At 41.7% G+C, this 72089-nt stretch overlaps 1 long non-coding RNA gene across 5 annotated transcripts; it reads right to left on the bottom strand.

Annotated features, from left to right (window-relative positions):
* Positions 1 to 5499: 5499 nt before the first annotated feature.
* Positions 5500 to 54462, bottom strand: LOC111753003 (uncharacterized). Of its 5 annotated transcripts, XR_010323115.1 has the most exons (8): positions 54139 to 54462; positions 21574 to 21689; positions 20888 to 21365; positions 19159 to 19389; positions 15753 to 18201; positions 10835 to 10937; positions 10488 to 10635; positions 5500 to 6384 (listed from the first exon to the last, which is right to left on the bottom strand). It is a non-coding gene; the product is annotated as an uncharacterized LOC111753003 (long non-coding RNA). The 5 variants fall into 5 exon arrangements; XR_010323116.1 differs by lacking the exon at positions 20888 to 21365; XR_010323117.1 differs by lacking the exon at positions 15753 to 18201.
* Positions 54463 to 72089: the final 17627 nt, after the last annotated feature.

Consider the following 72089-nt stretch of genomic DNA (forward strand, 5'->3'; position numbering starts at 1 on the left):
AAGGCAGCATTACTCAGAAGCTGAGCATCTCAAAGTTGAAGCAGCCCTCGTAGTCATCTCCTGCAGCCTTCCATTTTGTTAAAATCTTCCTGACAGGGGGACATCCATCTTCTATTTAAGCAAATACCTCTGTTGTGGATTGAACTGTATCCCCAAAAACGTGTATCAACTTAGCTAGGTCATGATTTTCAATATTGTGTGGTTATCTACCATTTTGTAATCTGATGTGATTATCCTGTGTTGTAAATCCTAATCTCTATAATGTTAATGAGGCAGCATTAGATGCAGTTATGTTAATGAGGCAGGACTTAATCTACAGGATTAGCTTTTATCTTGAGTCAATCTTTTTTGAGATATAAAAGAGAATTGAGCAGAGAGGAGAGGGACCTCATACTACCAAGAAACAAGCAGCAGAAGCAGAGCATGTCCTTTGGACCCAGGGTCCCTGCGCTGAGAATTTCCTTGAGCAGGGGAAGACTGATGACAAGGACATTCCCCCAGAGCTGACAGAGACAGAAAGTCTTCCCTGGGAGCTGGCACCCTGAATTCAGACTTCTAGTTTCCTAACCTTTGAGAGAATAAATTTCTGTTTGTTAAAGCCATCCACTTGTGGTATTTCTGTTATAGCAGCAATAGATAACTAAGACAACCACCAAGGACAGAGAGCTTTCTATCTAATGAGAGCATCCTACCTTATTATTTGAGAGCCCTAATAGTTAAAATGGCTGCAGTTTTATTGCCCCAAGTTATGCCTTGGTATTACCTGGGTTATTTGTCTTCTAGACATGCACAAAGGAGGTCTACGTGGAAGTGCTTCCAATATTTAAATTCAGTTATTAAACAATTATACATTTTCTGATCTAAAATGCCCATCTAAGTTCCTTACTACCCTTAAATGATTCCCTTTGTATCTAGGTCCCCTTTAAGAAGTAAGGCCAAAACTAGAATAATTTAGACGTGATGTAACCAAGAAAAGTAGAACTCATATGGATAGCACACTAGTATTAAAAGAACTTAAAATGTCATTACCTTGTTTTTAGCAGCCCCATTACACTGAGCAATCATTTGTGGTTTGTGGTACATAAACACCGAAGTCTGCTTTTAAACCATATTCTTCCATCTTGTTCTTAACCATTTTTGTTGTTGTTTGAGTTTTTTTGTTGTTGTTTTGGTTTTATCTAAACGTAGGAGTCCACATTTCTCCGTATTTTGATTTCATTCTAGCAATTTCAGCCCATCACCATAGTTTGTTGAAATTTTTTTTCAATTTTAATTCCATTATCCAGCACATTCTACATAGTTTTGTGGCATGCCTATAACTAACAAGTGAGAAACTTCATTTTCAGGCTTTGCCTCATCTAGCATTCAATTCATGAAGCTACCAATCACAGATATATCATGCCTATGCAACAGTTGTGTTGCAAAGCACGTTGTATGCAAAGCCTTGAACTATCACCACGTCCCCTTTTAGGCTGATGGGAATACCACACCAATCACTCAGAAACTCAACCATGACCTCCTTATGGATTGAATTGTGTCTCCCAAAAATATGTTTGTAAATCCTAATCCCTGCAGCTATAACCCCACTTGGGAATGGGTTTTCTTTGTTATGTTAATAAGGCAGTATTAGCATTGGGTGTGTTTTAAATCAATCTCTTTTGAGATCTAAAAAGAGCAGATTGAGCAAGCAACCAAGCTAGCAGAGATGGGGGAAGATAGATGCCAAGCTACAGAAAGGAAAAGAGAAAAGGACCTTCCTCCAGAACCGACAGAGAAGAGAGAGTCTTCTCCTAGAGCCAGCACCCTGAATATGGACTTCTAGCCACCTGAACTGTGAGAAAATACATTTATGTTTGTTAAAGCCAATCACTTATAGCATCCATGTTATAGCAGCATAAGGTAACTAAGGCAGGCCCCCAACTTGGCTCCAGGGCTCCACTTTTTACTTTTCTAGGGAGATATTATCTTACTCAAATCCACAATGAACACCCATGGAAGCAGTGGTCATGAAATCAAAAGACGCATTGCATTGGGCAAACCGGCTGCAAAAGGCCTCTTTAAAGTGTTAAAAAGCAAAGATGTCACCTTGAGGACTAAGGTGCGCCTGATCCAAGCTTTGGTGTTTTGCATCCAAAAGCTGGACAACGAATGAATAAGGAAGACTGAAGAAGAATTGTCGCCTTTGAATTGTGGTGTTGGCAAACAGTGTTGAATATACCATGGACTGCCAAAAGAATGAAGAAATCTGTCTTGGAAGAAGTACAACCAAAATGCTCCTTAGAAGCAAGGATGGCGAGACTACATCTCACATACTTTGGACACGTTATCAGGAGGGACCAGTCCCTGGAGGAGGACATCATGCTTGGTAGAGGGTCAGTGAAAAAGAGGAACACCCTCAACGAGATGGATTGACACAGTGGCTGCAACAATGAGTTCAAGCATAGCAACCACTGTGAGGATGGCACAGGACCGAGCAGTGTTTCGCTCTGTTCTGCATAGGGTCGCTATGACTCGGGACCAACTCGGCATCTAACAACAGAGAGACGTTTGGGAAGGACAAAGAACCTTCTTCCAAAACTACATGTGATGTAATAGGCCAGTTTCTTTAAATAGCAATATATTGTCATTCTCTTAATGGTAACAGTTTCCACAAAGCTGGCTTGACTTACATTTCTTCCTAGAAAAAAACAAAACAAATGTGTAAATGTACACTGTGCTCTTAGCAAGCTACATTTTTTCACTTTCCTTAGGAAACCCTGGTGGCATAGTGATTAAGAGCTATGGCTGCTAACCAAAAGGTTAGCAGTTCAAATCCATCAGGCGCTCCTTGGAAATCCTATGGGGCTGTTCTACTCTGTCCGATAGGGTCACTATGAGTCAGAATTGACTCAACAGCAATGGGATTTTTTTGGTTTTCTCAATTGTCAATTCAATCCATCAAGGATTTATTGACCTGAGCTGTGATATAAAAGGGTCCTGTCCCCAGAGAGTTTAGTATTTGATCAAGGAGACAACAAATATGAACATAAAAGCATTTGGGGGCAGGGCAATGCTAGGCAGCAGGAGTCAGAGGGAAGGTTCATTCTTGTGGGATGAAATAACCACTCATTACTTCCTGAAGAGGATGATACGGGATTTGGAGTTGCAAAGGAGATGAAATGTGTCTGAGTGAGGGTATTTTCATCAGAAGATAACTATACGTGCAGGTGTGGAGAAGGAAGTATTCATCATGAAAGGGGGCAAAGAGGAGACTGGCCCACCTGGAGCCGAGTTTTGTTTTGATGGTAGCCTAGATATTCCAGCCAGAGATACCTCCCAGAGGTGGCCATGGCTCAGAGAGAGCTTTCCTTGTGGAGAAAATATGTCATGTGGCCCTCTGCCCATCTCTGCCACCACTATAAAGCAACCAAGGACAGAAATTAGGAGAAAACAGCTCATTTCCTCATCCTTTGCTTAAAGCACCAATTTTCCACAGGCAATTTTGTAAATTAAGAATTTTCCTACGCTAGGGGATAGGCATGTTTCTTAATAGAAAAACAAGTCTCTAACCTGAAGGAAATATTCACATACTCATACGCTTAAAGAGGACAGACTCAATTCCTGTGTCCCCAGTAGGCACCCTCCATGGATCAGGACGGAAGAGCTGAGGACCCCTAGTGGCCATAGCCACATGTTATGATCACCAATGAAAAGGGCCCTAAACTGCCAAGAACTTAAGCCAAGAAAGACCATAAATGGTACATTTCTCTTTCAAGGTGATGCAGTGGGCACAAAGCTCCTCTGTCTGAGATTTGTGAAGCTGCTTGTACACGAGCTGGATTGTGACTTTGACTGGCAGCCAGCTGTAAGTCAGTGGTGCTGAAGACCTGTTCTATATATCCAGGCCAGCATGTATGCGCAGCATCATTGTGGACAAAGCTAGTAATCGAGAGCATCCGGTGCGAGGACAATTGCATCATAGAATAAATACTAGGCTAAAATATCGCCACAACCCAAGACTTTTCCAAAGAGAACTTTCAACATACATCATCATTAGCATTAGACAGTACTCTATTTGTGCTGTCTGAGGTTTTTCTCTTCCCTTCAGATGCACGGAAGTCTTCTCTGGAGAAATGTAGTTAATTCCAAGGTTCCAGAAGCCTCAGATTCATTTTTCCTCCATGCAGCAAGGGAGGAGAGCAAACTAAATGTGTGAACCTCCAAGGGCCCTTCCGTGTAGCTCTAACCTACAAAAGTAACAAACGTACCTCTTACTGTCTGTCTCTCCCCAAAATAATGGTTCCCTTCCCACTGGTCCCTTCCCAAGTGTTCATCTGACTACTGCCCAAAACAAATCGTCCTTGGTAAGCTGTTCAAACCATACTTCCCAGGACACGCAGTGAGGATTCCAGGCTCCATACCCTTAAAGCCTTGGTCTGGAATTCCTTTTCCTATTTCTTCTGATTATCTAAATCAAACCTATGCTTCAAGATCCATCTCAAGTGCCTCTCCCTCAGAGGAACTTCCCTGGTCATTGAAGTCTAGTTGAAAGTTTCCTGCCCCTTTAATGCTGTAGCTTCGTTTAGTGACATTAAGTAACAATTTTTAAAACTGGGTGTGACATGCTGCCTTGTGTAGTTAAATTATTATCTGTGAACCGACTCCCTAACATGAAAGATTCTAGGGTGCATGGGCCAGGTCGGATTCATTTTATTAATGCCCTAATAGCCAAATTTTTTGTACTTAATCTTTAGATATCCATTGGTTCTCCCAATCAATGTAAATAGGATTCAAGAGGCAAGTTATATGGGGTTTGGAGGATTCATTGATGTAACCAAAACAATACCGCCCCCAGCCAACAAGGAAACATGGCTAGCCTTTATGCTTGCTATATTATTTTGATTTCTTACTTGACCCAAGACGTATTTCATTTGTAATTCAGACCTAGTGCACAAAATACCTGAAGCTGTAACAGATTCAACCATTGACTAACATGGTGGTAGATGCACAATTGGAAAGAAAAAAAAGGAAATATATTTCCAAGCTGGAGTAGGGGGTGTTACTACAGGAGCCACCAGTCCAGACACCACTCTCGAGACTGATCAGTTCTAGTTGTGCCTGACTGAGGTTTGGGGAAAGTGCCCCAGAGCCTTTCCTCAAAGCCAATAGCTGACCATTCACACACTCACTAGCAAACACAAAACCAGCTTCAGGCTTTCCTTCATTATTCAGGGCAATTCTTTTTGACCTCTTACTTCATTCTCACACTTAAGACAGCGTCTATCCTTGTTCATACTCAGTTGGCATTGGTTTCTGGCCCCTCAGAATTAACAACAGATTTTGGCTTTCTGGGGGATTGACCCTTCCACTCCCTTTCTTCCTTCTCCACACTCACCCTAGCCCAGTCCCATCCCCAGTGAGCCCTCCCTAGGTTGGGCCAGCCCAGGAATGGGCTTTTCAAAGTTACCACAGGGGATAGGAGTGAAAGGGAGGTGTCTTAGTTGTCTAGTTCTGTTGTAACAGAAATACCACGAGAGGATGGCTTTAACAAAGGGAAATTTATTCCGGCACAGTCTCGTAGGCTACAAGTCCAAATTCAGGGCATCAGCTCCAGGAGAAGCCTTTCTCTCTGTGTCGGCTCCGGAGGAAGGTTCTTGTCATCAATCTTCCCTTGGTCTAGGAACTTCTCCGGCAAGAACCCGGGGTCCAAAGGATGCACTCCGCTCCCAGCACTGCTTTCTTGGTGGAATGAGGTACCACTGTCTTTCTTTTATATCTCAGAAGAGGCTGGCTCAAGACAATCCAATCTTGGAGATGGAGTGCTGCCTCATTAACATAACTGCCACCTATCCCACCTGTTTAACATCATAGAAGTAGGAGTTACAACACATAGGAAAATCACATCAGATGACAAAATGGTGGACAGTCACACAATCCTGGGAATCATGGTCTCACTAAATCGATACACATATTTGGGGGGGACACAATTCAATCCATGACAGGAGGAATCTGAGAGCTATAACTCCAGGCCTCTTCCTCTGGCACCTGAACCTGAGGGTCAGACTTAACTAGGCCATGATTTAGAAGTAAGAGTCTTAAAGCCAGAAATAGTATCTCTAGCTGTATTGCCTCTGCTTTAGATGATTAGATCTAGGAGCTCTTTTGGCCCAGTGGCCCAAGGCAGGTCATCAATGAGAAGGTCCAATAGCTTTGCTAAGTTTCAAACTACGCTTGGTACCACTGCCTCCCTCTCTCCTCTCCACTACCACATCCCACACCACCCAGGTCCCACAACCCCATCCTGGGTGGGGCCGAGTCCTAAGTAGTTAGTTAACAAGCTCCTCAGGTGACTCTGATCGGCTGCCCAGATGAGATTTACTGTGTTAAAGAAAGGTGGAAAGAGACCTAAAAAAAAACAAAAAAATCAGGTTAAATGGTTTCATGTTGCAATGAGAGGTGTGTTATTCAATTTTGTAGGCTTAAATATCCCATTTCAGCTTATATTTTTGAAATAATTCCTCTAGATAATCCACTCTGAGGATAAAAGACGTTCCCAGGAACTCACACTGCTATTTTGATACTTTCTTAAGTGATTTAAGTCAGCAGTTATAAGACCTTGATTTCTGACCTAGCTTTTCAGACTGAAGGCTCAAAACAAGATGATAAACATTCAGGGAAGCAAGGCCTGTGCCAGGGGCCTTCTTCTCCACTATAATAAGAAAGGAGTGAAGGGCTCTGTTTTTCTTCAAAAAAACTAAAGGCACCATCAATACAGAGCACTTCAGTGGGATCTCGGACAGAACTTTCCAAAACAAAACAATTTCCAAAGTTATAAACACACCAGCTATTTTGGAAAATGTGAGGCTCTCTGGTCATCATCAGTTTGTAATTGTTAAATTTTTACAAGTGAGTTGAAAAGGAAGTATTTTGGTAACAAATTTCTCAAACGAAATAGCAAAGGCAAAATTATCCCAAATTTGTTGCTCTGCGTGACATAAACAGGACAAGTTTGTTTTTCGATAGGAATTCTCTTTCGCGCCCTCATTTGCTTCAGAAGAATAGCCAGATGTATCAGCTTTATTTTGCAAAGAAATAAAGGAAAATAAGAAAAAGGAAGATGAATAAAAAAAAAAAGGAATACAACCTGGAAGGCTCACTCCAAAGCAGACCTCTGGTGGTTGGAATGTTACCTGTTCATCCCAGGCACTCATCTCCTGGTGCTAAGCACACTTCACCCCAGCCAACCCCACAGCCCGTAAGTATGGACCCTGCCAGTGTTGGAGGAGGAGAAAGATGAGCAGGTCCTAGGATAAGGTCACTACTTAGGTCATGCATATCTGTAACTAAGCCTCCTATAGGGGTCACTCATCTTCCACACCCACTCCCTGCCCACCTGCCTAGCCCACCCTGGTCTGTACCATCAGAATGCAATCATTTTACAACAGACGTCTCTATTCTTACTGCTCTTCAAAATTTTCCTGCCCAGTGAATATCTGGTTTGTGGATTATTTTGCCCCAGGCATATCCATTTGCATTTTTCCATGATGATTCGTAATTTGTCTCTGTCTTTCCCATTTTCCTAATTCCTTTAGGTTATTCCTTTGCTTCTGCTGGTGTTTGTCACATTTCTCCATTCAGAATCATCTGTGAATTTCATTTTCAAGCCCTTTCTCCCTCCCTCAAGTCGTTAATAAAGACAGGTCTGAGTGAGATGGGAGTAAAGGCCAGCTTCCTGACCCACCCTGGAGACCACCCGCCCGAGACAGCCCAGCATCCTGAAGCCTGTTTACCTCCATTTTTCCATCCATATGACAGAATAGGCAGCCAAGATGCTCTGCCCTCATTTATGCCCCATCAAACTTCAGAGTTCATGGATGGAACACCTGTTCCTGTCCATTTGTGTGCTGGGGTTACAGACAAAAGAAAAGGCCTTGCCTAAGCCTCAAGAGCCCCATGGCAAATTGTTGTTAATTTAATGTTTGCAATATGGAAATATAATCCTCCCTGCCCCTCTCCACCTTGTGGGAAATTACATTCCTCTCTACACTCCCAAATGATCCACAGGGCTCCCTTCACTCTTTATTATTGTACAGGACAAGCAATCTCTTTTTCGGATTAGACAGCAGGGAGCCAAAGCCTCTCAGACCTTCCAAAATCATTTGAAAACTGGCCTGCAATGTTTTCCCCTGTCACTGAGCCTCTTACTTCCCATTTTGTGCAAATTGAGTTATGCTGATCAAGGCATGGCTTTACCAACTAACAAAACCTAATTCCATGTAGGTCCTGGGAAGCAGGGAAGGGGCTGAAATCAGGATGCTCAAGGAGGAGATGCAAATCAGATTTTAAAATAATTTTTGAGGATAACAGGGATCCTAGAGAGATTTCTTCTTTCCCCGAACCAGTTTTTGCTACTAGCTTGGCCCATCATTCAACCAGAGCTGAGCAGATTTCCTCAGTCTCAAGATAAGGAGTTTGAACTAGACAGTGTCTAAGACCCCTTCCAGCTCTATGATTCTATCTGAAGAGTTTCACAGAGTACAGGAAGGAGTGTTTCCTACCCCCAGCAGATGCTCTCGATGCAGAGGGAATGGCTACAGGGCTAAGAACTTGGCCTTCTTATGAGTGCCAGAGCTCTCTTTAAGATCTCAAAGGGCTATTTGAATCATTTTTACTATGGCACATTTTTTTTCATAGTATCATGCAGAAGATACAATCAAAATCAGCCCTGGTCAAAACGGTTAAGTATACAGAGCTTGTCTCTGTTCTTTACACATCATCTTTATAAAATAATTGCTCACATAGCTCCCACACTCCCCCTCCTTGAATAGGGGCCTATTGTATGACCCACTCTTAAGAATTCATTCAGGTGTTCACAGCTGACACAAAATGTTACTTCACAAGGGTACTTTCATTAATTCAAATACTCAGAGAAGGGCTCCCTGAGGATAGCAGTTCATTCATTCATTCTTGAAATACTGAGCACCTACTAAATGCCAGGCATAGGAATAAAAACTGGGTATGCAACAACAAAAAAGACATGACCCCCCATCCTTGAAGAGTTTACAGTTCATCGGGGAGTCAAATGAGTAAACAGTCTGGTGCTGTGACATATTTACAAGAGTGGCTTGTAAGAGTTAAATAGGATGACCATATAATTTATAGTGCAAACCAGGACATTTTTAGAGTAACTTGTTGCCATCGAGTTGACGCTAACTCATGGCGACACCATGTGTCTGAAGTTAGAACTATGCTCCATAGGGTTTCAATGGCTGACTTTCAGAAGTAGATCTCCAGGCCTCCCTTCCAAGCAGCAACTGGGTGAACTCAAACCTCCAACACCAATGCTTCGATTAGTAGCTGAGCATGTCAACCATTTGTACCGCCCAGGGACTCCATTTTTCTTTTTTTTTTTTTAGAGTAACACGACCCCAGTGCCGTCGAGTCAATTCCCACTCGTAGCAACCCTATAAGACAGAGTAGAACTGCCCCATAAAGTTTCCAAGGAGCACCTGGCAGATTTGAACTGCTGACCTTTTGGTTAACCGCCGTAGCACTTAAACACTACCCACCAGGGTTTCCCTTTCAGAGTAAGGGGAGAGCAATATTAAGTAATATGCCAGAGAAGTGCATAAACTAGATCCCTCATAGACAAACCAGCACATATGACCCCCTAACTAAAGAGAAAGACCTGCTATTTACTAAACCACTTTATGTCACCATTGAGACTGAGCCTCACATTACTCAGCTAAGACCTTTACCCAGAGAATTAGATGATGACTGAAAATCAGCAACAGTTTGCATTTCTTTTTCTGATGATTTATGTAAAGGATGCTATTCATTATGACTTTTCTTCCCTTTTTCTTTTACAAGTGGCTCCGCATAGAAGTAGTTATTAGTAGAATCTTAATAATTAATAAGTTAATTAAGCATTTACATTTCGGGCATCTACTCTGTGAGTTAATATCATGCCCAAATCCTTATAAGACTTCTCCTGTATTTTCAATGCACTTTGCTATAAAAACACTATCTACGGGGCCAAGCCCGGAAGACTGGGTTACAGGTGAAATTATTTTATAATAAACTTCCTCCTTCCTCCAGGTCCTCCCTGGTGGCTCTGTGTCATACTGGATTTAATCCTATACCCTAATGATTTCACAGGTATCTAGTATAGAAAATTATTTTTCTGTGCCGTTAGCCCCAGTCCAAGGTCTTTTTGCTAGGCAGTTAGGATCTTTTTTTTTTTTAGGATCAGGGATGAACAAAAAAGGGTTTAGTATATGTTTGTTTGTAATTAAGAGGCTCTCTTTCCACACCCTAGTGCTATTGAATCTCTTATATAAGAGTTTACCCTTTAGCCCTATGGCTCAATATACACTGTAGAAATAATCATATTCTAGCCTTCCTTGAACTTTTCTTTCCAAAATAATTGAGGCCCAGTGGCCCAGGTGGGCCCAAAGAGCCCAAGGAAGCCAGCCATCCAACACACTAAGCCTTCACATATGACCGACCTTCATCTCCCATCCAGATGTGTAGTCAGGCCCTTAGAACAAGATGGCGCCATGGTCCATGACATAAATTCTTCCACAGCTGCTCTATCATCCAGAAATAGGTCTTCTCTGTTGTAAGGAAATTCCAAATGTGAACCTCATTCTGGCCCTGTATTTATTATCCAAAGTCACAAATATAAGGACCAAATTAGCACATTGCGTAGTTAACAAATAGCCCCACAACTTAATCAAATGTATGCATATTTAGAACTCTGATATCCCACCATCAATAACTGGTGAGAAGGAAAAGCACGAAGGACAATCATAGGCTTAGAATGTCTCACAAAGAATCCCAATAAAGAACTTACCATAAACAGCATGCTTAAGAGTGAGACAATAGAAGTTTTCTCTGGCATCAGGAATGAGACAACTGTCCCGATGCTCACCACTCTATTCAGTTCAGGTCTCAGCCTACATAATCAGACAAGGAAAGGAAAGAATTAAATTACTTATTATCTACAGGTGACATAATCTCCTAAATAGAAAATCCAAAAAAATTTACAGACAAAAATATTAGCATGAATAGAGAACAAATGTGCAAGGTAGCAGTCAGTACACAAAAAATCAATAACATTCCTCTACTCTAGCAATGCCAAATTAGAAAGCGTAATTTTAGAAAAAGACCCTATTTACAATAGCAACAAAAACTGTAAGGTAACCAGGAATATACTTAACAAGAGATTGGTGAAACTTCATGGAAAAATATTATAAAACCCTTTGAGATACAAGAAGGAAGGTCTAAATAGATAAAGAAATATCCTGGACTCGGGGTAGGGAAGTTTCAACATTGGTATAATAATAATTCTGCTCAAATGCATCTATAAATTCAATATCATTCCAGAAAAAAAAAAAATCTTGACACTTTTTTGTGGAACTTGTCAAATAATTTTTAGGAAAAAATGAATAAAAACAATTTTTACTTTACTAGTTGTCAATAAGTGCTCTAAAGCTACACTAATTAAAACAGGGTTAGCACCACACACCCATGGAACAGACCCACACCTATACAGAAACATTAGAAAGGAAAGAGGTGACAATACCAGTCAATGGAGGAAGGATAAGCTATTTAATAAGTGATGCGGATTCAGCTGGCTATCCATACAGAATAAGTAAATTAAAATTAATTTCCTATGCAAAAATAAGCCTCATATGAATTAAAAGCATAGATGTAAAAAAAAGCAATGCTATAAAACTTTTAGAAGAATATACAAAAGTAAATCTTTATAACATTGGGCTAAGGGAGGGTTTCTTATACAAGGCATAAAACATGCCAACCATAAAGGAAAAGATGATAAATTCAACGACAATAAAGTTTAAAATTTTGGGGTAAAAAAACAAACATAAGAATTAAAAGATAAGCCACAAATTAGAAGATATTTCTAACCCTTAAAGCCAAAAAGGAATTAGAATCAGTATCCAGAATACACAAATATCCTTCACATCAAAAACAAACCAAAAAAAAAAAAAAAAGGTAAAGGATATGAACAGGAAGTTTGCAAAGAAAAAAACCTGGATAGCCAATAAACATATGAAAACATAAAGGAAATATAATTTCACACTCACCAGATTAGAAAAAAATTAAGTCTTCTAACACATATTTTGGCAAGGATGAGGGGAAGCAAGATATCTATACTACTGGTGAGAATATAAATATCTCAAGCACTTTGGATAGTAATTTTACATTATCTGGGACAGTTGGAAAAACATACGGCACCCAGGTAATTTTACTTCTAGGTAATTACTGTAGAGAAACTCTCACATATGTGCACGAGAAAACTTCTACACAATTGGTTATTGCAATTTTATTTATAATACCAAAATGTCAGAAAAAATCTAAATGCCCATCAATAGGGAATTGCCAAACTATGGTATACACGCAGTCCCCAGATTATGAACAAGTTCTGTTCCTGAGTCTGTCTTTAAGTCAAATTTGTATGTAAGTCAGAACAGTTAGGTATGATTCGTATCTAACGTCCGTTAGTCAAACGTTTGCCTTAGTGTATAGTATGTAGTGTACCTTCTGTATACAAAAAATTAAAGAAACACTTCTAGATACACTAAACCCTCTTTAACATAATAATGCTGTAATAATAATAATGTTTCGATGTGCATCGCAAAGTAGTGCCCATTGTAACTACCTGGAATTTTTAATATAATAGGCTTTATCGGGGTTGGTTCATAACTATGGGTTGTACATAAGTCAGACGTTCGTAACCCAGGGACTGCCTGTATTCATATAATGGAATACTAAGCCACTGTTAAAATGAATGAATAAATAATTCTATAGGTGGTAATGTGGACAAATCTGTAAAATACAACGTTGAGTAAAAACCATTTATGTACATTTTAAAAACTCAAAACAATATATTGAGACTATTATACGTATGTAGTCAATGTTAAAAATTCACATGAGAAGAATAAATACTAATTTAAAGATAGTGGTTATCATTGGGGTCTATTTTATCTATAATATTTTATTTCTTTTTAAAGAAAAGATGTGAAACAAATATAGCAAAATGTTAACATTTCTTAAATCTGGATGGTAAATGCATTAGTATTTGTAATATTATTTTGGTGTGTATGTAATTAGCATTTCCATAACTTCAACAAAAAAGGATTAAAAAGAAAAGAGAAGAAAAATATTAAATATTAAGTAAAGAGTGTATCAATAGGTGAATAAGTTAATAAATGAATGGGCACCCCAGGCCTCCGGGCATGTTACACAAACAGTGGTAGAATATCAAGTTACTAGGGCCTTAGATTTAGCACATGTGGAAATTGAGACCCAAGGAAATTAAGTGACTTCCCCATACTGCACAAGTAGTCGGAACTGAAACCCAGACCTCTTAATCCACAGCCCAAGACTCTTTCTTAACCATGACTCAGATCCATATCATTTCCTCTCCATTAGAAGATACCAAGAATTATAAGCATTAGGAACTGTTAAAGAGAACCAATGTGGGACTGTCCTCAACAACCCAAGAGTCATTCTCAGATGGTTTTTCTCAATGGAAAGGATAACACTTATAAATTGTCTGAGAAAAATATATAGTAACTTGTTTATGCCCTGGCTTCACCGGGAGCCCTAGAATCCCGTTGCCGTTGAGTCAATTTCAACTCATAGTAACCCTGTAGGACAGAGTAGAACTGCCTTATAGGATTGAACTCTAGAATAACTTTTGCCAATTGTCAATTATGGGCAAACACCATGGAAGAAAAATCAATATTCCAAGGAATAGTTGACTGGGGTTGCAAGAACCCTGCTTATTACCTGGTCAGTAGTATAAGACCTAACAGCTCATCTTTCTGAAGTCAAAAGCTCCTTGGGACCCTACTATAACACCCAACAATCTTCCTCAAACTGTTGTGTATTCTGGTCTCTTGAGCAATCTCCAGATACCCTCATGCAGGTAATTTAATTTACTCATGGAGTCTGAAGGCAGTAAGCTCCCCAATTTATTCCTTTCATCCTCTTCCCACCCACCTTAACCATGGCTTCAATCATAAAGTACTCATTATCTGCACTGAAGACTGAGTTTCCAAAGTCCTTTCCAGGCCCTGCTGCATTATTATAATTAACAATAGTAGCTAATTTTATTGAATGTTTACGATAGGCTAGGTATCATTCCATATACTTTTTGATTAACTCGTTTAACCCTATGATTTTTTGATTAACTCATTTAATCCTATGAGGTGTAAAAAAAAAAAAAATTTTTTTTTTGTAGGTATGATAATTATCATCATTTTAAAAACACAGAATCACAAACACGGAGAGACTTAAGAACATTTTCCAAGGTCACACAGCTAATAAAGTGGTGGAAGAGAATTCAAACCCAGGCAGTTTGATTCCCAAACCTGAACTATCACACACTACACTGAACTCTATTCATTGAGTGCCTACTCATTCTTGAGAAAGAATTCAAAAGAAATGGAGGCAATTTGCCATTACTCCATGGCCTTTGACTCAGCTACTGTTAAAGTCACAGTGTCTAGGGGACACTGTGTCTTGGGGACAACAACGGAAATACTGTCCATGCTCCAAACCTCTGACCAAAGGTGAGGTCTCAGAGGGACTCTCTGTCCCAGTTTATGGCAATTTTTCATTTGTGAGGGGCAGTGACCTCACCATTATTTCCCTGGTGCCTAATAAAGGATCTGATACATGGTTAGTAAATATTTGTTAAGCGAATCAAAATGGCAAAACAATATGACCTAAGAGAAAGGAATAGGCTGAGACTTCTGAAAGTTCAGGAAGAGCGGTAACCCCCAAAGTTGTTTGGATGTACAAATGAGTATATGTGTGTTTGAACTGAGGTTCAAACACAAGTGATTTTTCTGATCTAGCCCAAAAGAAGAGCACGGGTAGCCATTTCCCTAGGTGGAATTTAAGCCTAGAATCTTCAAAGAAAAGTCAATTAAATCTCTGCTCAGAACATCAACCTTTCAACCATTGTGCTGTGCCTTGGCCCAGGAGACCGTGAGAATTTCAGCAAGTCCCATAAGGCCTTTGTCTTTCAACCTTAAAGGGAACTGAGAAAATGGTAGTTGATCTTGCAAGTCACATGGACCCGCACTAACAAATAGTAAAAGCTGGCTTTTAGGGTAAGCCAAGGACAAGCGATGTCTGCATACCTCTCTCTGGCTTGATTGAGATTTTAGTTTTCTCTGCCATACCCTAGAACATGTATAGCTTGTATATTTGTACCTTATAAAGAGCTTACGCCTCAAGAACTTCCAAGGGTTTCCTGAGACCCACTTATACACAAGAGTCTTTGTCGCTCACAGAAGGCATGGATCCCTGAAGGTAGTTAGCGATCTCAGCAGCCAGGTCTCTCAGGAAATTCCAGGTAACCCACAAGCATTTCAGGAGCCCTGGAAATTCTCTAATGGACTAACACAAACATGCAGAGGCACAGCTTTAACAGGGCCAGATTGACCCAGAGGGTGCAGAGGTGTTTACTCTGTTTGGCCCCTGTGCAGGCTGAGAGTCTGGGGCGGGGGGGAGGCGGGGGGAAGCTCACACAGTCTTGTGCAGCCTTTCTTTGGGGTCCAGCAGCTCTCTCTGAGAACTGTATTTGTTTGGTGCACTCACATCCTTCCAGGGTCTCCAGAAAGCCTTTTTGGTTGCTGTCTTAGAGCACACAGCAGGCAGAAAAGCCAACGAGAACCTCAGATCACCATCTCACCACAGCTCCTGTGTTCACCTCCCCCAGCCTGGACTCCTACCTGGGGAGGAGGGTGTCTAGAGGGGAAGAGAGTGAGGGACAAGATCCCTTGCTGCTGGCTTCACCTCTAATCACAGGAAAATTTTCCACCATTTCCATTATTTCTGGCATGGAGCCATGCTGTAGGAAGAGAGACGTTTTGTTCAGGGAAGAGGAGAGATGGGGTCTGGTGAGGGAGCTAAGAGAGGCAGGGAGGAAGTTGAGTGGGAAAGCAAGAAGAAAGAAGCAAAGGAGGGCAGAAAGAGAAGCAGGACTCGCTGTTTGCTAATCAGTAGGGCCAAAATGTCTGGGCAGGTCTCTGAATAGCAAAATGTGTAGGAGGAGTTAGATTTGTGTATTTCATTATGAATCGTGTTCAGTCAATGCATATTGACCTAAGTACACTATGACAGATATTACTTTTAATTCTGTGTCACTCACAGTGACTTTAGTAGTCATGAGGGGGAGGAGTTGTACACCTTACGGTTGCTTGATTCATTGTCAAATATAATTTGGTTTTACCAAATAGCTCATAATGCAGTTCCCACCCCTCACTACCTAAAAATTATAAACAAACACATGTGTGAACACCCTACCTTGTAGGTACACAGATAAACTGTAGGTTATATACATTTCTGGGTTCACAAATGCAACTTCATGCCTTCCCCTCCCACTCCAGAAGACATTGGAACGTAGAAGAATGAGGGTTATTGGTTTATAGACATAATTTAGTGTACAGATTTAGCTGTGTCCCCCAAAAAGGTGTGTTGAAGTCCTTATCTGGGTACCTGTGAATGTGACCTTGCATGGAAATGGGATCTTTGCAGATGTTATCAGCTAGGTTAATAGGAGGCCATACTGATTAGGGTGGGTACTAATCCAATATGCGTGGTGTCCTATAAAAGAGGAGAAGAGACACAGGCACATACAGAGGGAGAACAGCCATGTGACAATACCCCAAAACAAAAACCAAACCTGTTGCCATCAAGTCAATTCCAACCCATAGTGACCCTATAGGACAGAGTGGAACTGCCCCACAGGGTTTTCAAGAAGAGACTGGTGGATTCAAACTGCCGACCTCTTGGTTAGCAGCCAAGCTCTTAACCACTGCACCACCAGGGCTCCACATGACAACAGAGGCAGAAATTGTAAGCCAAGGAACTCCAAGGATTGCTGGGAGCCACCAGAAGCTAGGAGAAAGGCATGGAACAGATTCTCCCTCAGAGCCCTCTGAAGGTATCAATGTGGCCAACACCCTGATTTCAGACTCCAGCTTCCCAGACTGTGGGACAATAAATTTCTGGTCTTATAAGCCACCCAGTTTATGATGCTTTGTTATGGCAGCTCTAGGACATTAATACACTTGCAATTGAAGCTGTCAACTAATAGGTTCTTGTCGAGCAGATTAGAGAATTGAAGTCACCCGAACACAGGGTTGGAAGAACAGAAAGGTTTATTTACAGTTTGCAAACTGGGAGACTGGCAGGGTCTCATGACCAAAGGCTGCCAGCTCCCTGAACCAGGGAAGATTTGCACCTTTTATAGGGAGTGACATATATGTGTATGAACAGTGAGGGAAGGATCTTCAGTCTTTTGATGCATGCACAGTCCACATAATTTTAGTGAATGGGCTTTTGTGCATGGCTCTAAAAATATTGTCCACAGTCCTGAAAAAATGGTGACGACTCACTACTGCCACCCCAGAAAGGTCATAGAGTGGGTAGATTCGGAGCCAGTGTGCCTGACAAGAGAAGACAAGAAACCTGGGGATTCAACCAATCATGGTGAAGTGCTGTAAAAGTTGTAACAAAAATGTAGCAAGAGTAGGCTTTTCTGAAAAGCAACAATTATGGGATGGTTAATAACCCTTAATAACCCTTTCATGACTGCCTGCTTCGCGATGACTTTATTTTCAAGAGTAACCATTCACATGCTTTGGTACTGAGATTATTAAGAGTTAAAAATCATTTTTAGTGAATCCATAAAAGATCCAGACTTTCTGCTGTGACTTTAAACCCGTAGGCCCCAGAGCAGACCTTCCAGATTCTCCCAGGCACAAATGTTACAGCATCTAGGCATGGTGGTCACAGTGAGACACCTTCCCCCACTCTCAACAGGCACTACAAAATAAAGGAAGTACCACACTACACTGGGAGTTAAACTCTAAAACACAATCATAATGGGTCAGAGCAGGTATCAGCAAAATTCTGGGACATGCTGTGCCCTGGGAAAGAAAAGTGATAGGAAGAAGAGAGGAGATAGCAGTATACCAAGCATTTCCACAGACAAGAAGGGAAATAAAATCACAGAGGAAAGAGGAGAATGGCGGCAGGGCAGATAAGGTGGCGAAAATCGCTCCTTCCCATCCTTGATGACTTTTAAAATTTCCTCAGATCATGAATCATCACAGTCTTTCAAAGAGTTGACTTGTATGGGTCTTTCCAATATACACCCCATCCTAGGAGACATTTCTGGAAAACAGTATTAAGAACTTTGGTTATTAAGACTATTTCTCTAGGTTGTTTTTGATTTACTTTTAAAATCCATCTGTAAGATCTACATTGTAATTGCTCCCGTGACTTTTCTACAAGTTTTAAATCTAATAAAATTAATCGTTACGATATAATGAAGTGGTAAATAAGGCTTTGAAAATGTAAATCAATGTGAATATTAGCCTGTGTATTCATAAGGCTTTCCCTTAAAGTTCTTCCCTTAAACTCAGACCAATACTCCTTTTGCTATTTAATCGGGAGACTGCAGGGTACTCCCAGGCTTGTCCTTGTAACCTCTTAAGTCCTTTAGGGATCCTAAAGATTAGGAATTTCCTAACCTACCCAAAAGCCAGTCTGAGCTTGCATTAAAACTAGGGAGATTAAAAAAAAAAAAAAGACAGAGGGTTTAGCACTAAACACCACCTGGCAGAGCTAGGACCAAGCTTAAAGGATCCTGGCAAATTAAACCAACAAAAGGTGTTGGTGCTGGCTCAGTGGGCCAGGGGAATTTTTTAAATATAATTAGTGGCTGTCACCTTTTATCTTGGGTCAGTGGACACGTTTGCCCCATTGACAGCCAGTTTAATCGTTCACTCTATTCACTTGAATGTCAGAGAATTCTCCGGTGGAGAAGAGCTCAAGGAGTTGATTTAAATAAAAAAGAAATGACAGGGAAAATGGTTTTAAAGCTCTCAGGACAATTTACTTAAAACTCATAGCCTGTATAAAGGAGCCCTGGCATTGCAATGGTTAAGTACTCAGCTGCTAACGAAAAGATCTGCAGTTCAAACCCACCAGCTGCTCCACAGGCAAAAGACTTGGCGTTCTGTTCCTATAAAGATTACAGCCTGGGAAACCCAGGGAGTGGTTCTACTCTGTCACGTGGGGTTGCTATGACTCTGAATTGGCTCAACAGCACTCAACAAGAACAACAACCTGTTATTAATGATGGCAATTTCCCTGCAACAGTTGAAGGGGTCCTCAGGCTCTGTTGTCAGTTCTCTGCCATTCACCGCATTCAGTGCCTTCGAGGGGTCACCCACTAAACACCACAGCTGCTGATTGCCCTCTGACCACAGCTCCAAGGTGTACTCATGTTTCCCACCCAGAAACACCAGAATGAAAGCTCCAGGAGTCTTGTTTATCGATGTATCCCCAGCACCTAGCCTAGTAGTACATAGTAGTTATCCAATAAATACTCACAGAATGAGTGAATGATAATCCCCAGTGACCTGTCACCAATATCTACCAAACGTTTCTAGACTCACACTCAGAATCTCCCCCTTGCCCCTCCAACCACCTTCCCCTCCTGACACAAATCTATAAAGAACCCAGAATTTGAAATCTGCATTTAGCTTAGGTTCCTCCTCTCTGGGCCGTATATTGGGTCCTCCTTCACTGATCAAGTTCTCTTTAAATGTGTCTGATTATCTCCTTTGGCTCCTGCCAACAGCCAAGGCCACAATACACACCTCAAGCTTTTATTATAATAATAGCCGTCCTTATAATTTTCTATTTTGTCTTTATTCAATACACTCTGCAAACTGATACTGTATCTAAAATACTGCGTTTTGACAGAGTTTCTTAACTTCCTAGCCTACGATGGCTTTGCACGTGCGCTGAGGCCAAAAACAGAGGCAGGAATATACAAAGGAGCAAGCACTGCATGGCTCATCTGCCACCAACAGGATGCCGTACGAGACCCTGGGAAAGTTGCCTCACCACTCTGAATCTCTGTCATCTCATGTGTAAAATGTAAGGCTTGGAATAGACGGTTTCCAAAGATATGTTTACCCTAAAAAACTGGGTATCCTGCCAAGTCCACAAAACCCTCCATTAATTTCACATTCTGAATCCATCCAAATTATGTCCCAATCCCCACCCCATACAGGCAACTTACGTTCTACTCCAATCAAGTTTCTGATCCCATGCCCCATAGGCTCAATTCCAGCATTTCACCTTGGCTCATCTTACTTTTTTTCCCACGTGACCCACTTTGTTCTCTGTCCAAATTCTGCACTTCCTTCAAGGTCCAGCTCAAGTCCAATTTCTATGAACCCTTCCCTAACACACCTGCCAACAAGGACATCCTTTTTATCCAATTCCCTGTTGCAAAGTAACACTTTTTCTCCCCAAAGCAGATACTTCAGGGGAAGCCTTCTACTGGGAAGTAACAATCAACCACCAAATGAAGATGGTGGCAAATGTTCTAAGCCTTTAAAATCATCTACCCAGCTTAAGCATCTAAAATTAACTCTTACTTATTTATGTTTTGCTTTAAGGTTACATGTATACTAGAAAATTCTATCCTCTTGGCAATTAATATGGAAGAATTCTCCTCTGCAAGAATAGTGTATGTGTTGCAAGGGATACTTTGAAAAGCCACTAGGGCGGAAAGGGAAGTATTTTGAAAGAATGAAATCCCAGAGAACATGCTCATGTAACAAGCGGTAGATCCCTAAATGCCTTCTAAGGAGGGCAATTCCTCCTGACTATAGGACTTTCATTTTGCTGAGCACTGAGATGAGTGGGGTATTAAACTGTAACAGGGTATTGAATGGGGCTTTTCCTACTGTCTAGAATTTTTAACATAGTCCCAAACTGAGAACAACAGAGAAAAATAGCCTTGCATTCCAGGGAGAGATGCTGAACACACAGAACTTACTAAAAAAAACAGCAAAAGGGCCCTATGATTCTTAGCCCCATCACATATCTGCAGTCTGTAGAAGAGAAACTTGGAGGCATATAAATCAGGGCCTACTTCTCATTTGTAGAATTACAAGTATGCAATTGCTCTTTGAGAAAACAATGGAGTCAGATTGAAACTAGGTTGTTGCTTTTGGCAGTCTTCACCAACACCATAATTCAAATGCATCAGTTCTTCTTCAGTCTTCCTTATTCATCGTCCAGCTTTCACATGCATATGAGGAATTGAAAATATCATGGCTTGGGTCAGGCACACCTTAGTCTTCAAGGTGACATCTTTGCTTTTGGACAATTTAAAGAGGTCTTTTGCAGCAGATTTGCCCAATGCAATGAGTCATTTGATTTCTTGACTGCTGCTTCCATTGGGCGTTGATTGTGGAGCCAAGTAAAATGAAATCCTTGACAACTTCAATCTTTTAGGTAGTCTCTGATAAACTCTAGGCCAGACAGAATAGAATAGTGTTTAAGAACATGGTTTTGGAATTAATATGGCTTGGGTTCAAATCGTGGCTGTCATTTACTAGGCAGGAAAACTCACGGGAGTTATTTCACCCTTGTGAGCCTGTGTCCTCATCCTTAAAATGCAGATAACGATAGTGACTACTTCACAAGGTTGTGGTGAGGATTAAAAGCAGTGATACTTACAACGCACTTAGTGCAGAGTCTGTTTGTTGGTCAACGAATGTGAGCTACTATTATGTACCAGATGTTCAGCCAGCCAGCAGCAGAAACTCAACTCAGGAAGACACTTTCTTCTCCATCTAGAACACAAATATTTATTCTTTATATGAAAAATCTCTTTCCTATTTCACATGAGATTTTACTTCCCAGTAAACAACTATAAACCTCAAGCACATATCCGGATTGCAGAGGCTAATAGGGAGACCCATAAGAAAGCATGCAACAATGACGAAAATCTGTTTTGCACAGCTCTCCCTCAAATTTTGCAGCTAGGGGGCCCCCCGTGGGAGAATCACCCACTGGGTGTTACAGTATTCCCTGATTCCGTCCACGAGCAAAGGTAGAGTTCCATTTCTTCATAATTATCATCCGTAATGGTCAAAAACTTAGGGGACATAGGTAGCAGTGTAAGGAATCACATGGATAAAACGTTAAGTCAGGAATCAAGGGTTTATATAACTTTATTCTTAGAAAGGTGGTTGCCCTCATAGACACAAATGGCTTTGTTGTTGACGGTGACATCACCGAATGCCTCCTCTGTCACATATTTTTCCATGTTACCCGTAACTAACCCTTTGCCTGAGTTACAGCACTTTCCTCTTGGTGCTGGAACACTTAGGCTCTCTCTTCTCTAACTTGACTGATCTTGCCACAGGCGGTTACTGTGACCTTGGATATCTCAGAGCCATCCTATAACCAACTGAGCTAATTGGCTTAGACACTCTTAGGAATGATGCAGGGGCCCCTGCCTCCAGGATACAAACACTCTATTTCTAAAATGGCCTGTGGGAATTTTACAGACTATTTACATGCAAATAGGAAAAGAAAATTCATTCCAGAAGCCCGCATTCTAACTACAAACACCAGAAGAGGTTATAAATACACAAGAGGAAAACCAGTCTGTCAGTATTATCTCAGAATGCCTAGAAAAGTGAATCCACTCTGTCACAAAGGGCTTGTGCAAAACCTTATGGCCCTTGGCATCAGATGTTTCCCTTGAGCTAATTTTGCAGACAGCAAATTTTGCCTAACATTTTCATGCTTAAACCAAGGATAGTATTTAAAACTTATACCTATTTATATAAATTTACAAATATACACATATAACATTTATTTGCTTCTCCGTTCTGCTTTTAGGGCCACAGGAAGCCCGCAGACTGGTTTCCAGGCTTCCTCAAAATTCTCTGACTTCTTTCTTAACAACACAAAGTTACCAGTAAACACTCAACCCACCACCTTTTCCTAGTTCAATTTCAGTGTAAATCTGATGGCTTTATAGCAGGGTTCAAAGTCAGTACATCATCTTTTTTCATCCCTAGTTAATTTTTTGATCTTTAATTTTTCATTTACCCTGCATATTTTAGTAGTTTATTACTCCAACAGGAAAGAGAGATTTATCTCACTATATTTCACTGGCGTTCTCTGAAAACTACTTGCATTGCAGAACGTGGGGGAAAAGTTGGCCCATAGCACCATCTCCTGGTGCCATTGGGCTGTTGCACTGAGGGAGTTAAAGGTGTCACTTAGAGAAATTTCAGGCCATTAAAATACACCAAGCCATCAGTGATGTCAGTGGATATTAACTAAAGAATGAAAGTCTGAGTGTGGTCTTCCCAGTAACCCCCAGGACATGGATTTGTGCCAAGTATTAAAATCCACCCGTGTGTAAACCCAGGTACACTCAAAAAGGCAAGAGCACACAAGCATTAAAAGGGAAAATGCAAAAACCTCTGCAACCATGCAAAAAAACTTTCAATAGAATACTAGTAGAAGGCTAAGAGTAGTGTATAAGATATAAGTACATAAAAAGAACTGAAAGGGAACATGGAAAACTGAAAACAGGGATGTTTAAAGATGGTAACCAATATGGTTGATTTCTTTTTCCAATTTCACTTAAAATTACATAATGTATATGCAATAAATGGGGGCACCTGGGCAGTCAATAAGTTGTTACTTGCATAAAAATGTACTAGATGTATGAAAAGGATTAATCCAAATCTCCCCAAACTCACTTCATGATGGTATGTCATACCCATGGCAAATATTCTCCCACATGGAAATAAACCTGGTGTGTCCAACTGACATGGCAACCACCATCAACCCTGCCCAACAAGCTCTTCTTTTTATCCCCTACAACAGCAATAAATCATTAGAGTGAAGGTATCCTTGAAACCAAGGTCTTGTGAAAGCTTTAATCCAGTATCACTAACCTACAAGACTTTTCACCTGCCAATCACCACTGCGATGGTGGTTTCTAAACGGGCTGCTCACAGAATCCCTTGGAGAGCTTTCTGAAAACAGATTCCCAGGCCCTATCGCAGATCAGTTTGTCACACTGTGGTGACTTGAATATTGCTGTGATGCTGGAAGCTATGCCACCAGTATTCAAATACCAGCAGGGTCACCCATAGCAGACAGGTTTCAGCTGAGCTTGCAGGGTAAGACAGACCAGGAAGAAGGACCCAGGAGTCTACATCTGAAAAGACTGAGCCAGTGAAAACCTTATGAATAGCAGCAGAACATTGTCTGATATAGTGCCAGAAGATGAGCCCCTCACGCTGAAGTCACTCAAGAGGCGACTGGAGAAGAGCTGCCTCCTCAAAATAGAGTCAACCTTAATGACGTGGATGAAGACAAGCTTTCAGGACCTTCATTTGCTGAAGTGGCATGACTCAAAATGAGAAGAAACAGCTGTGAACATCCATTAATAATCTGAACATGGAATGTGCGAAGTATGAATCTAGAAAAATTGAAGTTGTCAAAAATGAAATGGAACACATAAACATTGATATCCTAGGCATTAGTGAGCTGAAATGGACCGGTATGGCCATTTCGAATAGGACAATCATATGGTCTACTATGCCAGGAACAACAACTTGAAGAGGAATGGCATTGCATTCATTGTCAAAAAGAACATTTCAAGATCTATCCTGACATACAACACTGTCAGTAATGGGATAATATCCATACGCCTACAACGAAAACCAGTTAATATGACTATTTTTAAATTTATGCACCAACCATTAAGACCAAAAAAAAAAAAAAAAGGTGAAGAAATTGAAGATTTTTACCAACTTCTGCAGTCTGAAATTGACTGAACATGCAATCAGGATGTACTGATAATTACTGGAGATTGGAATGCAAAAGTTGGAAACAAAGAAGAAGGATCGGTAAATGGAAAATATGGCCTTGGTGATAGAAACGATGCCAGAGATTGCATGATAGAATTTTACAAAACCAATGACTTCTTCACTGCAAATACCTTTTTTCACCAACATAGATGGTGACTATACACATGGACCTCACCAGATAGAATACACAGGAATCAAATCGACTACCTCTGTGGGAAGAGACGATGGAAAAGTGCAATATCATCAGTTAGAACAAGGCTAGGGAATAATTGCAAAACAGACCATCAATTGCTCATATGCAAGTTCAAGCTGAAAGTGAAGAAAATTAATACAAGTCTACAAGACCCAAAGTACAACCTTGAGTAGATCCCACTGAATTTAGAGACCATCTCAAGAATAGATTTGGCCCGTTGAACACTGATGACCAAAGACCAGAGGACTTTTGGAATGACATCAAGAACATCATCCATGAAGAAAGCAAGAGGTCATTAAAAAGACAGGAAAGACCAAAATGGATGTCAGAAGACTCTGAAACTCGCTCTTGGATGTACAGTAGCTAAAGCAAAAGGAAGAAATGATGAAGTCAGAGTTGAACAGAAGATTTCAAAGCACAGCTCAAGAAGACAAAGTAAAGTATTATAATGGCATGTGCAAAGACCTGGAGATGGAAAACCAAAAAGGAAGAACATACTCTGCATTTCTCAAGCTGAAAGAAGTGAAGAAAAAATTCAAGCCTCAAATTGCAATATTGAAGGATCCTACGGGGAAAATATTGAACGACATAGGAAGCATCAAAAGAAGATGGAAGGAATACACAGAGTCACTATACCAAAAAGAATTGGTCAATGTTCAACCATTTCGGGAGGTACCATATGAGCAGGAACCAATGGTACTGAAGGAAGAAGCCCAAGCTGGATTGAAGGCACTGGTGAAAAACAAGGCTCTGGGAATTGGCAGAGCATCAATTGATATGTTTCAACAATTGGATGCAGCACTGAAAGTACTCACTTGTGTATGCCAAGATATTTGGAGGACGGCTACCTGGCCAACTGACTGGAAGAGATCTGTGACTATTCCAAGAAAGGTGATCCTACCGAATGCAAAAATTATTGAATGATATCATTAATATCACACGTAAGTAAAATTTTGCTGAAGAACTTACAAAAGTAGCTGCAGCAGTATATTGACAGGGAACTGCTAGAAACCCAAGCCAGATTCAGAAGGGGACATGGAACCAGGGATATCACTGCTGATGTCAGATGGATCCAAGCTGAAGGTAGAGAATACCAGAAAGTTGTTTACCTGTGTTTTATTGACTACACAAAGGCATTCTACTGTGTGGATCATAACAAATTATGGATAACATTGCAAAGAATGGGAATTCCAGAACACTTAACTGTGCTCATGAGGAACCTTTACATAGATCAAGAGGCAGTTGTTGGAACAGAACAAGGGGATACTGCATGGTTTAAAGTCAGGAAGGATGTGCATCAGGGTTGTATCCTTTCAGCATACCTATTCAGTCTGTATCCTGAGTAATGATCTGAGAAGCTAGAGTATTTGAAGAAGAACAGGGCATCAGGATTAGAGGAAGATTCGTTAACAACCTGCGTTATGCAGATGACACAACCTTGCTTGCTGAAAGTGAAGAGAGCTTGAAGCACTTACTGAGGAAGATCAAAGATCTCAGCCTTCAGTATGGAGTACACCTCAACATAAAACCAAAATCTTCACAACTGGACAAGTAAACAACCTCATGATAAATGGGGAAAAGATTGAAGTTGTCAAAGATTTCATTTTACTTGGATCCACAATCAACACCCACGGAAGCAGCAGTCAAGAAATCAAAAGACGCATTGCATTGGGAATACCTGCTGCAAAAGACCTCCTTACAGTGTTCAAAAGCAACGACATCACCTTGAAGACTAAGGCACGCCTGACCCAAGCCATGGTGATTTCAATCGCCTCCTATGCATGTGAAAGCTGCACGATGAATAAAGAAGACCAAAGAAGAACTGACACCTTTGAATTGTGTTGGAGAAGAGTATTGAATATACCACGGACTGCCAAAAGAATGAACAAATCTCTCTTGGAAGAAGTACAACCAGAATGCTCCTTAGAAGCAGGGATGGCGAGACTATGTCTCACATATTTTGGACATGTTATCAGGATTGATCAGTCCCTGGAGAAGGCTCAGTGAAAAAGAGGAAGATCCCCAATCAGATGGATCGACACAGTGGCTGCAACAATGGGCTTAAGCGTAACAACAATTGTGAGGATGGCACAGGACTGGGCAGTGTTTAGTTCTGTTTTACATAAGGTCACTATGAGTCAGAACCAACTGGATGGTACCTAGCAACAACAACATTGCAGATCTACTGCAGCAGAATCTCTAGGGCTGAAACCCAGAAAATTGCAAATTCAAGATGTTCCCAGGTGATTCTAAACACAGCAGTCTGTAGCTTACAATCAGTACCCACTGAAGGATCACAGCTACATTGTATTAAAACAGGAAAGCAGACTCCATCAGACCCTTGTGTTGTCAGTCCTGCGTTGCCTACAAGGTACTTGTTTTCGGGAATCACCAGACCACCAAAGGTAAACAGTCTTCACTGCAAAGTTTGCTTATAGTTAACACGTTTTGTTTGTAGAGATCATTCCCAAATGAGTAAATAACCCACTCTGTGTATTAAAAGCCCTTCTTTCTGCAGAAGGTCAAATTATGCCCCGCCTCCCCGCCCCCCCCCCCCCGCAAGATGTCCACGACCTAGTTCCAGGAACTTGTGGATGTTATCTTATATGACAAAAAGAGAACTTGATTAAATTAAGATGTGATTCAATTACTGATCTTGAGATGGGGAGATTATCCTAGATTATCTAAGTGGACCCAGTATAATCATAGGGGTCTTATAAGAGGGAGGGGAGAGGTCAGAGGGACAGAAGGCGATTTAACGATGGAAGTAAGGGGTTGGAGTGATGCGAGGAAGAGGTCACGAACAAAGAAATACAGGTGACCTCTACAAACTGGAAAAGGCAAGGAAACAAATTCTCCCCTGAAGCCTTTAGAAAGAATGCAGCCCCGCCAACACCTTGAAGAATGCAACCCTGTCAACACCTTTCTTTATTATAGACTTCTGACTCCCAGGACCGTAAGACAATAAATTTGAGGTGTTTCATGCCACTAAATTTGCAGTAGTTTGTTACAGCAGCAAAAGGAAACTAATACATCCCTTAGAGCCTTTCCCTATGAACTATGAAAGGCGGGATCATTATGATGTTGACCAAAGTCTAAATCCAAGAAGAAAAATGTCTTCAATAAGGGGAGTGGTACACACACAGTTTCCCAAAAGGGGGCACACCTTTCTAAGCCCAAGAACTCTCTAGATGTCCCAGGAACATTAACTGTAGCAGCGAGCTAGGAGGTTTACCGGAACAAGACTGGTGGCTGTAAGATTAGTTAAATGTAACTCCAGCAACTCTGAAGTGAATTAATAAACACCAGAACTAAGGTGGGAATTGGAAGGAGGTATGTTTTCTTCAAGGTGATTCACGAATCCCACTTCCAAGAAACCCAAAACTCACTGTCATGGAGTCAGCTCTGACTCATAGCGACCCCATAGGGTTTCCAAGGCTGAACATGTCTACAGACTGCCACATCGTTTTCCCAAGGAGCCACTGGTGATTTGGAATCGCTGACCTTTCAGTTAGCAGTCAATTGTGTTAACTACTGTGCCACCAGGGCTCCTCTTTGCCAAGAAAGGGCCTGCCTATATCCCCATAGTCAAAATTAGTGTATCCCCACCTTTTGCCCTTAAACTACGTGCGCATTCCTCATCAGAATCTACATATCACAGGATTAGACTTGATTTGAGATGTTTATCCCTGCTCCCTCTCCAATAGATTCTGATGCCCCAGAGGACAGAACTGCACCCAAGCCTGTGCATGTCCTGATGCACCCATAATGGGACTCATAAATGTTAGCTGAATTCTTGGAAGAAATCTGGTGACTTATTTGGTTAAGGGACAATAATGTGTTGCTGTCAAGTTGATCCAACTCATAGCAACCCTGTAGGACAGAGTAGACCTGCCCGGTGGGTTTTCCAAGGCTGTAATCTTTACAGCAGCAGACTGCTACATCTTTCTCCCATGTAGTGTCTGGTGGTTTCAAACCACCAACCTTTTGGTTAGCAGTTAGCAGCCAAGCACTAAACTACTCCACCATGAGGGCTCCTTGTGTTGCCACTCAAGGTGATTAAAACCAACTTGTTCTTTTAAACAACAGAAACTACAATTCCTAAGGATAGAGATCACAGGGCTGTCACCAATGAGCTCACAAATCCTTTGGCTGTGACTTGTTAGCCACGACTAGGGGAGGAATGTGAGCTTAGGACAGTATGCCCAGAACTGATTTCTCATCTGAGCATGATGTGACGCAGGAATTACAAAGCTCAAAGAAACCTCTAAATTTGCCACCATCTGACTGAAACCCTCACAGTTCAACCCTTTGACAATCCAAAAAGGAAGGGATGTGCGTAGGTGGCAGGAGCTCTGGGAGGTTGCCAGGAAGGGGGATGTGAACAGAGACCTTTAATAGAAATGGAAACCATGGCCTCCTGAAACCTAGGTTGTTCTGACAAATCGAAGGTCAGTGGGTCTGTTGGATGATAAACTAAAACTTTCCATGATTCTGCCTTTAATCATGCTGGTAGGGAGGACAAGAGAGAAGGGAGAGGACTACTATCAGGACAGACAGAAGGAGGCAAAAGATGCGAAGAACTTTCATAGCCAGAAATACTATTGTTGTTTTCCTGTCAATGAAAATATTTGAGAAGCTTACATATGCGCCACTAGTCAATTTCACAGAACACCATTTTCATGTGTTCTATTCCTTTTCTCCCTGGATCTCTACAAAGCTTTAAGATATTTACTTAAGCCCCATTAATCCTTCGATAAGCACCTACTCTGATCACCTACAGTCTTACCATCCATGCTGGGCACCACAGCTCCACAAAGGAGGATGATCTAATCATCCAATCATGATCCTAATCTCAGGGACCTTCATTCGTCAGTAATGAGGTATAGGTTTATGAAATTATCAGTGAATAAGAAACATCACAGAAACTTTTTGTACGGTGCAGTCAGAACGGGACACTATAAAATAAACTGTACACCTGAAGGACTTAATTTTAAAAGACAATTTTAGTTTGTTAGTTTCAAGATAATCTATCTATTATAAATTTATACGATGAGTATGCCCCTTCCCACATCAAGCAAATCTGATATATTAGATTTACCCAGCTACGCATGGCAGAGCGGTATATCTGCTCAGAAGGCGAATCTCAACTTTAAGCAAGGATTTATCATAACCCCTTTGAAACTGTGAGTTCATCATATGATTTGCAAGCAAGTTACAGCAATTAAGAGCAGATGCTCCAGAGCTAGGCAGCCAGGTTCAATCTGAGCTCTGCTAGTTCTTAGTTTTGTGGCTTTAGGCAAGTGACTCAACATCTCCATGTCTCAGTGTCCTGGAGAAAGAAAAAAAATGTCATTTGTAAAAAGAAGAAAATGATGTTATCCTCCACATAGGGAGGTTGCAAGGATTAAGTGAGTTCATGTGGTCAAAGTCGTCGGCACTATGCCTGGCACACAATTATGCTGAAACTGAGGCATGGTGCTGTCAGGGCCAGATGAGTCGGAAGTACCTGGACTTGGTAGAAAATCTGGTGCTGAACAGACATTTTTTTTTTTTCCTCCAGAAAAGCCAGTAAAAATTATTCCTTTGGGAGATGCAGAGGGAAACCACAAGCTCTATTATTTAAATACACGTTACTTTCCCTTTTATCTCAGTTTTAAAGCAGAGATAATTTCTCTTTGACATCAAATTGACAACAAGATCTTTCCAGAGTCAATTCTAACCAGCTGGAAAGAAAAGGAAGTTTCCATCGAAGGAGAACCATAGAAATAACATTTCTAATTAGATTCTGAGCTTCTTCATACATAAGGAAGGGTGCTAGATAAATGATGGATGGATGGATGGATGGATGGATGGATGGATGGATGGATGGATGGATGGATGGATGGATGGATGGATATTGTTCTTTGGTACCATTGAGTCAGTTCCAACTCATAACGACCCTATGTACAACAGAACTAAACACTGCCAGTCCTGCACCATCCTCACAATTATTGCTATGTTTGAGCCCATTGTTGCAGCCACTGTGTCAATACATCTCTTAGAGAGTCTTCCTCTTTTTCGTTGATCTTCTACTTTACCAAGCATGATGTCCTTCTCCAGGGTCTGGTCTCCTTCTGATAACAAGTCCAAATCATGTGAGATGAAGCCTCTCCATCCACGCTTTTAAGGATCATTCTGGCTGTACTTCTTACAAGACAGATTTGTTCGTTCTTCGGGCAGTCCATGGTATATTCAATTCTTCACCATCACCATAATTCAAAGGCATAAATTCTTCTTCAGTCTTCCTTATTCATTCTTCAGCTTTTGCATACATATGAAGCAATTGAAAATATCATGGTGTCTTAGTTACCTAGTGCTGTTATAACAAAATACCACAAGAGGATGGCTTTAACAAAGAGAAATTTATTTCCTCACAGTAAAGTCCAAATTCAGGTTGTCAGCTCCAGAGGAAGGCTTTCTCGCTCTGTCAACTTTCTCATCAATCTTCGCCCAGACTAGGACCTTCTCCACACAGGGAACCTGGGGTCCAAAGGACATACTCTGCTCCCAGCACTGCTTCCTTGGTTGTATGAGGTCTCCCCTCTCTGCTCACTTCCCTTTCCTTTTATCTCCTGTAAGATACAAGGTGGTGCAGGCCATACCCTAGGGAAACTCCCTTTACATTGGATCAGACATGTGGCCTTAGTAAGGGTGTTACAATCCCACCCTAATCCTCTTTAACATAAAATTACAGTCACAAAATGGAGGACAACCATACAATACTGGGAATCAGGGCCCAGCCAAATTGATACACACATTTTGGGGGGAACATAATTCAATCCGTGACACATGGCTTGGGTCAGGCACATCTTAATCCTCAAACTGACATCTTAGGTAGGTAGATAGGTAGATGATAGAGAGAGAGAAACTGCTCCCAAACAGCTGATAACAAACTATGATTATGTTTACTCCCTGTTTATAGAAATGCTGAGCCTTCCAATTTTTTACACATTATCAGTAAACGTATGGCTGAAAAAAAATAATAATACTCATAATAATCACTCCTTTGAAAGGAAACCAACTTAAAGGCAAATATCAAGGTCGAATTTAGCAAAATTTCAAGCCAAATGAAATACTGGTTCAGAGAATATTCTTATGTTGTGACTTCTGTTTGTGCCCAAGAGAGTTTAAAAACATTGCTACAGATAATTCTAAGTGCTGTCTTACAAATAATAGTTGATAGAGGCCAAAATGAATAACTGCCCAGATTTTCTGAATATTGGTTCAAATTCAATTTATTCCAAGTTTTAATTTTAATCCCTGGTGTTTGTATCTCTTCTTTTGCTTGTCTTATCCCATTTAAGTTAGCCTTGAAAATTGGTAGGAGCCCTGTCTCCTAACTTTTTAAACTTTTTTCTTCCAAATATAACAAAAATATTGACAAGTGCAGAGATGATAAATGCACAGCTCAATGAATTTTCACAAATTGAACACAACTGTACAATCAGCACTCAGATCAAGAAACAGAACCTCCCAGCACCTTGGAAGTCCACTTCACGCCTTGTTCAAGCCAGTACTCACCTCCCAAGGGGAACCTCTCTCCTGACTTTTAACAGCATAGATTAGTGTACCAGCTGGCTGTTGCTGTGTAACAAACAACCACAAAACTTCAGTGGCATACAAAATCAGGGGTTTATTATTCACTCATCTGGGATGGTTGTGTAGGCAACTCTGCTAACCCTGGCTGGCTGTCTCACGCATCTAGGGGTGGACGGCAGCTCTTCTCCAGCAGTCTAAGCAAGGTATAGCCATGGTGAAGACGGGATAAGAGAGTAGACAGAAACAGGCGAGGCCTCCTTTCGCTCTTCACAAAGCGAGCACAGTCGTTTTTCTGATGATTAATTCCTTTAGCCTTATTATAAGTCTTAATATTTGGTAGTAAATGTCTTCCAGCTTTCTCCTTCTTTTTCAAGATTGTCTTGGCTATTCTTGGATCTTTTTATTTCAAAATGAAAACTAGAAGCACCTTGTCAGTTTCTACAAAAAAAAAAAACAAAAAAGGAGAAGAAGAAGAAAAAAAAAGACTGCCAGGATTTTTACTGGACTTGATTTGAATCTATAGGCTCATCTGGGAAGAACTGACATCTTTATAACAACTCTCTACGTCTTCTTGAATTCTCTTAATGTTTCATATGTCCCGTGCATAAAAGAAAAAAACAAAAACCCAAACCCATTGCTGTCGAGTTGATTCTGACTCATAGCAACCTTATAGGACAGAGTAGAACTGCCCCATAGAGTTTCCAAGGAGTGCCTGGTGGATTCAAGCTGCTGACCTTCTAGTTAGCAGCCATAGCACTTAACCACTACAGCACCAGGCTTTCCTTGCATAAAATAGATCAATAAAAGCATAAAACAGGTGGTCAAGAAGTGCATTATTGTTACAACGTTTTAGACCAAATTATGTTTTTCAGCCACACTAACCTCACAACCACCTGAAACAGGGCTTCGAACCAGTTCAGTCCAGTTGAACCCCTGCTGAGAAATTGCCTTTCTAACAATTCCCTGCTGAGAATTTGCGTTTCCACCCTAAGGTATACTGAATCAAAATCTACAATTTAACAAGATCTCCAGGTGATTCTTTTGTATAACTTCCTGGGAACTTGTTAGAAATTCAAGTTGCCAGCAGGGGTTTAATCCAGAACAACTTGTTCGAAGCCCTGACCTGAAATCACCCCTGTCTTCCACTCCTCTCGCCCCTTGCACTGTGATCTTCCTTCATCAGGAGGGATTCCCTTCCTGCCTTCTATTTCCCCCGCCTGACAGATCTAATCTTCCTTGATGCCACATCACAAATTTCACCTGCTCTGCAGAGTTAGCCAGTCTTCCTTGTAGGCTCCCACTGCCTTCTCTTTCAGCTGACTTTCAGCCACTACATTGTAGCCTGATGCCCTGCTCGGGAGTCTGTGCCGTCTGCTAAACTCTGGGGAGCTGACCAGAGCAAGCCCAGCACTCAGTAGGTATTTGTTGGATAAATGAAAATAGCCTCTCTATTTTTTGTTGGGTTGTTTTAAGTAGTTTGTTGGTTGGCTTGACTTTTTGTTTTGTGAGGATATCATTTGGATTTAAGTTTAGTAAAAGAAAAAATTAGTGTTCTTTAGATTTTGGGAAACTTGGTACATGCCAATCTGAGTTTTGTTTCATTCTAGTCAGAGCTTCCAAGTTAGTTTAAAAGAAAACCATTTGCTCAGATTTTTTTCTACAACCAGTTATAAGAGAGGGCATGAAAAAGCAGTCATACCTCCAATAACCACTAGGTGGCAGTTTCACTCTCAATATAATCAGCTTGATAACGTTGGGCACCATCATTAAAGAAGTCTGGGGTAGGCAAGGCAGACATGCAGGGTGAAGCTTAACTAGGCCTACTGATGGAAAAATGAGAGCCAACAATCAGCCCTAAAGAAAATGGCATTATGGGGAAAACAGCATATTTAAATGAAATGGAATATCATTAAATATTATTTCACAGAAATGTTAGCAAAAAAGTTAAATTTACCACATCGACAAAATCAGTGAGAAAAGATGTACAGGACTAGAGAGAGGTGAGGCAGTGTAGAAAGGGAAAGGAGTCTCCTGTGTGCCCTCCACATCCTGCAGCTAAAGCCCAACCCCTCAGGTGGGGGGAGGCAGAGGTGTTACCCATGGGCGGGTTAGGAAAACTGACCCCTAGAAATGTTCTTAAATTTTCCCGTGAGGAAGGAAGTTTAGAGGCTTTAGACAGCATTGAATGGGGCTCCACCCAACTATCTTTTGGTTGAAATTGCTGTCAACCCCAAACTTACAGGATGGCCTTGTCAATGTTGTGCTCCATGTTTGAGGGGGTATCTTAGTCATCTAGTGCTGCTATAACAGAAATACCATAAGTGGATGGCTTCAACAAAGAAAAGTTTATTCTCTCACAGACTAACAGGTTACAAGTCCAAATTCAGGGTGTTAGCTCCAGGGAGAGGTTTTCTCTGTCAGCTCTGGAGGAAGATTCCTTGTCATCAGTCTCTCCCTGGTCGAGGAGCTTCTCAGGTGCAGGGACCCCAGGTCCAAAGGATGCACTCTGCTGTGGGTGCTTGCTTCTCTTTCCTTTCATCTCTTAAGAGATAAAAGGTGGTGCAGGCCACACCCCAGGGAAGCTCCCTTTACTTTGGATCAGGGAAGTGACCTGAGTAAGGGTGGTGTTACAAACCCACCCTAATCCTCTTAACATAAAATTACTATCACAAAATGGAGGGCAACCATACAATACTGGGAATCATGGTCTAATCAAGTTGATACACACATTTTGGGGGGACATCATTCAATCCATGACAGGGGGGTGAGGGCAAAGGACATTAACCAATTATTCTGTGCAAGGAACTTGATGGAGTTTATTTCATTTAATCCCCATAACAGCTTTATGAATTAGGTAATGTTATTCCCATTTTACAGATGAAGAACCTGAGGCTCAGAGCAATTTATCTATCTTGGCCAAGAAAATACATGAGATGGATGATTGAAACCCAAGCTCTCTGGCTGTTGCCCTAACTCCAAGCTGATTCCCCAAGAATCCCACTTCCTCTTCTTGGAGTAATGAGGGTTGTTCGATGAAAGGAGATAATGCTCACAGAGAGCCTAGCACACTGCCTGGTGCACAGGCAGTACTCAGTAAATGGGGTGTTGGTTATCAGAGGTACAAGGTCCTTTCTCACCATGGCTTGCCAAGCTGGAGGTTGTTGCTATTTTCCCTGGACCCTCAAAAAAGCCATGGTGGTCTGGTGACAACCCCGCCAGTCCCAGGGGAAGCTCTCAGAGGTCCTGGTGGAGGAGAACCAAGCCAGGGGATAAAGACTGACCCTAAATAACTGACATCCAATGTCTTTAACCCAAGGTTTGCCGATTCGTCTCTTCTGGGGAGTCACAAGAGGAGCCCTTGAGGTGCTCTGTTTAATCTTTCTAGTTCTGATTCCAAGTTCGATGAGGGACTTCCCAGGATCAAAGTGTAACTGAGGGCCAAGGCTTATCTCACAGAAAGCTGAGCTGGGTACTTTAATGACAAATTCAGGCATTTCATGTTTCTGTTCCCAACCAAGGGCCCTTAGAAAACTGACTGAATGGCAAACCTTTAGGAGGCTGCAGGCTGAAAGCATCAACCGTCTTCATCAGGACTGTTTTTTTTTTTTTTTTTTTAATGACACAAATTCCCCCTTCCCTAGAATAGGGAAATTGAGGCCCAGAGGAAGTAAGAAACAATGTAAAATTAACCTGTGTGACTAAGAAGAGCCCTGAGTCCTTGGATGGGCCTGAAGAGACGAAAACTCTGGGCAAAGTTGTCCTCCCCAGCATTTTGGTTGTTAAAATACAACATGCACGCGTAGCTTGTGGTAGAGTTTTAAATTTTGTACACGAAGAACCTGTGTAATCAAATTATCTGTTCTTTTTTCTTTCTCTACCACAGACCCCACAAAGACAGCTAAAAACAAAGACACAGGAGTCCAGGCTAAACCCCTGGGTTCAGAGGGCACTGCACCAGCTGTGAGCTCACACCCACTGAGTATTACAGCGTATGTGAATAGGAATGGCTTCTTTCGGTTTCTCTCCGCCTGCTAGAGAGTGAGCTATAAAACAGACTAATGAGGAGAGGGGAGCCCTAGTGGCACAGTGGTTAACAGCTCAGCCGCTAACTAAAACGTCAGCAGTTCAAATTCACCAGCCACTCCGTGGAAACCCTATGGGGTAGTTCTACTTTGTCCTGTAGGGTCACTATGAGTCAGAATCAACTTGACGGCAACAGGTTTGGTTCTTTGGTTTTTAAATATGTGTTCAGTCATGTCCTGCGATTGTCCTAGGTTCCAAGTGTGCCCTCGGAGGTCTCTGGAAAGTGTCAATCCAGTTCTCCAGGAAGCAGGAGCTAAGTTCACCAAGGGGCTGAGACAAGAAACCCATGAGACCCAGGTTCAGCTGCAGCCAAAAGGAACAAGGTAGGGCTTGCAGCATCCCACAGAAGCCCCTGGAGACAGATGCCACTCCTGCCCTTTACGCTGTTTCTGCTATAGTTTTACCAACTCCTAGGGGCCTAGACAGGGAAATACCCAGGGTCCTCCCCACTCCCTTTAACCCTATATCATAAAAGAGAGATAGGAGGAGGGCAGAAAAATGTTTGTTTCTCACTACCTGAAGCCTCCTCTGGCTCAGGCTCCTTGACCCATATTTTGCAGCCCCAGGGTTCATGGGAGCCACCAGCTTGCTGGTTTTTTCTCAACCACAATCACAGTGAGTTGGCTCAGTGGTTAACTCTTAGCTAACTGCAGGCCCAGCTGAGGTCCAGGTGAAGCTGCCTCCTGACCAGTCAGGCCCCATGGCCCTGTCCCAGTATCCCTCCTAGTCCTGGGTGCCCTATATTGGGTGGCAACCTGGCTGTGTACCCTAGCAGTGATTCATCTAGCTGAGTGCAGTGCTTCCAGAGGCCCTGGTATAAGAGCTAAAGGTGTCACAGACGCCAGAAAAGAGGCCCTCAACCTGGGTTTGACAGGCCATCATTAGGCCACCAGTGTCAAACGGTCTGTGCTCCAGGCCATACCTGGGAGACAAGGGGGTTGGTAGGGTGTTCCGCTTTCTTCTGCTCTAGAATCCACATCTGGAAGCCAGGGCCTGACAACTAGCATTCAGACAGCCTTCTCACAGCATCGCATCCTGGTCAAGGAGGCTTGCAGGGGCAGGAACAGCTACTAGGAGGGGGTGCTCAATGCCCGGCCACCTGCAAGGCTCTATACTCTCCACACCACAGAACCCAAAATGTCATTTCCACTCCTACCACTTACAATTTTCTGACAGGGGAGTCCATTAGGGTGTAATGCCCTCACAAACTTAGCATTCCTCTTTTTATACTTCCTGTTCCCTAATTCAGAAACCCTGATGGTGTAGTGGTTAAGTGTTATGGCTGCTAATCAAAAGGTTGGCAGTTTGAATCCATCAGCCATCCCTTGGAAACTCTATGGGGCAGTTCTACTCTGTCTTATAGGGTTGCTATGAGTCCGAATCAACTCGATGGCAACAGGTTTGGTTTTTGGTTTGGGGGTTCCCTAAGTCACTGACAATAGCCCTGAGTCACACAAAACAAACTGACAGCGGAGGTGGAGCCAAGATGGCAGAATAGATAGGCGTTTCCGGCGAGCCCTCTTTACAACAAAGACCCAAAAAAAAGCAAGTGAAATGAGTATATTTATGACAAGCTAGGAGCCCTGAGCATCAAAGGCAAGCTTAGAAAACAAACTGAGGGGCCGGGGGAGGAACAAACGGTTCAGAAGCAGAGAAGAATAACCAGACCTTAATCACAGGGAGCCCTCAGGCACCACTCCCAGGAGCAGCTGCAGTGGGTGGTACTAGCCTTCAGCTGCAGTTTCCTCAGGGAGAAGCAGCCAGCCACACAGCCTACTCACACCTCCGGAACCAGAGAAGAATGGCACTCTTGGCAAAAGCTAAGTACTTGCGTATATTTTACCACCACCACCACCACCCCCCCGCCAAGCTGGCTTCAGCAGCTGAATTCCCTGGGCCTGAGATAGGCACTGTCGAGTGCCTAGAGCCATCCTCCTGGCCTTGGAGAAGGAAAAAAATTGCAATTGGGGGAAAAGATAATTTGCCAGCTCCACTAACTGGGGGAGCTCAGATAGAAGTGACTCCTGTCCAGGCAGAAGTGGTCTGTGGACTTTGAGTACTTTTCCGCTGTACATGGACCTGTGTGGGCCTATTTCAGGAGAATAGGCCCTTGTTGGCCCTTGTTGGCAGAGAGTTGGGTGTGTGCTTTGCCTATTAAACAGGGTCCTCACCTACCCACATCAGGGGTCTAAGGACTGGTAGCTCCACTCAGGTCACCCAGCCACCCACGACAGGTGTCCAAGGATAACCTGTATCTCCCAGTCCTTACAACCAAAACTTTGGGTGCCCATGGTCTGTCTGCAGAACCCACCCACGTGTATGCTCTAGGGAGCAGGGACACACTTTCCTCAGAGACACCTGGGGGACGATTCTCAGCCCCCTGCCTTGTTCAGAGTGTGACCCCCTGCTGCAACCAGATACCAGTACCTACACCAATCACCCCTGCCCGTCTAAGACTGTAGCACAGAGCCTGTACCACACACTTGATGATCAGCTACCTGGAAACCTGAGCTGAATTCATACAAGAAAAGTGAATGGACTTCTAGACTGATATACCTGATAGCAGCACTAGCCATCTGAGGACAGGACGTCAGAGCTCCAAAGGTGAAAATAATCAAGCTAGCTCATTCAAGGAACCCATTTGTCCATATCAAATCAAAACAAAGCAAGAAGCTACAACACAGTAAGCAAACATAAAATAAACTAATACAATAACTTATAGATGGCTCGGAGACAACAGTCAATATCAAGTCACATAAAGAAACAGACCATGATCACCTCAACAAACTCTCAAAACAAAGAATCGAGGGATCTTCTAGATGAAAGTGCATTCCTGGAATTACCAGAGGCAGAATACAAAAGATTAATATACAGAAGCCTTCAAGACATCAGGAAGGAAATGAGGCAATATGCAGAACAAGCCAAGAAACACACAGATAAAGCAACTGAAGAAATTTAAAAGATTATTCAGGAACATAATGAAAAATTTAATAAGCTGGAAAAATCCATAGACAGACAGCAATCGGAAATCCAGAAGATTAACAATAAAATTACAGAAGTAGACAACTCAATAGAAAGTCAGAGGAGCATAATTGAGAAAGTGGAAGGCAGAATTTCTGAACTTGAAGATAAACCACTTGACACTAATATATTTGAAGAAAAATCAGATAAAAGAATTTTTAAAAATGAAGAAACCTTAAGAATCATGTGGGACTCTTACAAGAGAAATAACCTATGAGTGATTGGAGTACCAGAACAGGGAGGGATAACAGAAAATACACAGAGAATTGTTAAAGATTTGTTGTCAGAAAATTTCCCTGATATTGTGAAAGATGAGAAGATATCTGTCCAAGATGCTCATCGAACCCCACATAAGGTAGATGTTAAAAGAAAGTCACCAAGACATATTATAATCAAACTTGCCAAAACCAAAGATAAAGAGAGAATTTTAAGAGCAGCTAGGGATAAACAAAAAGTCACCTACAAAGGAGAGCCAATAAGAATAAACTTGGACTACTCAGCAGAAACCATGCAAGCAAGAAGGCAATGGGATTACTTATATAAAAAATTGAAGGAAAAAAAATTGCCTGCCAAGAATCATATATCCAGCAAAACTGTCTCTTAAATATGAAGGTGAAATTAGGACATTTCCAGATAAAAAGACGTTCAGGGAATTTGTAAAAACAAACCAAAACTGCAAGAAATACTAAAGGGAGTTCCTTGGTTAGAAAATCAATAATATCAGGTATCAATCTAAAAAAAAAAAAAAAAATTTTTTTTTTTTTTTATCAACCCAATCAGAAGCCAACCCAGATAGGGAAATCAAAAAAATAAAGCAAGTTAAAAAATTTTAAAAATGCTCAAAACAGGGTAACAGCGATGTTATTATGTAAAAGAAGATAACATTAAAACAATAAAGAGGGACTAAGAAATTTAGTCATAGATCTTCTATATGGAGGGGAAGATAAGACGATACAAAAAAATAGAAGTTAGTTTTAAATTTAGAAAAATAGAGGTAAAAAATATGGTAACCGGAAAGGAGACAAACTATCCTACACATCAAAATAAAATACAAGAAAAAAAAACAGAGACTCAGCAGAAACAAAATTAACAATAATGAGTAGAAGGAAAGGACAATATATAATTTACTCAGCACATAAAATTAAGTGGGAAAAAGAAACTGTCAACAACACACAAAAAACGACATCAAAACGGTAGCACTCAATTCACACCTATCCATAATTACGCTGCATGTAAATGGACTAAATGCACCAATAAAGAGACAGAAAGTGGCAGAATGGATTAAAAAACCCAATCCGTCTATATGCTGCCTACAAGAGACACACCTTAGATTTAGAGACACAAACAAACTAGAACTCAAAGGTTGGAAAAAAATATATCAAGCAAACAACAATCAAAAAGAGCAGGAGGGGCAATATTAATTTCTAACAAAATAGACTTTAAAGTTAAATCCATCATAAAGGATAAGAAAGGACGCTATATAATGATTTAAGGGACAATATACCAAGAAGATATAACCATATTAAATATTTATGCACCCAATGACAGGGCTGCAAGATACATAAAACAAACTCTATCAGCATTGAAAAGTGAGATAGACAGCTCCACAATAATAGTAGGAGACTTCAACACACCATTTTCGGTGAAGGACAGGACATCCAGAAGGAAGCTCAATATAGACACGGAAGATCTAAATGCCACAATCAACCAACTTGACTTCATAGACATATACAGAACACTCCACCCAACAGCAACCAAGTATACTTTCTTTTCTAGTGCACATGGAACATTCTCTAGAATAGACCACATATTAGGTCATAAAGCAAGCCTTAGCAGAATCCAAAAAGTGAAATATTACAAAGCATCTTCTCTGACCATAAGGCCATAAAAGTGGAAATCAATAACAGAAAAAGGAGGGAAAAGAAAGTAAACACTCGGAAACTGAAAAATACCCTGCTCAAAAAAGACTGGGTTATAGAAGACATTAAGGATTGAATAAAGAAATTCATAGAATACATTGCATAAACAGTATACAAAACATTACTAACAATGCAGAAGAAAAACTAGGTAACTGGGAGCTCCTAAAAATCAAACACCTATGCTCAGCCAAAGACTTCACCAAAAGAGTAAAAAGACTACCTACAGACCGGGAGAAAGTTTTTAGCTATGACATGTCGATCAGTGCCTCATCTCTAAAATCTACATGATGCTGCAAAAACTCAACTACAAAAAGACAAATAACCCAATTTAAAAATGGGCAAAAGATATGAACAGACAGTTCATTAAAGAAGACATTCAGGTAGCTAACAGATACATGACGAAGTGCTCACAATCATTAGCCATTAGAGAAATGCAAATCAAAACTACAACGAGGTTTCATCACATACCAACAAGGCTGGCATTAATCCAAAAAACACAAAACAATAAATGTTGGAGAGGCTGTGGAGAGATTGGAACACTTATACACTGCTGGTGGGAATGTCAAATGGTACAACCACTTTGGAAATCCATTTGACGCTTCCTTAAAAAGCTAGAAATAGAACTACCATAAGATCCAGCAATCCCATTCCTTGGAATATATCCTAGAGAAATAAAAGCCTTTACACGAACAGATATATACACACCCATGTTCATTGCAGCAGTGTTTATAATAGCAAAAAGATGGAAGCAACCAAGGTGCCCATCGACAGATGAAAGGATAAATAAATTATGATATATTCACACAATGGAACACTATGCATCAAAACAACAGTGAGGAATCTGTGAAACATTTCATAACATGGAGGAACCTGGAAGGCATTATGCTGAGTGAAGTTAGTCAGTTGCAAAAGGACATATATTGTATAAGACCACTGTTATAAGAATTTAAGAAATAGTTTAAACAGAGAAGAAAATATTCTTTGATGGTTACGAGAGGGAAGAGGGAGGGAGGGTAGGAGAAGGGTATTCACTAATTAGATAGTAGATAAGAACTACTTTAGGTAAGGGGAAAGACAACACACAATACAGGCGAGGACTAAACCAAAAGCAAAGAAGTTTCCTGAATAAACTGAATGCTTCAAAGGCCAGCGTAGCAGGGGCAGGGGTTTGGGGACCATGGTTTCAGGGGACATCTAAGTCAATTGGCATAATAAAATCTATTAAGAAAACATTCTGCATCCCATGTCTGGGGTCTTAAACGCTAGCAAGCAGCCATCTAAGATGCATCAATTGGTCTCAACCCACCTGGATCAAAGAAGAATGAAGAACGCCAAGGATACAAGGTAATTATGAGCCCAAGAGACAGAAAGGGCCACATGAACCAGAGATTACATCAGCCTGAGACCAGAAGAACTAGATGGTGCCCCGCTACAACCGATGACTGCCCTGACAGGGAACACAACACAGAACCCCTGAGGGAGCAGGAGAGCAGTGGGATGCAGACCCCAAATTCTCATAAGACCAGACTTAATGGTCGGAGTGAGACTAGAAGGACCCCGGTGGTCATGGCCTCCAGACCTTCTGTTGGCCCAGGACAGGAACCATTCCTGAAGCCAACTCTTCAGACATAGATTGGACTGGACAATGGGTTGGAGAGGGATGCTGGTGAGGAGTGAGCTTCTTGGATCAGGTGGACACTTGAGACTATGTTGGCATCTCCTCCCTGGAGGGGAGATGAGAGAGTGGAGGGGGTTAGAAGCTGGAGAAATGGACAGAAAAAGAGAGAGTAGAAGGAGGGAGCGGGCTGTCTCATTAGGGGGAGAGTAATTGGGAGTATGTAGCAAGGTGTATATAAGTTTTTGTGTGAGAGACTGACTTGATTTGTAAACTTTCACTTAAAGAACAATAAAAATTAAAAAAAAAAAAAAACTGATAGCAAAAAAGGAAACTTATCAGCAATGACAAGCTCCAGATTAGAGCAATGTAGCTTGAGAGACAAGGCTCAACTCAAAAGAGGGAGCCCTGGTAGCACCATGGTTAAACGCTCAGCTGCTAACCAAAAGTTCAGCAGTTCAAATCCACCAGCTGCTCCTTGGAAACCCTATGGGGGCAGTTCTACTCTGTCCTACAGGGTCACTATGAATCAGAATCAACTCTATGGCAATGGGTTTGGTTTCTGATTACTTTGAAGAGACCACACCCCAACCCCAGGTCTGGATTACTTGGTCTGGTAGGTCTTAAAAGGTCTCTGGCCTTCTATTTAAGGACAATGGCCACCAGATGTGCCTGAGATGGAGCTTTCCTGTGATCTCCCCTAGAGAGTACAATTACAAGGACCAGAATAATAAATATTAGCTTTAGAAATGAAGTGTGCCAGAGGACTCTGCTGTTGCTGCCCAGGAAGGCACATCATGGTGTGACCCTCAGCAGTTTTGGACTGCTGATTAGAGGCATCATTAGCCAGGTTACATATTTTCCTTCTTGTTTCTGACCTACTTTTAGTAAAAAATTCTTGGAAAATACTTCGTGTCTCCCTAAAATACGCAACACACCAGTATCTTCACATTTTACTACCAAGTTCCCAAAAGTTTCAGCTTCGGTGGGTTCATGGTCTGAACCCCCAGAAACAAGTGGATAGTTTATCTGAGAAGATATTACATAAAAGGAATTGCATCTCCCCGACCTGGAATGGAAGAATCTGTGACTCCCACCCCTTTCGGCCCTACCACAACACTGCCTACGTCATCTTAACCATCCTATTTTTGGAAAATAGGGGTGAGTCCCTTCTTCCTTTGCTCTGTAATTAAAGCCAGGTCACTGTTTGAGTCTCTTCTCTAGGCACATGGGCTGATCTCCTTGGGCACACAAAATCAAGAGCAAAAATAAAGTCACGTGCTACAGAACATCTTCAACTCAGGAGAGAACTTGTTGATTAAGAATGTTGTGCACCATCCATTAGTAGCCAGGAATACACAGAGTGTGCTGACCCATTTGCTTTTTGATTGAGAATGTAAGACAGCACTCAGAACACAGGGAAAAAAATCATATTGCTGCAATGGAGATATGTTGTTGCTAGTAGCCGTCAAGTTGAGTGACTCATGGCAACCCCATGTGTGAAGAGTAGAACTGGTCCAGAAGGTTTTCAAGGCTGTGACCTTTCAGAAGCAGATGCCAGACCTGTCATCTGAGGTGTCACTGGGTAGGCTCGAACCACCAACTTTTCAGCTAATAGTCAAGTACTTAACGGTTTGCTCCACCCAGGGGCTCTCAATGAAGATATAGATACATCTATAAAATATTTCAGAAAACAGATTTATAATAAACCAGAGCCAGGGTAATATTAAAAGGGATGTCTGTCATTGGGACTGAAGGTGAGGTTCTTTGGGGTGGACAGGAGGAGTTAGGCAATACCATCTCTTTGAGGGTCTCATGTGCTCTGGACACACAAGCCTCCTGTCGTGGAACACTTGGGAAATTTCTCAATTTTCACCATCTTTGAGGAACCCTTAAAATAGGTCTTCAGAGTCAGGATTGGAGGAAGACTCGTTGACAACCTGCAATACGCAGATGACACAATCTTGTTTGCCAAAAGTGAAGATGACTTGAAGTACTGAACGTGAAGAAAACAAAAATCCTTGCAACTATTAATTTTACAACTAGACCGATAAACAGTATCATGATAAATGGAGGAAAAATTGAAGTTATCAAGGATTTCATTCTACTTAGGTCAACAATCAATGTCCGTGGAAGCAGCAGTCAAGAAATCAAACAATGTATTGCACTGGACAGATGTGCTACAAAAGACCTCTTTAAAGTGTCAAAAAGCAATGATGTCACTTTGATGACTAAGGTGCACCTGACCCAAGCCATGGTCTTTTCAATCACCTCACATGCATGGGAAAGCTGGACAATGAAAAAGGAAAACAGAAAACAATTGATGCGTTTGAAATGTGGCATTGGTGAAGAATATTGAATATACCGTGGATGATGAAAGAACAAACAAATCAGTCTTAGAAGGAATATAAGTGAAATTCACCTTAGAATTGAGGATGGTGGGACTCCAGCTCACTTACTGCTTACTTTGGATACATCATCAGGAAAGACCCGTCACTAGAAAAGGACATCATGGTTGGTAAAGCAGAGGGTCATTGAAAACGAGGGAAACCCTCAATGAGATGAATTGACACGATAGCTACAAGAGTGGACTCAGACATCCTAGCTATCATGAAGATGGCACAAGGCTGGGCAATGATTTGTTCTGTCATACATAAAGTCGCCATGAGTCGGAGCTGACTTAACAGCAACTAATAACAAGATTAGGTGTTCAGTCACGTCTTGTGATTGGCCTAGGTTGCAAGTGTGCTCTCGGAAGAATCTTGCACCGTAGCCCTTGTACTCCAGCCTACCAACCTTCTTGCCGTTCCTCCAACATCTCAGAGGCCTTTTATCTGCTCTTCCCTCTGTCTGGAATATTCCTCTGCACAGCTCACTGTGTGGCTGGGTCCTTCTCATTGTTCAGGTCTCAGCTCAAACATCTCCACCTCAAAAAGGCCTTCCTTGACAGCCTCTCTGAAGCAGCCAACCTACCACACACTGCCAAAGTTTTGCCATCTCATCATCCTCTCTTATTTTCTCCTTATCACTGACATGCTCTTAGATTTGGTTTGTCTATCGTTTATTGTCTGTCTCCCCTACAGAGAAACGGAACCAATAGGATATGTGCGTATGTGTGTGTGTGTGTGTGTATAGAGGAACAGAGAGAGACAGAGGAAAAGGGAAAGGAGGAAAGAAGAGAGAGAAAGAGATGGAAAGAGGGAGATTTATTTTAAAGAGTTGGCTCATGTGATTACAAAAATGAATAACTAAATAAACACATTGCCATCGAGTCAATTCCAACCCATAGCGACCCTATAGGACAGAAAAGAATTGCCCCATAGGGTTTCCAATGAGCAGCTGGGGGATTCAAACTGCCAACCTTTTGATTAGTAGCTGAGCTCTTAATCATTACACCACCAGAGCTCCTTGGGGGCTGGCAAATCCCAAATCCATAGGTCAGGAGGCAGATTGGAAACTCTGAGAGGATGTCTATGTTACAGGCTTCAGGCAAAATTTCTTGTCCTTTGGGAAACCTCAGTTTTTATTCTTAAGGCCTTCATCTAAATGGGTGGAAATGCACCCACATTATGGAGAGTAGTCTGTTTTACTCAAAGCCAACTGATTGTAGATGTTAATCACATGTAAATACCTTCATAGTAACATCTAGATTAGTGTTTGATCAAACAACTGAGCTCCCTAACCTAACCAAGTTGACTCGTGACTGGAGGAAAAAAAAAAAATTGAGGAAAAGAGCAAGATAATTGGACGTCTGGAGGAAATCCCCTGAATGAACAAGGATTCTGGCTGAGAGGGCTGCACCAGATAACCGGGCTCAAATGACAGATGGAATGCCTCTTCCAGGTCAAATATGAGTTTGTGTTATATCATTCCATTCCCAGCCCTGCCCAAGAAAAAGAGTGTTGACGTGTAAAATAAATAACTAGGGCCTCCAAGCCTATGACGGAAACCCCTTAGAAAGATCTTACTCCTGAAAGCTTCCATAAAGACCTGTGGGAACAAAGACAGTGGACGTTGGACGTGTACACATTCAGACAACCGGCCCCGAGAGGGAGAAGTAGCTATTACGAATGCTGTATAAGTGGACCAGAAAATAGCTTGTTTGTTTGTTTTTCCCCTACTGGACGGTGAGATACAAAGCCTACTAGAGAGGACGGGGAGTACCTAGGTGGTCCAAACAGTTAATGCAGTCAGCTGCTAACCAAAAGGCTTAAGGTTCGAATCCACCCAGAAGTGCCTCGGAAAGAGAGGTCTGGCAATCTATTTCTGGAAAATCAGCCACTGAAAACCCTATGCAGCACATTTCTACTCTGACATACATGGGGTTTTCAGGAGTCAGAGTCATCTTGACAGCACCTGGCTTTAAAGGATATGGCGCAACTGCAAGAACCTTCCAAGAAGTACTTGTATTTCTGGTGACTGCTTTTCATGGGAGATTTGATTATTTTATTGTGACCAGATAGTAAAGGAATCTTTGTAACACTTGACTTGGGGATCCCAAGTGGAAAGTTACTGGCAGGAGGATTCAATTCAGTTGAAAAACTGGTTTGACTCATCAGTGACTGAGACTGTTGGCTGTATGAATAAATTTACTGATGTTTTACTGAAATCTAAGACAATTCATATTCCTTATATTAGCTATTAATCTCAATAACCTTCTGTTATGGATTGAATTTTGTCCCCCCAAAATGTTCCTCAACTTGGCTAGGCCATGATTCCTAGTATTAAGTGACTGTCCATCATTTTGTCACTTGATGTGATTTTCCTATGTGTTGTAAATCCTATCTCTATGACTTTAATGAGGCAGGATTAGTGGCAGTTATGTTAATGAGGCCGGACTCGATCTACAAGATTAGGTCATGTCTTAAATCAATCTCTTTTGAGATATAAAAGAGGAGCCAGCCGAGAAACATGGGGACCTCATACCACCAAGAAACAAGAGCCAGGAGAATAGCGCATTCTTTAGATTCAGGGTCCCTGCGCTAAGAAGCTCCTCGACCAGGGGAAAATTGATGACGAGGACCTTCCCCCAGAGCCGACAGAGAGAGAAAGCCCTCCCCTGGAGCTGATGCTCTGAATTTGGACTTGCAGCCCACTGGACTGTGAGAGAACAAACTTCTGTTTGTTAAAGCCATCCACTTGTGGTATTTCTGTTATAGCAGCACTAGATGATAAGGCACCTCCCAAACTTCAAACTTGGCCTATTACTCCAATTTTTTTTTTTAACCAGAAGCTGGCAATTTACTATCTAAATAACTTTCTTCTTCCATAATAAGGTAAGGATTCTGCTGAATATGAAAAAGGAAGAAAAACATTCACGATAACATATCATAACCTTAACAAACACCTTTGATTAATTGAAAACTGTCTAGAATCTGATTATCTGATCCAAATAACTTCCCAGTTGTCCACGGGCCTTCTCTCACTCTTCGTTCTTATTGGCTGCCTCAGAGCTGGACTTGGCTTGATTTTCAGCTCTGCCGTTTTATGTACGACCATGTCATTTAGGATACTCTCAGCCCCAAGTAATGAAAAACCCAGCTTAAACTGGCTTAACCAATCTCTTTTAGCTCTTGAGTTTTTCTTAGTTGTCAAAAAAAAAAAATTTAACAGAAAGTCCAAAGAGAGGGCATTTGCAGGGCTGCATAATTCATTTCCTCAGTAACATCCCAAGTATCCAGGCGCTTTCCCTCTTTCTTTTCTGCCAGCCTTAGCGCACTGGTTTTGTTCTCGGGATGGTGTCCACAGTTCTAGGTATCGCATCCACGATGTAGAGCAGCCTGTTTCGTTCATACAGTGTGTCTATTATTAAAAACAAGAAATCCGTCTTCCCCAGGAGCCCCCAGAACTCTTTCCTTCCGTGCTTGTGAGAAGAAAAATTACCATTACTAGTTTAGTCTGGCAATTCCCAGCCCTGGTTGCAAATTAGAATCACCCAGGACACTTAGGAAAACTAAGGTCTCACCCCCAAAGATGCTGCTTTAATTGGGCTGGAATGCTTCTAATGGGAGCCAGGATGGAGACCTGGCGTCATCTAATCAAGATTGCATTTCCTGGGATCCGAGGGGAGGCTTCCCTGATACCTGAATATTGTCCACCTGATACCTTTAAAATTCAGGATTCTGACACAGGAAGGACGTAGGGTGGGGATGGCTAATTGGCAGCTGAACAAGCATGTTATCTGTCATAAATCAATCTCTGAGTGCAGTTTTTCCGCTGGAAAATGAGTACTACGTGTCTTGCAATCTTACCTACCCTTCAGATTGCCAAATCTTATGTACAGTCCATTCTGTCTTTCCTTACTTTCTCCTATCACCCCACCCCCGAGAGAGTGACTCAGGGTTGGGTGGTGGCAGGGGGCAAAGCTTCACATGACTTCTTACAGCTCTTCTAAAACTCTCTCCACTCCCCGCCTCCCTAAACCACTTGCCATCAAGCAGATTTCAGCTCATGGTGACCCCATGTGTATCAAAGTAAGACTGTGTTCCATGGGGTTTCCAGTGGCTGATTTTTCAGAAGTAAGTCTCCAGGACATTCTTCAGAAGTGTCCCTGGGTGGATTTGAACCTCCAGCCTTTTGGTTAGCAGCCAAGCACGTTAACCATTTGCACCACCCAGGGACTCCTGCCATATCCCTATCTGGGCAGCTTAAGGAGAGGTGGCTGTACTGCTTCCCTTCGTATACCTATACCCAGATATATAGGTCATTGAAATGGCCAGAAATCTTAGGAGCAGTACTAGGGACTGCCTGAAGGTGGCGCTTGAGAGCGACACAGACAAAACATCTGATCTGGCAATGTGAAAAGTCAAGTCCAGTCTTTCTCTTCTTCCAGATAAAGTTAATTGCCTTAAGTTAACTCACAGCATAAGACTTCATGGCACAAAAAGCAGAACAAAATTATCAAAGGTATAATTTGGAGGCTCTGTCAAGAGCTGTGATGATCACACTCTAATAGGTATAAACGCCCAGAAGCACTAAGGCTTCTGTGCTGAGAGTGTCTGAAGGAGGAACGATGCCTGCATCAGCGTTCAGGCTCCGGAGAGGAAAAAGCTTTTTGGTCTGCAATTACGAGTCTGCTAATCTTTGCTTTAGAACACATCAACTTGATGCTTGCTATTTTTTTAAGCACACTTTTTCTTCACTTTTTCGCATGTATATTCATGTGAGTAAAAGATGCTTTTCACTCTTCGCTGGGTTTTGAAGCCTCTGCCTGTTGGGAGGGCTCAGATCCTCACCTTGGAGTGGCTTTCCCTAAGGCTGGGTTTGTGAAGCTCCAAAGTGCAAAACGGGCTTATCTAGACAATACCGTAAGGCCACCATATTTGCATTTCTCAGCCCTATTTCCCCAAACTTGCATCCTCACATGTATCTCACTTAACCCCAGAGACCTGTCCCACTCATGCTCTTCCCTTCGAAGTCTCGTTCCAAAAAAAAAAAAAAAAAAAGGTGTCCTTGCTTCCCTGGAGCGTAAGTGGCTTCTAGAATCGGAACTAACACTCTTCTATTGCCTCTGCAGTAACAGATCTCCTACCTCCCTTCTTGGTTCCACACCATGACCACCCAGTGCTCTACTACGTTCCCACCTTGGGCGAAGACTGGCATGGAATGGATCTCCCAGAGCGCATCACCCTGCTTCTAGAAAGCCCCAGATACTGGACTAAGGTTGCCCTGGTTCTTGGCTTGTTCCCCTGAAGATCAGGTCAAATCCTACTAAAGAGAGATCTTCTGAGGAAGAAATTAGAGTTTTCCTTACCTACATACAAAATTCCATCCCAGGTTTGAGGAAAAAAAGTTGCTCTCTGGTCCCTTATACTTTCAGACACCCTCTACTGGGCTGAACTGTGAATGCAGAAAGGTGGCCAAGATAAAGATGAACAGAAATGGATCACCAGTAAGCACTGATCTGGCTTCACACCTTCCATCACTTCTAAAGGCTAAGTCTTCCAATAAGAAGGAAGAAGATCTTCTTTTTATCTTCTCTCCACCTCCATGCCCTCACCTTGCCTGACTTTCTACCACCCACCCCTTTGGTTTCTTTCCCTCGGGGTCAGTCATCCCCCCAGGGCTGTTCTCAGAGGGAACTTGAAAAGGGTGAACTGGAAAGGCAGACTTGTGGAATGCAGAAGAGCCACAAAGGGGGCCTGAGAAACCAAAATGGCCCAGGTTGAGGAGTATATTCTCCCCCTAGGGCACAGCTCTTTCCCTTAATCCACACGCACATGCTGAGTTAAATAGGGGTAAATACAGTCTCTACTATCTCTCTTTCTAACCAATACTTGTTGCCCAGGCTAACCACGCGTCATTGAAGGGGTTCAATGGAATACAATGATCCACAGCTTTAATGTCTTTTAGTACGCTGGTGGCATAGTGGTTAAGTACTACGGCTGCTAACCAAGAGGTCAGCAGTTCGAATCCACCAGGCGCTCCTTGGAAACTCTATGGTGCAGTTCTACTCTGTCCTATAGGGTTGCTATGAGTTGGAATCGACTCGACGGCAGTGGGTTTTGTTTTGTTTTGTTTTTGAAAAGGCATAGCTCACACTCTCCTATTCATAAGGAATTTTACAGCAAGAGAGAGGCCAGCACACCTTATACCTGCTGCTGGAGCAGATGACGTGATATTTTTCATTATCTCTACATTTGAAATTCTCTCGTTTCTCCCAGAAATCTCCCAGTTAATCCCAGGAAGTGAGTAAGGCACACAAGACCCATGACTAAAAGGACCCAAGCAGCTCCTGGCTGGAAGCCCATGAATCAGAAGCTGGAAATCATTGGCTGAAGTTCTTCAGATCTTCACTAGAGGTAGACTTAATATCTTTTTTCCCCAAATGCACTTGAATTTGAACAAAAAAAAAAACCGTTTCCCATGAGTCAATTCCAACTCAGCAACCTATAGGACAGAGTAGAACTGCCCCCATAGGGTTTCCAAGGCTGTAATCTTCACATAGTGTTTATTAGGCCCGCACAACAAATAACTGTAATGGCCAAAACGTTTTGGGTGCCTCCTGTTCAGAGGCTTACATATGATCTCAGGTAGTCTTCACACCACCACCGGAGACTGGTACTATGATCATTCCCATCTTACAGATGAAGACACTGAGGCACAGGGAACATAATTAACCTCCCAAGTAAATAAGTGACATGATAAGAAGTTAGGCATAAAGCACCAGGGAAACACTGATGAGAGAACAATCTGATAATAATAGTAATAAGTAACGTTTATTTAGCTCGATGTGTCAAGCTCTGTGCCAAATGTACACGCTTTCTCTTTAATCCTCGTATCAGCTGATGTGGAAATTATACCACCAATATAATGCCAAGGAGAGTGAGCACATTAAAAAGGCCCTATCGTCTGACCACCTCCTCTGTGTCTCTTGCTCTGACCACTAATATTTCAAATGTATTGAACAGGTTCAACTTTCCCTCTGCTTCCTCTCCTCTACGGGTCCCAACAACACTCATTGTCATCCAGACAATTGTTCTCCCTTCCTACTCCCCCAAAACTTCCAGCTACGACACTGAAAATTATTATTCCCCCATTTACAGATTTGGAAACTGAAGCTCAGATCAGCTAAAAAAACATTTGCAAGTCCACTCAGCTTAGAAGAGAAGATGTCTAGAATGGAGGAAGGGGTATAAACCCCATGTATGGCTCCAGAGCACACATGGAAGGCTAGGGCATGCCAGGATGAGGAAACAGCCTGGACCAAAGGACAAAAGTGTGAGGAGTATGTTTGATTATGAACTCCAGATCAATGTGTATAATGGGAGTGGTGGGCACGAGGTGGGGGATGGAAGGACCTGACTTGTAGTCACGTGGTGTTACAGATTGCATTATGTTCTTCAAAAAGTTATGCTTTGGAATCCTAACCCCTCTACCTGTGGATATAATCCTATTTGGAAATAGGGTTTTCTTTGTTATGTGAATGAGGCCATCTCAGTGTAAGGTGTGCGCTAAACCTAATCGCTTCTGAGTTATGAGGAGCAGTATAGACGGAGAGAAGCAAGGAGAAGCTGGAGGAACAGATGCCACGGGACAATCACTAAGGAACGAAGGAACACGGGGGCTGTGGAAGCTGAGCCAAGGATATTCCCCTAGAGCTGACAGAGTCTTTCCCTAGAGCCAATGCCCGGGATTTAGACTTCTAGCCTCCTAAACCGTGAGAAAATTAATTTCCATTCTTTAAAGTCACACGCTTGTGGTATTTCTGTTGTAGCAGCATAAAGAAACTGAGACAGGTGGTGAAGGAGCTTGGATGCCGTGCTAAAATATGGCACTTCAGCCTGGGAGTCAACAATTTTAAGCAAAATTTGATCTGATCGCATCTTATTACTAAGACCCTGGACCAGAATATCTCAAAATTATTTACTACTTTTCATTGATTTAATTAACAAAACCAACAATAAAAGGATGACAGCGACTATCACCTGCATTGTATGGATAAGGAAACTGAGGCAGAGACATTAAATAACTCCCTGAGGTTCACAGATAGTTAATGACAAAGCAGAAACTTGTGCCCTAATCCTCTAACTCCTGGTCCTCAGCTCTGTCCTTAACAGTGACCAACTTTTGGCTGTAAGAGAACTGCCACCCAGGCCATACTTACCCCATGCTATAAAATACAAAGATCTCCGAGCCCTACCTACCCCGACCCTCCCCCCACCCACACACGCACAAAATAAAACCAAACCCACTGCCGTCGAGTTGATTCCAACTCATAGTGACCCTACAGGACAGAGTAGAACTGCCCCAAAGGGTTTCCAAGGCTGGAAATCTTTATGGAAACAGACTACCACATTTTCTTCCATGGAACAGCTGGTGGATTTGAACCGCTAACCTTTTGTTTAGCAGCCGAGTGCTTTAACCACTGTGCCACCGGGTCTCCTTTAACCTACCTCCACCCTTGCCAAATTCAGGGCCCACTTGCCTCTGTGCCCTCTCTTCCAGAATTCAGCAGAGAAATTTCTGCCACACTCAGTCTTTTACCTGTTCGTAGGTGCAAATACGGATTCACACAGCAGGAAAGAGAATGCAGAGCCCAGCCACCGTTTTCACCCTGTGGGCTTCTGAATTGCCTTCTGCACTTCTCCCTGGGTAGCTCAGAGTGAAAAATAATGAATCTTCAGCAAACTGAGGGCATAACTGAGTTTTAACACGTTTAAAGCATTGCATCGAAGAAGACACTCTTCAATTTGGTATTTGAGCTCAGCGATACCCTGTCACCCTGTAACTCTGAGTAAATCATTTGAAGAGTTCTAAGAACCTTCTCACAGGAAAGAGTAACCCACAGGCCTCTAGTTGTGTTCTCTGGGCCCCTTTGACCTCAGGTTTTGATGTGTGAGTGGAGCCAAAAAAATAAAAAGATTGTAAGGGGAGGTGAGAAAATGACAATCAAGGGACAAAGGAACCAGCCATGCAAAACCTTAGTAGCCAAATACATCACTTCTGGAGACAGCGGCACCTTCCTTTGTACAGGGCTATGTCCCCAGCCCCCAGCACAGGAGTCAATACATATGTTTTGATGGTGTTGATTATAGCTCAAATATATCATTAACTAGGCAAGAAAGAAAGGGGAGGGAGGCAGATAGAGGCAGAGGGAGAGGCAGAATGAATCACTGGGGACACTAGAGAGGCTGGTATCTAGGAACCAGGGTGTATGCTACAAAAAGTATCAAAGGAGTGGGACCACATTAGCCTGTTGGGAAACCAGGGCCCTGGATACCACAGGCCCAGAGTAGGGTCCTCGGTCCCACTCCTCCTAGCTGCGTGATGTTGGGCAAGTTATAGAACCTTCCGGAACCCATTTCTCCTCTGTCAAATGGGAATCAGAGCAACATCTACCGCACAGAGTACCCATGAGAACTGAGGGATAAATCATATAGGAGCACTCAGCTCGGTTCCTGGCACCTACTGAGTGCGCAATAGATGTTACCAAAAACCAACCAAACCTGCTGTTGTCAAGTCGATTCCGACTCATAGTGACCCTATAGGACATAGTAGAACGGTCCCATAGAGTTTCCGAGGAGCGCCTGGCAGATTTGAACTGCCGACCCTTTGGTTAGCAGCCATAGCACTTAACCACTAAGCCACCAGGGTTGTTAGTCATTATTAATTATAAATTTAAGATTGTCCTCTTTGATTCTAAAATGTCTGGCTCCTCAGTGAGCCCTCCTAGTTTTTCTCTATTATTCCTAGAAAAATTATTTTCCAACTATATATAGATAGATAGTTTGTTCACCACCAAACGAAAACTGTTTCCACATTCAGCTCACCAGTTCCTGAAAAACAAAGCAAAACTTCTGTAGAGTCAAAAGGCTGCAGTCTCCTCCTGCTCTCTTCATTGTTTAACTATGTTTTGTTTCTTTTTTTCTGAGAAATGCGGTTTGTCTCAGGTTCCTCCTCCCCAGAGCCAGAGGCAGGGCACCAGGGTTTCCATCTCACAGAGCATGTAATGGGGCGTCCTGGGGAGTTAATGGATTCCAGAGAGCGAGGGGCCACTGGCACATAAGAGCCAGGAGTCTCCACATAAAGGGTGACAGCGCAGAAACCTCACTAATGCTCTCTTTCCATTACCGTTCTACAATCTTTCCTGTCTCCCACTATTATCTTCGATTAAGCTTTGCTTTTTAAAACACTTTGTCTGCCCCCAGGGTCATTATCTTCCATCTGGCACAGCAGTTGGCAGTCAGAGCTGGACGTCGCACTTCTCAGAAATCTCAAGGTTGGGGGCCAGATAATTTTTTAGAAACCTCTTTAATCTGGTTCTCTACCCTGAATGTTTTTCAGTCTTTCCCAAAAGCACTTCAACGTGAGTCATAAAGAAGTGATCTCCTGTTCAAAAAGAAAAAGGGAGGATCTTTATCTGTTTTCTCATCCCTGATGCTGAAAGTGGGCAGCCCAGGGTTGAGGTAGACCCGCAAACTGGTTTATTTTGCAAGTGGTTTAACAACTTTGGGCAAATGTCTGTATTTTATTTGGTATGTCATCTCAACTCATTTTGTCTCCTTTCTGGTTGTTGTTAGCTGCCACTGAGATGACCCCTGACTCATGGCAATCCCCAATACAACTAAACGTTGCGGGTTCTGCGCCATCCCTGTGATCAGGTACAGGTCTGTCCATTATAATCTATGGGGTTTTCATTGGCTGATTTTCAGAAGTAGATCATCAGGCCTTTCTTCCTAGTCCATTTTAGTCGGGAAGGTCCACTGAAACCTGTTCAGCATCATAGCAACATGCAAGCCTCCACTGACAGGTAGATGATTGCCACACATGAGGTGCATTAGCTTGGAATCAAACCCAGGTCTCCAATATACTCCAAAAGAAACCAAACCCATTGCCGTTGAGTCAATTCTGACTCATAGCGACCCCACAGGACAGAGTAGAACTGCCCACAGGGTTTCCAAGGAGTAGCTGGTGGATTCAAACTGGCGATCTTTTGGTTAGCAGCCAAATGCTTAACCACTGGGTTACCAGGGCTCCCAGTCTCCTGTATAGAAGGTGAGAATTCAACCACTGAACCATCACATACATTTTTTGTCACCTAGCAGCTCTGAAAACCCAGACAACTTCAAGAGCTCTTTCACCAGACAAACTGGGGAGAGGGCAAGGCTGAGGTGGGGCCAGAACCGATACCCAGATATTCTTACTCAGAACACTTGTCTACTGAAACTCTCAAATAGCTTCCATTTTCTAACAGCCTGTCCCACTTCCCCACAACCCCACCTTGCAACCTGTATAAAGATCTGAAGTCTGAATTCTTGGTCTCTACATAATTTTTTTTTACGTAATTTAATTTAAAAGTAACTGCTCCTGTAATATATGATACTGCCACCAGATGGCATCAAAAGTCACAGTTTTATTTCTAGTGGTGTACTGGTTAATTTTTTTTTTTTTTTTACTGGTTAAGGGCTCTGCTGCTAACCAAAATGTCAGCAGTTCAAATCTACCAGCCACTCCTTGGAAACCCTATGGAGCAGTTCTACTCTGTCCCATAGGGTCGCTATGAGTCGGGATCGACTTGACGGCATCTAACAACAATAACAATGTGACAGACAGAGCCCTGGTGGCACAGTAGTTAGGAGTTCAGGCTGCTAACCAAAGGGTTGGCAGTTCCAATCTACCAGCCACTCCCTGGAAACGCTACGGGGCAGTTCTACTCTGTCCTATAGGGTCACTATTCGGAATTGACTCAATGGCAACGAGTTTGGTTTTGTGGAGGGATGTGCCAGACACTGATAGAATTAAGAATCAAGTAGTGAACAAAAATGACAAGGTCACAACCCGCCAAAAGTTTCCAGTCTAACAAGAATACAGGCATCAAATATAATATTATAGTTAAGTTACAAAGACTGATGGAAGTGGGCAGACGCAGTAATTCTCATCACATGTTCGATGAGCTCCCCCACGTTCTCCAGCCATTTTGCAGTTAGGCAGGGCCTTGTGACTAGTTCTGGCCAATGGAATGTGAGCAGAAGTCACGTGTGACACTTTAGAGCCTGTGAAGTTTACATTTACTTTACCCAAAGAATTTGGTCTTTGTCCTTGGTTCCTGAGAGATAACTTCTAAAACCTTGGAATTTCCCCAGTGATTGAAGTGTCCTTCAGGTCTCCAGACCATGCCTAACCTGTTATGCTAATGAGGTGACTCTTGGTTGGGGGCTGGCCAGGCCAGAAAGACCCACCTTGTGATATCAGCTAACCTCAAGTAAGGAAGGGGGATGATTCAATCAATCATACCCACAGAATGAGACTCCAGTAAACGCTGTGGACATGGAAGCTCCATGGACTTCCCGGTTAGTACAAGACATCGATGCATGTGGGAGGGTAGTACGTCGCTTTATGGGACATGGAAGCTTTCTGTTGGGAACTCTCCCAGACTCTGCTCTACATGTCTCTTTATTTGCATCCTCTTTGCTATAATAAAACTGTAATCATAAGTATAGTGCTTTCCTGAGTTATCTGAGTTTCCTGAGTTCTGAGTCATTCTGGTGAGTTCTTGAACTTGAGGGAGTAGTGGGAGCCAGCAAGTCATAAGTGAGGTTAGCTGGGGACTCCTGAGCTATGGCTGGTATTCTGAAAGGGCAGAGGGAACTCTTGAATCTGTAGCCAATGGGTCAGAAGTAAGGGGGGCCCTGGGAACTTCCAAGCTTATGGCTGGCATCCTAAAGGATAGTGGGAAAACCCCTAACTTATACCCAGCAGGTCAGAAGTAAGGGTGTTGTGGTGACTCCCAAGCTTGCAGCTGACATCTGAGGTCTTAGGCCAACTTGACAGTCTGTAGGACACTGCCCTATAACTTGAGAAGTCTGACCTAGCTCTGGGTGCTTAGGGTTAGAGGAGGACATGCTACATTTGCAACTACTGTCAGAACAGAAGTGGAAAAGAGAGAAACAGAATTGAAAATAAATTGATTTGAATTGATCAACACAGTTTGATGCTATAGAAATGAGAAGTGAGAGTCTGATTTTTCACTCAGAGCCAAAGCAGAGAAAAGTGCCTATGATTTCCCCATACTTCTCTCTTCTCCTACCCTGGAAGCTGGTGACATGACGGATAGTAGAATCTCTATTAGCCTGGATCCCTGACTGACTCTGTGGAGCAGAGCCTCCACCTCACCCCCACACTTCCTGACCCCGAACCTCCACAACTCACATTGAATAAACCAAAAACCAAACTTGTTGCCATCGAGTCAATTCCAACTCATAGTAACCTATCACCTTGCTGGCGCAGTGAAGAGCTATGCTGCTAACCCAAATGTTGGCAGTTCAAATCCAGCAGCCGCTCCTTGAAACCCCTATGAGGCAGTTCTACTCTGTCCTATAGGGTTGCTATGAGTCAGAATCGACTCTATAACAATGGGTCACATTGGATAGGTACCATAAATCTTTACTGAATTAAGCCATAGAGATTTGGGGGTTAGTTTTTTTACACCATAACCCTAGTGAGTATGTTAGTCTGGCTAAGGACTAACTTTCTAGTGGCAGAGATGAAACTAAGAGTGGTTGGGATCTTTTTCCTCTAGGCAAGTAGGCCTTTACACAAGAAGCACAGACTTATGAAGGATGAGGGAAAAAAGCAAGCTGTATTGCCACCTCCAATTCCCTGAGACTGGTGGGAAGAAAGAGGATACTCCCTAACCAAAGAGCCCAGTTAAGGTTAAGTTTCTTACCATTTCAAGCAGAATACAGAGCACATGATAACAAGACTAGCTGGGTATGATTATTCCAGAAGGACTTCTAATTCTGTCCAAGGGAGAGAAAAACTCTAGGCAGCTAGTCTCAGCCGGTCAGGACTAGCTCACAGACTATTGCCTCAGGCTGCCCACAGAGATGGTCATGGGACCTCTCCATACATAGTAGCCACAAACATAAGGAAAGAGCCAGGTGTTAACTGGCTGGGCTGGCGAGGTTCCACCAATCTGCCTTTCTATTTATTTTTTTGGAATTTTTTATTTTGATATAATTTCAAACTTACAGAAAAAATGGAAAAACAGTACAAAGAACTCCCATATACTCTTCACTCAGATTCACTAGTCCCCTTATTAAAACTCAGGTGATCTGTTCCATACCAAACATAGCTTTAACGCCTAACTCAAGTTTCATAAACCAGTTTTATATTTAAGACTTGCAAAATATGTTAGGTATAGAGTCACCTTAATCTATAAAGAGGTATTTCAAGGCCATAAGGAAAAAGTAACACTCCTTAGAAAAATGGACAAAGGCCGTAAGTTGACAAAAGAAGTAGAATTGGCAAATAAACATTAATAAAAAACTTCAATTCTCTAGTAATCAAAGAAATAGAAACTAAAACCTCGTTTTTCACCTATCAGACTAATAAAGATTTAAATAAATGATAATGCTTCTGTTGGAGACAGCATGAGGAAACAGGCACTCTCATACAATACAATGATACAATACTGCTTATTCTGTAAATTGGTACAGCATTCTGGTTGGCTTATCTGACAAAAAATGTCAAAAGTCTTTTGGCAAACGCCCTTTCTACACCAACTGAGATGATTGCGTGGCTCTTCTCCTTTGTTCTATAATGTGGTGTATTATATTCCTTAGTTTTCTAATGTTGAACCACCCTTGCATTTCTGGAATAAACCTCACTTGGTGTACAAGCCTTTTAATATGAAGTTGTATTCCTTTGCTAGTATTTTGTTGAGGACTTTTTATCTAAATTCATAAGGAAAAAGATCAAAATGGATGTCAGAAGAGACTCTGAAACTTGCTCTTGCATGCACAGCAGCTAAAGTGAATGGAAGAAATGATGAAGTAAAAGAGCTGAACAGGAGATTTCAAAGGGCAGCTCAAGAAGACAAAGTAAAATGTAACAAAATGTGCAAAGACATGGAGTTAGAAAACCAAAAGAGAAGAAAACCCTCAGCTTTTCTCAAGGTAAAAGAACTGAAGAAAAATTCAAGGCTCGAGTTGCAATTTTGAAAGATTCTATGGGCAAAATATTTAATGACACAGGAAGCATCAAAAACAGATGGAAGGAATACACGGAATCACTGTACCAAAAAGAACTGGTCAATGTTGAACCATTTCCGGAGGATATCAAGAACCGATAGTGTTGATAGTATTGAAGGAAGAAGCCCAAGCTTCACTGGAGGCATTGGCCAAAAACAAGGCTCCAGGGATTAATGGAATACTAATTGAGATGTTCCAACAAAGGCATGCAGTGCTGGAGGTGCTCACTTGTCTATGCCAAGAAATTTAGAAGACAGTTTCCTGGCCACCTGACTGGAAGAGATGCATATCGGTGCCCATTTCAAAGAAAGGTGATCCATCAGAATGGGGAAATTATCTAACAATATCATTAATATCACACATAAGTAACATTTTCCTGAAGATCATTTCAAAAGTGGTTGTAGCAGTACATTGACAGGGAGCTGCCAGAAATTGAAGCCAGATTCAGAAGAGGACATGGAACAATGGATATTATTGCTGATATCAGATGGATCTTGGCTGAAAGCAGAGAATACCAGAAAGTTGTTTACCTGTGTTTTATTGGCTATGCAAAGGCATTCAACTGTGTGGATCATAACAAATTATGGATAACACTGCAAAGAATGGGAATTCCAGGACACTTAATTGTGCTCATGTGGAACATATACATAGACAAGAGGCAGTCGTTTAAACACAGCAAGGGGATACTGTGTGGTTTAAAGTCAGGAAAGGTGTGCATAAGGGTTGTATGCTTTCACCATACTTATTAAATCTATGTTAAGCAAATAATCCAAGATGTTGGGCTATATGAAGAAGAATGCGGCATCAGGATTGGTGGAAGATTCATTAACAACCTGAGATGTACAGATGACACAAACTTGCTTGCTGAAAGTGAAGAGGGCTTAAAGCACTGATGAAAACCAAAACCCACAGCTTTCAGTATGGATTACACTTCCACATAAAGAAAACAAAAATCCTCACAACTGGACCAATAAGCAACATCATGATAAACAGAGAAGAGGTTGAGATTGTCAAGGATTTCATTTTACTTGGATCCACAATCAACACCCATGGAAGCAGCAGTCAGGAATTCAAACGACATATTGCACTGGGTAAACTTGCTGCAAAAGACTCCTTTAAAGTGTTAAAAAGCAAAGATGTCACTTTGAGGACTAAGGCATGCTTGACCCAAGCCATGATATTTTCATTTGCTTCATATGCATGCCAAAGCTGGACAATGAATAAGGAAGACTGAAGAAGAATTGATGCCTTTGAATTAAGGTGTTAGTGACAAATATTGAATATACCATGGACTGCCAGAAGAAAGAACAAGTCTGTCTTGGAAGAAATACAGCAAGAGTGCTCCTTGGAAGCAAGGACAATGAGACTTTCTCTCACATACTTTGGACATGTTATCAGGAGGGACCAGTCCCTGGAGAAGGACACCATGCTTGGTAGAATAGACCGTCAGCAAAAAAGAGGAAAACCCCCAACGAGATGGATTGACACAGTGGCTGCAACAATGACCTCAAGCATAACAACAATTGTGAGAGTGGCGCAGGAGCTGGCAGTGTTTTGTTCTGTTGTACTTAGGGTTGCTATGAGTTGGAACCAACTCAATGGCATCTAACAACAACGACTACATTCATAAGAGATAGTGGTCTGTAGTTTTCTTATAGTGCCTTTGGCTTTGCTATCAGGGCCTCATAGAATGAGTTAGGAAGTATTCCTTCCTCTTCTACTTTTTGGAATTGTTTAAGAAGGATCAGTGTCAATTGTAAGGATAGTGAAATAGGATGCCTTCTTCAGATGTTTGGTAGAATTTTCCAGCAAAGCCACTTACTTGTCTAGGACACTTTCGTGGGGAGGTTTTTTGACTACTGATTGTTATGGGTCTATTGAGATTTTCTATTTCCTCTTGAGCCACTTCAGGTGATTTATGTGTTTCTGGGCATTTGTCTATTTCGTCTCTAAGTTATCTAATTTTTGGTGTGCAACTGTTCATACGTTCTTATGGTCCTTTTCGTTTCTGTTGGTTATAATGTCCCCACTTTCATTTCTGATTTTAGCTATTTGCATCTTCTTTCTCTCTCAATCTCTCTCTCTCTCGTGTTTTTCTAGCTAAAGGTTTGTCGATTTTATTGATCTTTTCAAAGAACCAACTTCTGGTTTTGTTGACTCTCTCTATTGCTCTCCTACTCTCTATTTCATTCATTTCTGCTCTAATCTTTGCTATTTCCATCCTTCTGTTAGCTTTGGACTTAGCTTACTCTTCTTTTTCTACTTCCTCAAGTTGTAGAGTTAGGTTACCGATTTGACACTGTTCTTTTTTAATGTAGGCATTTACCACTATAATTTTCCCCCTGAGCACTGCCTTCCCTGCATCAATAAGTCTTAACACTGCATATATTAACTCATGTAATCCTCCCAACAAATATGTACAATTGCAATCATCATTTTACAGATGATGAAATTGAGGTACAGAGAGGTTCAATAACCTGTCCCACCTCATTGTTGTTGTTAGCTGCCATCAGGTCAGCCCCCAACTCATGGTGACTCCATGCACAACAAAAGTAATACTGCCAGATTCTGTGCCATCTCCGTGATCCATTGCAGATCAGACTATTGAGGTCTACAGAGGGTTCGCTGACTGCTATTCAGAAGTAGATTACCAGGACTTCCTTTCTAGTCCAACGTCATCAAATTAGTAAATGCCAGAGCTGGAATTCACACCCAGGTAGTCCAGCTCTAGAGTTTGCCCTATTCCAGTGCCGTCGAGTCGATACCAACTCATAGCAACCCTATAGGACAGAGTAGAACTGCCCTGTAGAGTTTCCAAGGAGCACCTGGCAGATTTGAACTGCCGACCCTCCTTGGACTATTAGGCATACACTACACAGCTTCTCATATAGTATGTAAGCCCCTCCACGCAGCCATTAAAATAATAAAATAGATTTATATTCATTGTCATGGAAAATACACACAATATGTGAATGAACAAAACAAATTATGAAACATATATACAGTGTGAAACCATTTTTAATAAAGAAATTATACATTTACATAAGTATGTATAAAAATATTTCTCAAAAGATTAGCAGTATTGGGATTGTGTGCAATTTTGACTTCTTTTTGCTTCTCTTTATTTTCTAAGTTTTCTATAATGGTCATACAATTTTTATAAAAATTTTTAAATGACTTCTCCCACTGCCCCGTCTTACTTTACCTCCCCTCCCCTTTGAGGGATGTTGATCCCAAGCAAAGTCCCTAATAAATATCCTGAACACTAAACTCCATCTCAGAGTCTGCCTCCCAGAGAACTCAACCTGTGGCAGTTGGTACCAGGAGTGGTCCAAAAAACTAGTGATAAGATAGGCTTTCAGAGCTGGCTCATCACCTGAAGGGCAATGAGCCCATCACTGGTCATAGGCGAAGCACAGACAGCCCATGGTTCAATTACTAAAACTTTCCCAGTGGTGAGTTAGGATAGTACAGAGATGGAAAGGAATGCAATAGCCAATGCTATGCTTTTGGTTATTGTTGCTGTTGTTAGGTGGCGTCTAGTTGTTTTCAACTCATAGTGACCCCATGTGACAGAGTAGAACTGTCCCATAGGGTTTCCTTGGCTATAACCTTTTCTTTTTTTTTAATTGTACTTTAGATGAAGGTTTACAGGACAAATTAGTTTCTCATTAAGCAGTACACATACAGTTTTGTGACAATGGTTGCCAACCCTGTGACTTGTCAACACTCTCCGGTTCTCAACCTTGGGTTCTCCATTTCCATTCGTCCAGCTTTCCTGTCTCCTCCTGCCTTCTCATCCTTGCCCCTGAGCTTATGTGCCCATTCAGTTCGTATATATGGCTGAGCTACGTGTATTATTGTTTGTTTCACGGGGCTGTCTAATCTTTGGCTGAAGGGTAAACCTCAGGAGTGACTTCAGTGCTTAGTTAAAAGGGTGTACAGGGGTCACACTCTTGCTGTTTCTCCAGTCCCTGTCAGCTCAGTAAGTCTGGTATTTTTTTGTGAGCTTGAATTTTGTTCTACATTTTTCTCCTGCTGTCTGGGACCATCTGTTAGTGGTGGTAGCCAGGCACCATCTAGTTCTGCTGGACTCAGTCTGGTAGAGGCTGTGGGAGTTGTGGTCCATTAGTCCTTTGGACTAATCTTTGTCTTGTGTCTTTTGATTTCTTCATTCTCCCTTGCTCCAGATAAGGTGGAACAAGTGGAGCATCTTAGATGCCATTCACAAGCATTTAAGACCCCAGACACTACTCACCAAAGTAGGATGTAGAGCATTTTCTTTATAAATTATGTTATGCCGATTGAGCTAGATGTCCCCTGAGACCACGGTCCCCAGCCCTCAGCCCATTAACTTGGTACCCCAGAAAGTTTGGATGTGTCTGTGAAGTGCTTTTATGACTTTGCCTTGGTCAAGTTGTGCTGACTTCCCCAGTACTGCATACTGTCTTACCCTTCACCAAAGTTACCACTTATCTGCTATCTAGTTAGTGTTTTCCCTCCCCACCCCTCCCCTCCCTCATAACCATCAAAGATTGTTTCTTTCTGTGTGTAAATCTTTTCTTGAGTTTTTCTAATAGTGGTCTCATAGTATTTGTCCTCTTGTGATTGACTTATTTTACTGATCGTAATGCCCCCAGATTCATCCATATCGTGAGATGTTTCACAGGTTCACCATCGTTCTTTATTGTTGCATGATATTCCACTGTGTAAGTACCATAGTTTGTTTATCCAATCATCTGTTGATGGACACTTAGGTTGTTTCTATCTTTTTGCTATTGTGAATAATGCTGCAGTGAACATGAATGTATATATGTCTATTCATGTGACAGCTCTTATTTCTCAAGGGTATATTCCTGGGAGTTGAATTGCTGGATCATGCGGTCTTTGTATTTCTAGCTTTTTTAAGGAAACACCATATGGTTTTCCAAAATGGTTGTACCATTTTGCATTCCCACCAGCAATGCATAAGAGTAACAATCTCCCCACAGCCTCTCCAACATTTGTTTTGTTTTCTGAGTTTTTTTATTCATGCCAGTAATGTTGGGGTAAAATGGAATCTCACTGTAGTTTTGATTTGCATTTCTCTAATGCCTAGTAATTGAGAACATTTCCTCATATGTCTGTTAGCCACCTGAATGTCTTCTTTGATGAAATGTTTGTTCATATCCTTTGCCCGTTTTTCAATTGGATTATTTATCTTTTTTTGTTGTAGAGGTGTTGGATTTTCCTACAGATTTTAGGGATTAGATCTTTGTAAGCTGTCATAGCCAAAAATTTTTTCCCAGTGTGTAGGTTCTCTTTTTACCGTTTTGGTGAAGTCTTTTGATGAGCATAAGTGTTTGATTTTTAGAAGATCCCAGTTATCTAGCTTGTCTTATGGTGTTGTGTATTGTTAGTTATGGTTTGTATCTTATTTATGCCATGTATTAGAGCCTCTAGCATTAACCCTACTTTTTCTTCTATGATCTTTATAGTTTTTAGTTTTATATTTAGGTGTTTGATCCATTTTGAGTTAGTGTTTGTGTATGATGTGTGGTGTGGGTCCTGTTTCATTTTTTTTTACAGATGGACATCCAGTTTTGCCAGCACCATTTGTTAAAAAGACTGTCTTTTCCCCATTTAATAGATTTTGGGCCTTTGTCAAAGATCAGGTGACTGCAGGAGGATGGATTTACATCTGGGTTCTCAATTCTGTTCCATTGGTCAGTGTGTCTGTGGTTGTACCACTACCAGTACCAGGCTGTTTTGACTACCATAGTTGTATAGTAGGTTCTGAGGGCTATAATCTTTATGGAAAGCAAATTGCCTTGTCTTTCTCCTGTGGAGTGGCTGGGTGGGTTAGAACTGCCAAACTTTCAGTTAGCAGCCCACTGCTTAACCATATGGGAGGAGGAGAATGCTAGCATTGTAAGGATAGTGAGACAGGATGCCTATTGTTAAGCTCTATTAAAGCTCTTCTTTGTGCGTCAGGGATGACAGTACAAATAGCCAATACAGAACTAGGCTACCTGATGGTAATGGGGATGATGGGATCCCAAGGAAAAAAAATAGAGGCTAGATGATAGTGCATAACTGTCAGAATTTAGTTAGATTCAGTTAACATAATGAGCTCCAAGGCTGTAGTGACAGCCAAGGGATCCTGACTGTCAGAGAGCTTTTGAGAAAATCAATACAACACAGCATCCTTAGGGGCAAAACAGATGGGCAACCAACAACAGTATCCTTCAATTTACAATAAGTTAAAGATGGATAATCAGGAAACTGAGGGCAGTTGCCCCAGCAAAACCTTTGCCCAGTTACTGAACCTAACCCAGATTTCATACCTGAAAACCAATGATGGAAGGAGAGCCTGGATTCCCAGAAGGAAGGACTTTGCAAAAGAAAATCTGCAAATAGCCAGTAAACACATGAAATGCTGCTAACACCTGGAGTCATCAAGAAAATGCAAATTAAGAAATGCCATTTCTCACTGATGATGCAACACCATTTCTCACCCACTAAAAAGGAGCTCTGGTAGAGTAATGGTTAAGCACTCTGCTGCTAAGTGAACGGTTGGTGGTTTGTGAGCCCATCCAGTGGCTCCTTGGGAGAAAGATCTGGCCATCTGCCCCATAAAGATTACAGCTTAGAAAATCCTATGGGGCTGTTCTACTCTGTCACTTGGGGTTTGCCATGAGTCAAAAGTCAAAAAAAATTTTTTTTTTAACAAAAACAGCAACAAAATGGCTAACGTTAAAAAGTCTGATGTTAGGGATTACAATAGAGGGTCCCAGACAGAGCTGGAGAAAAATGTAGAACAAAATCCTAATTCAAAAAGAAAGACCAGATTTGTCAGCCTGACAGAGACTGGAGACACCCTGAGAGTATGGCCCCCGGACACCCTTTCAGCTCACTAATGAAGTCACTCCTGAGGTTCACCCTTTGGCCAAAGATTGGACAAGCCCATAAAACAAAACGAGACTAAAGGGGCGCACGAGCCCTGGGGCAAGGACTAGAATGCAGGAGGGGACAGGAAAGCTGGAACCCAAGGTTGAGAAGGGAGAGTGTTGACATGTCGTGGAGTTGTTAGCCAATGTCTTAAAACAATATGTGTACTAATGGTGTAATGAGAAACTAGTCTGTTCTGTAAACCTTTATCTAAGTACAATTTAAAAAGTCTGACATTACCAAATGTTGGTGAATTTGCAAAGCGTTTGATTTGAGATAAAACTCAGTTGCATAATCAGAGGGCGATAGACCTAGTAGAGCCAGAGGACAAGGTCAGAGGCTAATGCTGCCATCCCAAAGACCCAAAGAAGTGTGGAATGGGTTCAGGTTACAGGCACTGGCTTCTGTCTTTTCTTGTTTATTTATTCTGAAAACCTTTAACCCTACCATGAAGATATCTATCCTCTTAAACATTTTGCTGTGTAAACTTCTGAGCTTTTTTCTATGGGTTGCAAGTTGTTAGTAACCTACTTTTTTTTAAGACTTAATTTTAGGTTTTCAGAAAAATTGAGAAGATAGTACAGAGAAGTCCTATATAACCCACACCCAGTTTCCCCTATTAGTATGGTACATTTGTTACAATTAACAAACCAATATTGATACATTAAAAAACAAAAACAAAAGCCCAGTGCAGTGGTACATTAGTATTAACTAAAGTCCAGAATTTCTTCAGATTTCCTAAATTTTCACCTACTGTCCTTTTTCTGTTCCAAAATCTCATCCAGGATATCAAACTACCTCTAGTTGTCTGGCCATATCTCTTTAGACTACTCAACTGTGGCAATTTTTCAGATTTGCCTTGTTTTTGTGACCTTGACAGTTTTAAGGAGTACTGATCAGGCATTTCATAGAGTTCCCCTATACTGAAATTTGTCTGATGTTTTCCCCGTGGAAAGACTGGGGCTTGGGGACTTTCATGGCTTTTTTTATCCTTGTTTGGATCACTTCGTGGGGTGGGGGAGGGTAGTAAACTTCGAAAACACTCCCAGCTACTGACTGAAGAGTGAGTTCTTTCTGATCTCTGGAAAACCTCAGGCTCTTGCTGCTTCAGTGGGTTGAACTAATGTTCAAATTCTGAACAGACTCAGAAAATAACAGGGGAAAAACCTTGGATTAGCTGCTTTTAAAAAGGTCTACTCTTTGTACTGCAGAACCTATAAAGAAAGCTAGCAATTATCATTTGCTTTTATTTAATTACCATTTGTGTGAGAGGTATTGCCTCTCCCTATTCCATGAGCACTTAAGTCAGTAAGGGTATTTTTTCTAATCACATTATAATTGTTGTATTTTAATAAAATATCAAGGAGCAACTTGTTTTGTGAAGGTGACTGGCATTGTAACATTACTTGTGATTGAGAATCCATTTTTGTTTTTGTTTTCTTTTTTCCTTCCACACAAAAGTGGAATCACATGATGGAGGAGGCAAATTTGTGTAAGCTAATTGACCAAGAATAGAAAAACTGGCAGCTGTTCTTCTTGAATACGTTTGTGGCACTTTTGTTGTCTTATAACTATCTCAAGTTGAACAAATGAAAGAAAATTGAAGGGGGGGAAAAGTGGTTCGCTGCTTGAAAAATATCAGAAAATGCTCATGATCACTAGGCATTAGAGAAATGCAAATCAAAAATACAATGAGATACCATCTCACCCCAAGATTAGTGGCATGAATCAAAAAAGAAAAAAAAAAAAAAGAAGAACATAGCAAATGTTGAAGAGTTTGCCGGGAGATTGGAACTCTTATGCACTGCTGGTGGGAATGCAAAATGGTACAACCACTTTGGAAAACCATATAGCGCTTCCTTAAAAAGATAGAAATACCATAAGATCCAGCAGTCCCACTCCCAGGAATATATTCTAGACAAATAAAGCCATCACGTGAATAGACATATGTATACCCATGTTCATTGTAGCATTATTCACAATAGCAAAAAGACAGAAATAACCTAAGTGCCCATCAGCAGGTGAATGGATAAACAAACTATGGTACATACACACAATGGAACACTATGCAATGATAACGAACAATGATGAATCTGTGAAACATCTCACAATGTGGATGAATCTGGAGGGCATTATGCTGAGTGAAATAAGTCAATCACAAAAGGATAAATACTGTAGGACACCACTATTATAAAAACTCAAGAAAAGGTTTACACAGAGAAAGAAATAATCTTTGATGGTTAAGGGGTGAGGGGGAAGGGAGGGAAAACACTAGATAGCAGATAGGTGGTAACTTTAGTGAAGGGTAAGACAGTATACAATACTAGAGAAGTCAGGACAACTTGACCAACGCAATGTCATAGAAGCATGTCATAGACACATTCAAACTCCCTGAGGGACCAAGTTACTGGGCTGAGGGCTGGCAACCATGGTCTCAGGAGACATCTAGCTCAATTGGCATAACATAGCTTATAAAGAAAAAGTTCTATATCCAACTGTGATTAGTAACATCTGCAGTCTTAAAAGCCTTCAAGAGGCAATCTAAGATACATCCACTGGTCCCAACCCGACTGGAGCAAAGGAGAATGAAGAAAACCAAAGACGCAAGAGGAAGATTAGTCCAAAGGACTAATGGGCCACAACTACCACATCCTCCACCAGACTGAGCCCAGAACAGCTAGATGGTGCCTGGCTACCCCCACTACCTGCTCTGACAGGGGTCATAATAGAAGGTCCCAGACAGAACGGGAGAAAAATGTAGAAAAAAATTCAAATTCACACACAAAAAAAATAACCGGACTTGCTGGTCTGACAGAGACGAGAGAAACCCTGAGAGTATGGCCCCCTAGAGACTCTTTTAACTCAGTACTGAAGTCACTCCCAAGGTTGACCCTTCACCCAAAGATTAGACAGGTCTATAGGGCAAACAAAAACACATATAAGGAATGCGCTTCATAGTTCGATCATGTATATGAGACTAAATGGACACACGAGCCCAAAAGCAAAGAAGAGAGGGCAGGAAAGGACAGGAAAACTGGGGGAATGGAAACAAGGGACCTGTGGTGGAGAACAGGGGAATGTTGACACATTGCGATGTTGGCAACCAATGTCTCAAAACAATTCATGTATTAATTTTTAATGAGACACTAATTTGCTCTGAAAACATTCACCTAAAGCACAATAAAATATACATATATGTGTATATATATATGAGTTTTCTTTATATTGAGGTATAACTTATATACATTGAGGTATAACTTATATACAGAAAAATACACTGTATATTAGGGATCAATTCCATGCATTTGGACAACCAAATGTATCCACTACCTGAAACAAAATAAGAAACACTTCCATCACCCCAGAAAATTCCCTTGTGCCCCTTTCCAATCAAAGTTTCCCTTCTCTTCCCCAGAGGAATGACTTTCAGGTTTCTATCACCAAGCCTTCGTTATGTTTATTCTTGGAATTCATAGAAACAGAACCCTATTGTTTATAATCTTTTGTTTCTAATTTCTTTCTTGAGCATGATATTTTGAGTTTATCAAGCTATCATGGCAGTTCAATGCGCAGATCCAAGGAGATCATATGTTGGGCAGATCCACCTGTAATATTATATTTATTTCTGAACAACTCTTTTTAGAAGGGACACTGATAATCTAAGGGGTCTCCAAAAGAAAAGACCTGGAAACTATTTAAGACTGAGGAAGAGCTGAGAGAATCCAGACCTAGAAAACAGATTTTTATGAGAAAGAATTAAGGAGAAAAAGCGGGGCAAGAAAATGGTCATACAACATTGGAAGAGCTGTCATGTGAAAGAAGAAATAGATTTTTTTGTGTGTAGTTCCAGAATTAGAACCTGTGGGTGGAGATTACCGGGAGCCAGTTTTCAGCTCTATATAAAGAGGAACATCTTTCAACAACAGGCCATTCATTGGGGTACCTTGAATAGCAGTCAAGTTTCTCATCACAGGGATTGGGAAGAAGGGGTTAACAACCATTTGTCACAGGTGCTATAAAAGGAAATCCCCCATTAGGTGAGAAAGGGACTCTTCCTATGACTTGTGGTTTTGAATTTAGCCAAAGCTGGGCTTTATCTCCAGTTTATAGTAGTTGGTCAGTGTGGTTTGCTATCTTATGTATTTCACGCTGACAACAAAATTTTTCCCTCTAAGTATCTTGGAGCCAGTTGCTGCATGAAAACTTACTAAGCACAAATGTTCAGGACCAAGAGTAGATGGGGATTCTTATTTTCAAAGCATTCTCTACAAGAAAGGGTCCTACTCCTGCCTTCTTCTCCAAGGACCCTGCTGGTAGCCACAGGCAATGTGAGGTCTTTATCCCTAACCAGCATGAACACAGCATCTACAAGGGCAAATGCAAGGAAAGAGTTTGCCTTCTCCTTCAAGGTCCAACCAGCAATTAAAATTAAAAACCAGAGTTCTGTAAACGTTTTGTAAGTCGCCCTCAGTTGGTTAGATAAATACAGAAGAGGAAGTAATGAGAAGAGAAGAAATGCTTATAAGTGAAGGT

This window comes from Loxodonta africana, chromosome 10 (assembly GCF_030014295.1).
Source record: "Loxodonta africana isolate mLoxAfr1 chromosome 10, mLoxAfr1.hap2, whole genome shotgun sequence".
NCBI classification, from domain to species: Eukaryota; Metazoa; Chordata; class Mammalia; order Proboscidea; family Elephantidae; genus Loxodonta; species Loxodonta africana.